The sequence below is a fragment of the Aquila chrysaetos genome, chromosome 3 (genome assembly GCF_900496995.4).
Source record: "Aquila chrysaetos chrysaetos chromosome 3, bAquChr1.4, whole genome shotgun sequence".
Taxonomy (NCBI): domain Eukaryota; kingdom Metazoa; phylum Chordata; class Aves; order Accipitriformes; family Accipitridae; genus Aquila; species Aquila chrysaetos.
The window spans coordinates 2216980-2287199 of record NC_044006.1 but is presented as its reverse complement, the minus strand read 5'-3'; the positions used below and the strand labels follow the sequence as shown (position 1 = coordinate 2287199).

Below are 70220 nucleotides of genomic sequence, written 5' to 3'. Positions count from 1 at the left end.
AAAAGGGTTTCCCCTTTATAATCCCATTCCAAAAAACCTTCCTTTTCACCTATTCAGCTTCCCACTGTTTTGCAAAGCCTTTTTCCTGAGCTGTCTGTATTTATTTGACCTTTGCGCTCTACAACAGCTGTTTCCTTATCTGCTTGGCTGGCTGGTTTCTTGGGTTTCTTTTGTGAGCTTGTCAGGGAGATAGCATAAACACAGTTAGTAAAAAAAAAAAAAAAAAAAAAAAAGAGGAAAAAAATAACCACCAAAAAAATGGAAGGAACATTAACTGAGGGAGCATAGAGCCATAAAACACAATGATGGCTTTTAAATATCCCCAAACCTTTTTCTGATGCTTTCAAGTATTTAGTTTTAGCCTCTTTTTACAGACATACGAAGGGGACTAGCAGGAATTAACCAAACTAAGGATGTACCAGAAATCAAAGAATAGATCAGTCTCATTAAACTGAAAAGGAAGAAATTATTTTACATTGTAATTACAGCTGTAGGTACATGGGCAATAGAAACCTGCTTAACTTCAGCTATTTGAGCAGCTCCTGAGGGGGTGACAGGACTGACTGCATTTTTTAAATTAAGCACATGCCTGCCAAGTCACAAAATCGGGGCCAAAAAGCAGAAAAAGGCTCAGAGTTTTGTATAGTAACAAACCTCACTGAAAGCTGTAGAGGAGTTCCTGACATACAGGTCAGTGTAATTAAAAAGAACAAAAACCCAAGAATGCATTTTTTAGCTTCAGATTTCCAGAGTGCAATTGTGAAGGAGCAGAAAAGAGAAAACATCCCAGCGCATCGTCTCTCGAGGGGAGGAAATAACACAGCGAGAAAGGGCTGATGTAGCAAATTCATCTCATCGCATCACCTCTTGGCACCACATCCCCAGGGACTCGTCACCCTTTCCCACACCATTCTTGGATGGAAAAGCGCTGCAGGGACATGAGGTCCATGCTTGAGAGCACCAAATCTGAGTGCTCAGCCTCTGTGCTGCCAGCTGCTGCCTGCACATCTTCTGAGTCATTGCCCCCCCGTTACCTTGGCAAACGTAGTCACGGGTACCGTTAGAGGAGCTCCAACGTCAAGAGAACATGTTGTTTCATGTTCCTCTACCAGCACAATTCTGATTCTAGAATTTCAACCTGCTGTAATTAATCAAATATAATCAGGAGCATGTTAGCCGTCGCGGAAGGGACTTGCTGGGTGGCACACGCTGTGTGAGCACCCATGAGCACGGGTGAGCGTGGGGAGGGTGCTTGCCTCCAGCCCCCTCCACAGCATCCCTGCGGAATGGAGCTCTTGCCCTCAGCATTGCTCGGCTGAGGTTTTCCCACCACCCCCCCGTTTTGTCCTGTTTCTGGCAGAAAGCACAAAGAACAGTTCTTTGCATTGGGAAGGGAGGGGATCCGGGCTGATTTTGGAGAAGCAGCTGTGCCAGGTGGGACCGAGGTGCCATAGGGCACCTCTCGCCCCTCTCCACGCTGTCCCTGGGTGCTGTACGCCGGATCGGAACTTCTGCAGCAGCACTCGCTCCTCTGCCAAAAAGCGTGACATCCTCTGCTTTCACCTTACACAACCACAGCCACTAATTAGTTCTCGCAGGGCTTTTGATGCTGCTGAATAATTCACCAAATTCCCTCTAACCTGTCACAGCTTTGAGCGAAAGGGGACCGAACCCTCGCAGACACTGGTGCATCACGCAAGCCACCTTGGTGCCACCGTGCAGGCAGTAAGCGTGTGGCAGGACGGTCTCATCAAGGACGCTGTCCACAGGGATGCAAAGGGAATGGAAAACACTATCAAACAGCCTTGTAGCAATACGCTGTAAAATCAGGCAGAGGAATTGTCCTTGACCAGCCATCTCTCTGGACCTTGCTTTGTGGAGCTGGCATCAGCAAATGGGCTCTTGTGTGAATAGATCTGTCAAAATCCATGGCTTTGCTTAGCAGTGTGAGTGATTCCCACCCCAGCCCTGCCTACTCAGTGACATTATTTTGGCACCTGACTCCTTAAAAGGTGCAAGCGTATTCTAATTTGCTAAATTGACAAATTTACTCCTCTCAGGAGACAACCTCCTCTTCACCCTTCACCCTCTTCAGCCTTATACACTTAGTTCATAACATGAAAAGGTTTTTCCTCAATTTCTTCTCCAGGAAAGAAGGAATTGATCTTTTATTTGCAGCAGTTTAAATTGATGTGTTGACTACAAAAATCCACTGCTCATCACATCAAAGGCTGATCCAATAGTGCCTATTACTCCAGTAATGGAGGTCTTCTCAAGGATGAGTGGATTAGTACAAAGGGAAGCATAGGTGGGAGAGGTGAAGTACCAGGACTGAAATGGATGGGTCTTCTCACTAAAGGTGTGTGTGCCTCAGCGCAAGGAGGCAAAGGAAGAAGCAGAAGTTGAAAAGACAGCAGTGCTTTAAATTAGGATATTTGCTGTACAGGGCAAGACAAAACATGACACATTTCTCATCCTGCCAATGGATGCAATTCAACCCACTCATCTCCAGCTGTGGAAATGTGGTGGAGAGTCTAGTCCTCACTCGCCTGGTAAATGACATTCTGATCTGAGCTCAGCCTGGAATCCTCTGCATTGACTTCATGGACTTGTACAAGATGTAACTCATGTGTTTGCAACAAGCACAGCATCAATCGATGGCCAGTGGCAGGAGAAGGCTTGCCTCTTCATCCTTCCCACACTCCAGGTATTTGTGTAGCAAAAATGCACTCTGCTCTGTGAAACAAAGCAGCAGAGATGTAAGGTTTTGTGTGCCCCAACAAACCAGCCATCGATTCATCCCATGGCTCTGCCACTCACAACCATCAGCTCTGCACAAAGCAGGCACCAAACCGGTCACTATTTGCGTTGCCCATGGTTTTGGAGTGGGAACTGTGAATCACCACCAAGCTTCAAGTATTTTCTAGTGTTAAATGCTTCCCATAGTCCCATCCAGATGTTGGGTTGGGGCCAGTCCAACACTAGGTTTTGGGAGCATCCGTCAGTGCTTAGGTCAACAGGGTCTCATCAGCCTGCAGCAGGGGCTCGTGGCCTCCCTCCAACCTACAGCACAAAAAAAAATAAAATCTACTAAGCTCACAATGAAAAATCCTGTGCTAAGCATTCTTCTTTAAACTCTCTTAACTCATAACTCAGATTGGGAAATGCTATTTAGGAAGATCAGATTGTTCAAAAGCAAGATATTTTTGTGGATTTTTGTAAAAATGTTTTTTGAAGGTTTAAGATGAAGAAGAGATTTTCACTGAACACATTGCCTTTCTCACAATTTTTTCAGCATCCTGTTGCTTTGAAGTTTGACTTTTATCTCCTGCCAGCTTTTACCTGCCCAGGGTAACTAATTTTGATGACAGCTGTCATCTCCATGTACCATTTGCTGAGCATCAAGCTGCATGAAGACTCAGATGCTCACTAAGGGAAAGCTCACTTCTTGCTTTTTCAGGACCAAGGAAGGTCTCGCTTGCTCAGTTGGGAAGTGAGATGGTTTGCTTCTCAAACTTACTCCATATGGCATCACTGATGTATTTTTGACTCCAAGAAATCTGCTTATTATCTGCTCTTAAATAAAGAGCAAGCAGCTCCTGTGAGCGACACCACGGCGCAGGAAATGCAAATAGGCTGTTACTCGAACGCCATTTCTGAAGGGATTGTGCTCTGCTTTTCAGATAAGATTAAGAGCTCAATTACAGTACAGAAAGGGTCTTTCATTAAAAATTCTTTCATTAAATCACACATAGAACATAATAAGGACAAATTATAAAGCTCTTCAGAAGCACAGCTGTGCCAGACTTCTAGGTAGGGAGGCCCATCATGGGGAGCATCAGCTGTTTCTCCTATCCTTCTAAAGAAATGAGTCCCACATACCTCATCTAACCACATTTTTGAGGAAAACACATAACCAGATACCTATGGGACAGCCAGTTCTTTGAATACATCTCTTCTGGTGGTGGAGAGGACCAGTATAAGCAACCATCCACTCGTGTTTGTGATGAGTGGGATGAAGCATCGAGTTAGTACTGACGTGCACAGTTTAGATGTGCAATAGCGTGTTCAGCTAACTCAAGAAAAGCCCAGAAGCTCAGTGTGTTCTCAGTCCCAGATAGGTAACAGGCGATTAGCTGTAAAGTTTAAAGAATTTTTAAGCCTACCAGCTAAGAGATGAATCAACTACCTAAAAGCCAGTCACTGCACATCACACCAAAAACCAAGCCTAGAAATCCTGCCATGCTTTCCCATCCCTTCCAAGGAACTTTCAGATGAGGGGAAACATTTGGCAAAGAAAGAACAGATGCAAGCACCTCTCGCAGAGGAGAGAGCCCAAAGGCTCTCAGCCAGAGAGCTCTGTGCCCTAGCAGCCAGGCTGGCCAAATTTTCAAAAGAAAAGATCCTGTCTGCAAAGCCCAGGCACATGAACCACAGGCAGAAATACCTGCTGGCCTCTTTGGGTTTGCAGGTGATGGTACACGTGTGAACCTGGAGCAGAGCGGCAGGATGCTTTTTTTTCCTCCAGCATTTCAAGGCGCTGCATGGCAGAGCTCGAAGGAGATGGCAGTGAGTTATGGGGCTGTGCAGGATCCTGCACCTGGGAAAGGGTGCGTCCAAATTCAGTCAAGACTCTCACAGAGTTGTCACTGCTTGATTTTGCCCTGTTGTTATTCTGTTCTCCTGAAATACATTATGGTTAATTACCAAAGGCAGTTAGCTAATTGGATTTTAAGCAGGTGCTGGTGAAAAAAAAAAAAAAACACCATTCCCCTTTGAAACCAAAAACAGAGACTCACTGAAATTCCCTTTGAAAAGACATTCCAAAAGCTCATAATCTGTTGATGAAAACAGTCACCTGAAAGGAAAGAAACAGCATTTTTCAGCAGGTTTCACAACTCAGGCAACTGCAACCCCCATCAGGGATTAGGATTGTCATTCCCACATCAGAAAACCTTTCAAAGACTCAAAAACTTTCCTGGGGAAACAGTGCCAGCATGCACAAACTTGAAAAATGATCCACGAAGGCTTAATATTTCCATCAAGGACAGGACAAGATGAGTAGGAGAGCATGACCGGGGCTCTTCAAAAGCCAGACCTCTGAGCTGAGAGGGGATTAAATACTGACATCACTCTGATTATTCCAGAAAAAGATCAAGCCACTAGAGAGAGCTCAGAAAGCAAGAGTGCTCGTAGCAAAACATTAACATGCACAGAGAGGGAGGAAGAGAAAGTATAGCTGAATACATCCTAATGCTATTCTTTAGACTGACCTGATGTCTAGCACACAGCGCAGTGAGTCACAGACACCTTGCTCAAAGCGTGGGTGGCAGAACTGAAAAGTCCACCGATAAGCAACAGAAATAATTAAAAGCATATAGGAGTGAGCATAGCGATTAGGACTTGGAGAAGAAAGAACCTAAAAAGGCTAGACATCATATAATAATATGTATAATGAGGGTAAAACAGATGCTGCTATTCATTACGTGTCAAAAGAATGACAGACTGTTCAAAGAAACAATACATTAACTGTCAGAGGAAAACTATATTGAAAGCAACCTAGAATTAGAACCAAAACAGCAACTTTTGATGTTTGATTTATCAATATACAGATAAAGGCTTAGATATTCATATAGGTAGTATGATATCCACATTGAGCTGAGGCAGAGAAGGACGCAAGCGTGTGCCTTCCAGGCTGTTGCGATCAGCGACTGAGCGAGAGAGGGACGGACAGCAGAGAGCCTGAGCTCAGCCCCGAGGTCTCGGTGCACAGCTCTGCTCCGGCTCCTTTGCAAGGAGCACAAACACAGCGGCACAAGCTGCGGTCTGCAAACCCAGTTTGCTACTGCATAGCCACGTCTCCTCAACTGCTGACCCTGCCCTGCTCAAAACAGCTGCTAAAATTACTTGGCACTGGCTGCTTCACTTGTCAGTCACCGGATCACCTTTATCCAGCACCTTCCTTGCACGTGCTCATCTCCATCGGCTCAGCTGGGAGCTAATCCACAGTAGGGTTCGGAGAGTTTGGAGGGATGGGATAATACTCGAGGGGACAACTGGCCCTTCCACATCCTAAGCCCATTTGCCAGTGCTACGTTGTGACCCGGACAAGAAAATCGACATGAGTCCCCCTGCCCGGAGCACCCTGCAGCCCCCCGCCTGCTGGGTTGTGCTGCTTAATTACCCCCACGCAGATGGCTAATGACTTTGTCCTTACCTCTCTGACGAGCTGGAGAAGGATTGTACAAGTTTGCTTGTTAGCAGGACAGGACCCTTCAGGCTGCCTCGTGCAAAAGAAGAGGCTCTGAGCACCCCAGCAGTGTGTGGGGGGAAATATATATATATATATAAAAAGGAGGTGGATGCTTTCCAAAGACATCACTTTGGGGAACAGCCAGGGCACAGTGGGCCTCTGTAGGTCATCATTTGGGCTCTGCATCCGTCTCCTGTTCATTAACACATCCCTTAGCGCTCCGCTTCCCTATTTGTAATAGGAATATGCTGTCTGGCACTGAGGGAAACACTAAAACAAAATCCCACCACTCTGGTTTTCCCATGCCATGCTATCGGACATCTCCCTGCCCACCAGCTCCTGCAGAAACATTGGACTTTGTGATGTGACCCCAACGTGGCAGCATCTGGGCACACACACGTGAAACACTACCACAAAAGAAGTGCATCACCACTTCTACAAAATAAGGTAGTTTTTACCTGAACATCAACGAGCACTAAACTTCTGTGGAAAACACTGGGTGCAGGATAACCAGGGACAGAAAAGGGATGTCTCTGTGGAGCAGTGGGCTGGTTTAAATTCCCATTAGGTCATTAACTGCTGGTTTCATTAGGCTGCCTACAGACAAAACATAATTGCTTAGTGGCTACTGCATGGTGAATAGCCATTTCAGTTTATTAATGTTCTCACAGCTGTAAACCTGTCAGTGAAATTATTTTAAATATGCCTTGCAAAGTTTGCTCCTTCTCGAAGGATGTGTCAGGTTGATAGGCTGGTGTTTGAAATTAACTCCCCCATAAAAAGGAGTTTTAATGCAGTTTAACAGCACTTGAAAGCATTCTGCTCTGAGATCCTGTCCCCAAAATCCGGGTGGACCTTTCTCTGTTGGAGCTTTTAGAAATCTGTGGAAGTCATAACTTTGGCGTTCATTTTATGGGAGCGTTTACAGCCCAAGAGTCAAGACCAAGGCCATAAAATTCTGCTGAAGCCCTGAGCTTTCTCAAACCACAGGAAAATCTGGATTTAAAGGTCTGTTTGGAGCTCAGGACTACTAAGTCCTCTTTAGTAGAGGTCTGTTTTAAAGCTTAGCTTGCAACAAAGACAGACCCTTAGCATAAATTATAATTGCTCTGCTAAAACTCATGGCTTGTCCACTCCTAATTTACTCTTCCTACTTGTACAAGAGCTAGTTACCTTAGCTCTAAACACCATCCTTACTCCTACAACAGTTTGATGGCTCCCACTTAAATTATTACTATGCAGACACATGTTGGATTAAAGTTTACCTGAATGACAGCTTTATCCTGTTCCTGCCGGAGCTAATGGAGAAGATATTTCAGTGTATCCAATGTGGCTGTTATCTCAGAAAAAGGATCTTGCTCAAATTAGAATAAACGTTCTACCAGAATTAGTATTCCTTTGTTTCACCCCACCATTCACTAAAAGCCCTCACTCACTTAAGAGCTTTTTATATCATTTGAGCGTTCACTACATAGTCAATTATTAAAAGAGCCATGGACCTGCAGTGCAGCTAATGACAGTCTCTGGCATATTTTTCACATTTTCTCTCAATGTTTTCTTCAGCAATAGCTAACCAGGTGCCCTCCCCCTTTTTATCTCCCGTTTAATCCATTTACTATCATCTTTCACGGCACAGCACACGACGTTTCCACAGCACCTCCTGTGCATGAGCCTGCATTGGCCACTATTTCATGATTCACCCATAAAAGCCAGCCGCCAGCCTTTACTCTCCCACCTCTTCATCTTCCCGTCCGCGGAGGAGAGTCAAGGGCAGCCAGATGCAAATGAGGTATTTGAAGCCGAAGCGTGACGGGGCAATGATTGCCTGATGAGCGTAAGAGGAGCAAAAGGTCTTGGCTGTGCCTCATTTATTAAATCACCAGCAGTTGTGCAAGGAAAATTAAGGACAGAGCGGTGACGCTGCTCTGACCAGCTTCCCTATGTCATCGTTACTGTCATTAAGACAAAGGCAGGCAGGTTATACATATCCTCTTACTCTGGCTCCCAAGGTAATGAAAACATTGGGAAAAGAAAAAAAAAAAAAAAAATAATCAGGGGATTTCATCACACAAGCTCTGGACTTCCAGCTTTCTTACAAAGGGGAAAGACTTGGCAGGAAAAGAATATGAGAAGGATCCTCAAATTCTCCAGAATATCAGTAAAAATATTTTTTCCTATGCAAGCCCTAGCAATCTAAGCAAAGCAGATCAGCTTTCCAGTCCCTTTTGCACACCCCGTTTCCTTATGGGCATCTCACAGGAGTGTCTGTTCCCACAGCTCCAGCATCCCAAGACAAAACCTCACAGTGCTGCATAGACACAGCCCCGAGGAGCTGCTGCTGTCCTTCCAAGCCCGGGTACCTGCAATGGGCACCTCTGTGCTGATCTAAGCCAGTTCCTCCCCAAAATGAGGAGGTCAATTTATCCCTGAAGAGGTGAATAATAGCATTCTTGTCCTCTCGAGTCATCGCTTCATACCTATAATCTCCGCACCAAGATTTTATCCGCCTAAAGTGGTCCAAGGACATAGGCAGCATCAAGGAAGGCATTTAAGTGAGATGAGTTTAACCCAAGAGAGCTACTCACCTCCTTGTGAAAGCTAAGACACACAGTAGAGAAAGAATTAATACTCACGTAACTGGCACCTAACAACCACAAGGCAAGTGAAAGGTTGAATTCAGAGAATGAAGGGAATACAAAAAAAACCAAACACAAACCACTAAGTAATAAAAGGTAAGAAAAATCCATCACTCCAACAGGTAAATGAAAGTAGAAATTAAATTTAAAGAAACACATAGGTAGCTGGAAGGGGGGGGGGGGGGGAACACACAACAATAAACAACAAATAAATAACAAATAGCAAGCATGACAGCCAGAGCCAAAACAAGCCCAGGGAGCATGTGCTCCAAACAACAGAATTAAAGTGAGCTCATGTGAAAGTGGAACAAAAGGAAAAGGCAGCCTGAAGAAAGGAAAAAAAAATGCTTCTGCACTAGTTCTAAGTATCTAATCCTTTCCCTGCCCACTAGGGTTTTTTTTAACCCATGCTTTCTTGTATCACGCGACAGAAATCCAGAAACATGAGAGTAAAGGTTGGGAGAAGCATGGCTTATTGAGAATATATATTCCTGCATAGTAGACAAGATACAACATCATGCAACCACAGGGTTGTGTCTGGGTAGTGCAACATCTCAGAGAGATCAAGAAAGAAGCAAAGAGTAATAAAAGGGTCTCAGAAAACGCAAGAGCGTTCTTCCTCTCTCCTCCATGGACAATTTCAGACCCATGCTTTCCACCGGCTCAGCCTGCAATGAGCCGGGACGGTGGTTGGGTGCAAGGATGTGCTGCGGAGCTTGAGATAGCTGCCTCGTTTGCAGACACTGAAGCTAATGATGCAAACGATTCCATGCAGCGCTTACATCTTTAATTGCTTCTTTTCCTCTTTCCGGGGAAGGCAAGTTGTCCTAGTTACTACAAGCAATATTTTCTTCCTCCTCCCTGCCAAATAACAAGTCCCCTCTTGGCAAGTGCTCCCAGGGTTACCTAATGCTCATCGCACCGGTGCTAAGGGGAAGGGAACAGGTTCATTTATCACTAATTACACTGATTAACTTCCCCGGCCGCTGAGTTCAAGAGCCCTGGAGCGCCTCAGGTTACAAATGATCACAGAAGGAAAAAGCTCCGCTGAATTAAGCTACAGACCCACCAGTCCCCTTTGCATGTCAAATACACGTGGCTGCTCTTTTGCTGCCTTGTGAAAATCCCCTGTAAAATGCAAGTTAGGAAATCCCTCAGCACCCAGGGGAGAGCGCGGCAGGGCGCTGCTTAGGGTTACATTACAAAACTACTTGGGATATTTGTGATCTCCCCTTGCAAAGGCAACATCTCAGAAAACCAGAATGTTTGTCTGGTTCCTCCCAGATGTAAAATCATACCAAACTTAACAGCATCAGAGACATATTTTTATTAAATATCTATATTTTTCAAGGAAAGGAATTATAGCGAAACCTCTTTTGTTTGCACCCAACTCTTCAAAATCGACACAACCTCTCCAGAAAGGGCTGCCACTCCCTTTTCTTATTTTTTCCCCATTTGGTAGAACATTTTCTTTCTGTTGCTGTTGCTTGTAGCAGTAGATTTATATATCTGGCTGAGGCTGCTTAAAATAGTGTGACAAGATACCAAGGTACTAGGGATGGAAAACTCTGCTCTTGCACAGCCAGTGTTTCTGTTGTTGGAAGCCTTAAATCCCACCTCTCTGGTAGGATGAGAGAGATGCTTCTAAACCAATTTCTAAAATACCAGGCATCAAGCTGACACTATTTTAAGGCTGAAAAAAGCCAATTTAATCAAACCTCTGCTATTTTCCCTTTTCTCTGTTCCACAATTTATGACAGAAGAGGGAGATTGTCTTGGGAACAATGTTTTCAAAACTCTAAAAATAATATAAAACTGCTCTGCCACATTCTGGGCTGTTACAGCCCCAGCCCCAAAATGCACTAGCCATGTTTGCTGAAGGGGTTGCAGTAGTCGTGGTGGGACTCCCACCCAAAGGTACCAACCCAGTGACAGGTCACTGCTTCCCAGGAGGCAGCGACTGCCTTCCCACCTCCCGCATGGCATTAGAGGAGGCAGAGGAAAAATTGCCTCACCTTTCAGATTTCAACCTCAGAAATCTCCCAGAAGCACACGTGGAGTCATGCTGAAGTATTTATCATCCTGTGCCGTAGACTCCCAGTCCATCACCACCGTACTTCTGTTTGCACGGAACATTGCAAAATCAGGTTTCTCCCTTCGTGTTTAGTTAGCCGTGGCACACTGTTCGTATATCTGCAGAGACAGAAGGTAACTGGAAGCTAGATACAGGGTGGGTATAAAGCAGAAAATAAATTGTGAGCAGCAAATAATTATTTAATAGCCGGTTTCATTGCTGACAAGGAGAAAACACAATGGGGCTCCTGATGCGATAACCAGGATCTTTGTTGTACCTCATGTGGACACCAATGAGGTCGGGAGCAAAACAGCCACCGGTTTGAAAGAGCTGGGATTTGTCACGATAACCATATGGAAGAGAAACCAATTAATTCTGACTAGATGTAATGTCACAGCCCCCTGGCAAAGCAGCAGCCTTCAAAACAGCCCGGGGAGGCAAGCCTAGCACCTTCTGGCAGCAGTCCATCAATATCCAGGTCAGAGCGCTCCTTTCCCTCCCGACAATTTATTTTTAAAGCACTTTTTGCTGTACTGATGTTGGGCCGTGAAAGCAACGATGGGAGAGCGGTGTCGGAGGGTGCAGAGCCACAGCACGTGTCGCGGGCTGTCGCTGTGCAGCTGTTTGCAGCGGCTGGATGCTGCGTGGTCCGGTGTGTTCGGAAACGTCAGCGGGGAAACACACGACCTCGTGCGTGGCTATGCATAAATTCCTCCTGACCTTTGCAGCTTTCGGGACTGGGATTTGTCTCTGAGATGGTAGAAGGGGTGGGTGTAGGGCCACTCGACCAGATTTTGCAAAGCAGGAAAGGTAACGCCATCATCCTCAGGTCTGGGTGCACGGCCAGGAGCCCAGCTGAGCTTTACCCTCCCAAAGACAAGCTGTAATCTCAGGACGGTGGCAAGCATCCCTGAAAACCAGGGGTGAGCACCGGGGAATTTCTACAAGGAAAGAGTGCGGCGATTCACGACGATTTACCTTGTTCTCATGCACTCATCCAAATAGCAAGCTCACAAAGAAAAGTTTGCTTTGAAATAGGCTTTTCGGAAAACAAGGAGCCAGATTTTGGGGGTTGGGTTGAGGTAGGGACTACATGCTTCCTGAGCGGGGGGGGGGGGGGGGGGGGGGGTGGATTAAAAAATAATAAAAAAAAAATCACCAGGACCCACCATCACTCTGTGGCAGCAATGCAGCTGCTGTGATTTACGATAGTTGGCACCCACAGTCAGCCAGGGTCATCTTTGTCCCCAGAATTGTCCAGCGACTGTGTGACCACACAGGGTATCTGTACAAGGGAGGTTACTACGAGAGCTCCCACGGGACAGTCGTGTATTGTTCTCCTGTGAATAACCACAGCACTTCTGTGTAGCAAAGCAAACACAAGCCTATTTTAATGGTCCTTGAAATTGGATGTGTGAAATGAGGTTCACGAAATCGGAGGCCTACTGAATTTGTGATCTGTGAATGAGTCTTCACATTCCTCCCAGGAAGATGAATTGGAATCACTGTTTTGCCAGTGAAGCCGTATCAGCTGGGAGTCTGGTTGAGAAAAATGTGCTTTCTGCTCCTTGCTGAGCCAAAATTCCTACAGATTTCTTGCCCGGTTAGATGAGGACCATGTTCAGCTCGGTGACAGTGAAGTAAAGTGACAATCCAGGAATATATTTTTCTATACACAGTATCATCCATATGTATGATTGATTACTCACAGGCACACATGAATAAGGGAAGGAACCCAAATGCATCACTGTACTTAAATAAAATGTTTGTTGAGGGGAGAAAAAAAAATCTTGCAGACAGACTGGAAACCTCCCATGAAGACCTGATTCAGGGAGAGCCTGAGCTATTTTCGTGGTTCTGGGGGTGAAGATGCTCAGAACCTTCCTCGGATGCTCAGCAGCCAGCAGGATTGTGCCCAAATCCTGCTCTGAAAATACCAGCAGCTCAACCAAGAGCTGTGGGAATGATTTACATTGCATTAAGAGGGGCTGAGGTCATGCGAGAGTCTTTCATCAGGAGCAAACAGCAGTCTGGAAGGTGGGGAGTGCTGGATCCAGCCCACCCCATGCCCATCCTTCACCTTAATGCCGAGCCGCCACAGCTGGGGCTGCCGCTCGCCCCCAAAGTCGCCATGTATCACTTTTTATATTTCTCCTGTCATGTTTATTTTTGAGCAGCTGCTATATATGGCTTTTCATTACGATCCTGCAGGAAGCAGCCATTCACAGGCTGCGATACCCACACAACTAATACCAACACCTAATTCCTCCCCCCCCCCTTTTTTTTTTTTTCTTTTAAAGAAATGACTGGTGAGGTTTACACTGCTAAACTCAAGAAAGTGTAATCCAGACTTACCAGAAATTACTTTTGAGTGGGTTTAGCTGCATCCCCAGGTACAGCCGGGCTCAGGATCACCAATATACTTGCAGGTTTTACTCTACACCATCAGCCTGCCCAGGCTCTGTGTGCTCAGCACTGCACAAAGGGAGGGGAAGGCGGACGCTGTACTGAGCTCCTTTTCAAATGGCAAAACCTGGGTCAGCACAGACAAAAGGAGGAAGAAAAATAAGACGATATTAATCAGCTCAGAGCAGACAGGTCATCTCACCATCTGCCCCTCTACTTTTATTAATTTTAGAGGTGAAGCTGGGTCTAACGCTACCATTTCTCCTTTCAGTTTCTGATACTATTTGCCACCCTCCAGCTTTGTTTCCCACTGATCTAACTCACCACTGTCCCTACGGAGCAGAAAAAAGCACCACCAGCTCCTACATGGACCAAGTTTCCCTTTAGAGACCACCTCCGTTACTAGACCCTGATGCAAGCATAACGCGACTTGATCCTCCTAGTTAAAGGTGTGAAGTTAATTGGCATGAATTTACTCCTTGGACTTTATACCGCAGCAAATGTCAGCGCTTGTAAGCCGCCTTCTGCAGTCCCTGCTCAGGCACCAAAACAGATGAACCCCCGGCACATCTTTAATTAACACCTACCTGCAGAGAGCTACAGGGGCAGAACGTACCACCAGCAACACCACGGAGAAATACAATACTTCGCATTGATCTCTGGGTCGTAGCTGAAACCAAGAAGAGAGTATTTTAACACCAAGGAGGGAGATTTTTTTAATGCTGAATTAATTCTCCAAGAAGAACAATAAACCTAATGAAAGCTTTAGGTCTCCTCAGCCGCCACAAATGCATATTGCAACAGTTTGCTCCTGGATTATGACTGACTTTTATTAGTAGTTTCAGGACTTTAATATTGTTCCTGGTTAAGATGCAGAGATAATATTTCAGAGCAAGATGAGCTCAGCACAGCTTCTGCAACATGCAGCATGAATTTTCAGATCCAGACATTTAGGCCATGCAAACTGATACTTTTTCACATCTGTGTAAGGATAATTATTAGTACCTCACCAGTGTGCCACGCACTTCTCAGAGCTGGCCCTCCTGCCTGGCCCTCCCAAGTCCCTTCTCAGGTCTCACCCCCGGGGCAATTACTGATACCATTAAGTAGCACGTGGCATTTCACCCCAGCTTTCCTTCACCTTCTCCTCCCCAGCCGTCTTCAGACACGGTGTGTTGGCACTGCCTGACAAGCCGACAGCAGCAGCATTAAAGTGTCGTCTTGTTGACACGGAGGTGCATGTCACAACTTTTTGTCAAGAGCAGCGAACAAACAATTCACGCCGGGTCCCACGCAGCCCCGTGAGGACCTTGCAAGGCTACAACTCCAGCACGAGCCCCGGTGCATGGGTGAAACCCAGCCAGGGGCACCCAAGGGACGAGGTGGGACCTGGCCCAAGCATGATGCTGCTGGGATGAGGCTTCCACAGGTAAACGCAGCCACCCTGCAGCACGGAGCTGGAGGAACTGGGGGTCTCCTGGGGGAAACGGCAGCAATGCAAAGCTCTGCTGGAGTTGGGCAGGACCTGCATCTTGCATGCTTTTATATGATTTTTACCTACTTTTTCACAAGCCGTTAAACTAGCAAACAAAAACCTTAATGGAAAATAAGTGAATAATAATCAGGTTTTGGAGAGACAAAGATGTATATCTAAAAAAAAAAAAAAAAGTTTAAAATGACCAGCTGACCCAATTGTCTTTTCTTGGTTTATGATCCAGAGGATTTTACCAAGACCCAAGGAACCAGCTCAACTTGAGAAGTAGTACAGTTAGGAGCCCCTAATCTCAGAGAGGCAGATTTGACAGATCAGCTAGAATTAACATCAGTGCTGGACTACTGTTTTACACTGAATTACACTCTAAGGGCACTTCTACCAAATAGCTTCCCTATGGCCCAGCGATCCTCCTTCAGGAGCTGGGCTCCAATGTGGGTCCCTGCTCAGCAGCAGTGGCTTTCCTTGCCCTGCTGCCATCTCTCCAGGTGTTGCTCCTGGGACAACATGTGTTTCTCCCAGGAAATATTACTTCTGAGCAGCAGAATAGAAACCAGTTGGCATACGAGTAATTTGTGAACATATAGAAAGAGACCAAATCCACAACAGTTTTTTATCATTTGCCCAAGCAGAGACATAGCTCCTTAATGAATCCCCTGCGGCACCACAGCTCCGAGCTTGTTGTACGAGCCAAAACCCAAGGCGGCACGTCCATGGGATGCTATGCCTGAACTCAGGTCCATGGCAAGGAGATGAGTCCAATTACAGCACTCTTCAGATCTGAACTAGCGCCTGAGCAGAGTTTCTCTGCATGACATGCATTAGTTCAAGCAGAGCTAGCTCAGAGCTCCCTAACACAGCAACTCACACCCACCCCAGTTCCTGAGGACTTGGAAATAAATTTAATTTCCTTTAAGCAACCCCTTGCAACTGCCCAGGGCAGCTCCTTAGGGAGCAGAGACTGGGGACAGGAGCGCTGCAGTGAATCGCCCTTGATCGCTCATCCCCAGCCCTTCTGCCGCAGGAGATGGCCTCACTGCCCAGTGAAGCCACCTACAGCTTTTAAAAATCAGCGAGTGACTGGGTTGTAATGACAGGTAATTAGCAGGAGCCTGAAGTGCCCCAGCAAGCTCTGATCACTCTCCAAAATGGTGCATCTCAGGGGGTTCACTATTTGATACCAGCAGAACAAAGAGCTGATTGCAAAGTGTGGGATTTTTTTTTTTTTTTTTTTTTTTTTTAAAGCACATGAGACAAAATACAGCCATCTAGCAGCTGGAAATTGCCCTGCTCTCCACACAGAGGAGGGCATTCAGTAGCACAAACATCGCTGCCTGTGGGGCATTTTGGCTGCAGCAGCAAGGGGCAATAGCAGGGAACCCCTCAGGACCCTGGTGCAGGGTCCCAGCGTATCGTCTGCTTCCAGAAGAGGGATGACAGGAGTCCAAAACAGGCTATATTTTCACTAAGAAGAAAAAGTTGTGCCAGAAATGTTGAGTAACTCTTCATCTGCAGAAAAAGAGCCAAACTCACTCTGGAATAATTCACAGGATGAGCTGAAAAAAGCCCAGGTATTTTTACCCATTTAATGTTTAGACATTTCAACTACTTTCCAAAAGGAAGGATGCATTAAGGGCACATGGGCAAGGCCAAGAAGGTGATAAGTCTTTAAAGACACCTGGTTGAGGAGATGCTCCTCTGTGCCGGCAGGATTCCATCCTCCTGTCAGGCTGGGAACATCTGCTCCCATCACCTTCGGACACAGGGCAGGGACGGGCTGTGCTGTTCGTCAGGCTCAATTTACCACCTGCGATAACACATTCGCATCCCATTGCCATTTACGTAGGAATTTCAGGAGGAGACGACAGAGGAATCGTCAATTCACAAAGAAAAGCATTAATTCGCTCACTCCAAATCCCCACGGTGGTGCAGGCTCCAGTGACCCAGACACTGCATTTACACTTTTGCTTCTGTGTCTTACTTTTCTCCTCTCTAAAGTCACCACCAGCTCCCCCCGTGCTCAGATTCCCAAGATAATTAAAAGCAGCATTAGGAACGGGGATGGGTGATGCGTGCAAGTCCAAGGCTTAGCAAAATTTCTCTTCTCAGGGCTGACATTTCCAGCCAAGGAGGGAGGAAAAGCCTGCATGAAAGAGGTGTGAAGTCAAAGCAATAATCAAATTTAGGTATAATGAGAGAAGCTGGAGAGGTTTTCAATGTTCAGAACAAGATTAGCAGCTCTGGGCACAGGAGGAACACAGCATTTCCCCTGCTTTAACAAGTCTGCGGTGCAAATCGCACCTCAAATCCTTCTCTCCAGTTCTGGGGCCCATTCAGCCACCGACATGGTGCTGAATTTTTAAATGAATTTTTAAAGCAAAGCGCAGGCTGGTAGGAGAAATGGTTTGCAAATAAAATCACAGAGGACAGCTTGGAAGCACCAGCCAGTGCAAAGTAGCAGAGCCTGGGTCCCGGGGTGCAGTGCAGCCACCTGACACATGCCTGAAGCTCCGAGAAATTAAGGGCTTTGCCACTTGTTCCCCCCCCGACAGGAGACAAAGAAGGTGCTTTACAGAATCCCTGACTCCTTCAGGCTTCATCAGCATGCAGGAGAGCACAAAGATGAAGGGTTACAACATCACCTGCTGCTGTTTCCGTGTCCTGCCCCAAATGTCTCCAAAATTTGACACTACTGAGTCAGTCCTTGCAGGATTTCAGCGCTGAGGAGCACGAAGGGACATGGAGGTGCTTGCAGAGACCAGAGATGCAATTGCTGCCTCAGGTGCATTTCACTGCCCTTCAAGTGAATGCCTCTAAAATCATTAAAATCAAGCCCTTTGACAGCATCAAGCCAACATCGGAGCCTGAAAAAGGTTGGAAATATCATTTCTAATATTTCTATCCCAGTGTCCCGTTTTGTGGTGGCATTGCAGGGGGTTATCCCATTACTCAGCAGCCGCAGCAGGGCTTGGCAATCAGCTTCTGATGGATTTTTAGCACTGCACAAATATAAGGCAGTTTTACTCAGTCCACAATGAAGGAGATTTCAGCTAAGTCAGATAACCTCTTTGCTCTGAAGCCAGCCAGGCCGTAACCGCTGCCAGGTTCCCACGCCAAAGTCACCTGGCTGTCAAACTGCTGTCATTTCAACATGAAGCGGAGCTGATGGTGTCACTTAACAGCCTGAGCTGGGCTCTGGGGGGAGAAGGCAGCCGTGCCCCAAGGCACAGCTCCTGCAGCGAGGGTGGACCACAGCAGGACCAGCCCCAGACCTGCCAGCATCCCCCTCCTCCCGCAAACAGGAGCTCAGCAAATTGCAAATCCTTCCTTTTCTCTCCATGAAAAGGAGCAATTCAACCTTCCAGTTTCCCTCGGATTCAGCCCTGCCTCCAAGGATGATGGGGACATGGCAGGAAGACAAGTGATTAATAAGCCTGCCCTGAGTGGGATGGGGACAACAAGGATCCAGCTGTGTTGGCTGTCCATCACACCCAGCAACAGCATGTTTACAGCCCAGCAGACAGGGAGCAGAAGGAGAGCTGATGCCAGGGAATCTCGGCAGGTTGCTGAGGTCCCGGGCAGCCAAGCAGGCGTTATGCCATTTAAACGAGGCCAGGGATTGCTTCCCCAAACCTTTTGTCTCCTTCCTCTGCCACCAAATTATTTCTTTTCTAGATGACTTTCATGCATGGAGAGCTCCCTTCCAGCAAGTGAGACACTGCATATAGACAGGTTGGTTTGATCCTCAGGACATCCTGCTATCTCCTCCATCCCTTATCTTGCCAACAAACAGGAGATAACGCACACAATAGGGGCTTGAAAGCTTAAAAAGAAACATCAAAAGAAGTGAGAAGTCATTTACTTAAAATTCCATCCACTCCAACAGCTCACACAGTGGCAGAGCCAAGGTGCAGGTGATCTTCCCAAAAATATTATTCCCACCTGGATCCCCTTCTTTAACATGCCTGCTCCTTCCTCTGCCCTCCATCCGTGTCTGGTGGGCTAGAAAAAGATATTTGGAGAAGGGGAAAAAACACAAAGAACATAGCTCAGCTGTTGGTCTTAAGGTATAAGGAACAATACATAAGTTACTTTACATCATACTTTTCTTCCACGCCATTGCTGCAAGGTAACCCCTGCAGTGATAAATGTCCACTCAGAAGAGAAAAGCATCCATTCATTGCTGAGCCCTGAAAGTTCTCTTACCAAGAACAAAATAAAGGGCAAAGGTTTATAGCCTTGGAAGGATGATGGGCAACACCTCATCCTCCATCATTTTGTACCAGGGAAGGATCTGCTGGGCATGGTAGTTTTTGTTTGTTTAAATAAATGACAATAAGGACAGGAAGCAGTAATGAAAACTTGCCCTGTTAAAACTGGGCAATCCCAAACACTGTAAGTTTTAAAAGTGACTTCAAAATACTGGAAGGTTAAATTTTTTTTTTTTATTTTATATACAAGATTCTTCTGTGTGAAAATAATTGGGAGCCATATAATTGCATTTCCAAGCACTAAATTCAGACCAGCCACAAAGACCACAAGCACAGAGACATAATGAGCAGGCAGGAGAAGAAACAAAGACAACAGGCATTTTTAAGGAGATGGAAATTGAAGGCTGGGTTTTCCAGCCATTGTAGAAAGTTTCATAAATTATCATCTGCCAACTCTTTCCCTCCACTTGCGTGGCCATCACTGAAGACACTCACAGATAAGAAAATGTCCATCCAGCTGAAAACTGGGGCTAGAAGTAGAAAAAGTTGCACATCTGAACTAAAGGACAACATAATTAAATGAGCTGCCTTACAACAGAAAGGTATGATGGATGAAAGGAATGGCTGTAGCCAATAAATAGATGAGTACATGAACTATTCATGCTACAAAGATTTCTGACAAAACCCCTACTAACCCAAAGGCAACATTTTGTCCGGCAGAGCTGGTAGTAACCATGTGCTGTAATTTGGTCACTGACAGCAAATGAAGATTAGCTTGGAGCTTGTTTGGTCCACTATATCTTTTTTTCATGCAGAAAATGTAATTACATCTGCTCTTCGGAAAAAAATCGCTGCTTTGAGTGGTTCAAGGCAAAGATTTTATTCCCATACCCACTTGTAGTCAGTCACCAAGAGAAATATTTTCTCAGAAGATCTCTTAAAAAATTTGGAGTTATTTTTAACATAATTTTGTTATTTTGTTCCAAATGATAAGGGCGTTCAGTTTGGCTCTGTTAGCTTTAAAAAAAGTGTTTCTTCCTGCTCCTTCAGAGAGGAACAAAATGCTTTATTGCAGAAAAATGAAGGGAAGAAGTTTCCTTCCCCCTGAGCTGCACAATACCAAGAGGCAGCAAAAACCATCCCATTTTCAGTTTTTGTAGTTTAAGGGAAAAACTCTGAGGACCAGAGCTGTGGGAAAGAGAGAGCAGGCTGGGGTATTTCCCCAAGCTCTGCTGAGCCACCAGGTACAAACCAAATCACCCCTTGGGACCAGAGCTGCTGCTGGCCGTGGGGCAGGGATGCTCCCCCCGGGAAGCTGCCTGTATCGGCCATGAGACTCCCAAGGTCTGCCTCTGCAGCTGCCCACATCCAGAAAGCTCCACCTTAAAAGTCTTCAGTTTGGGATTTTGCTTCTCTATCTGCCTGTTGTCACTGGGCAGCTGGTGCACGTCTGCACCCGTGTGCTGGGCACAAAGTTTCTCCGCATTTCCAGCCTAAACGGCAAGCTATTTCCATTTGTTCTTCTGCAAATACGCCTTTTTTGTACCTTATTTGCTCTTCCTCTCCCTGGCATGCATTGGTATGCCTAGAGTGACAAGGCCGAGAACATTTCATCGCTTAAATTATGCCATTCCTCCATATTTTCTTCTTCCCAGATTGTCGCATGGATTTGCTGCTGGCTCAACACTCAGAGCCTTGACACCACAAAGTCGACAGTTTTCCTACTGATCCCCCCAGGCTTTGGATAAAGCCCGTAAAGAAGAAAATACAGTAAAGAAATTCCAAACAGAGGCCCTAGAAAAGCTAATAAAATGCCTCATGCCTGTGTTTGCTGCAGGGAAGGATCAGCTTCCCTGTTTAGTGATGCTTATTAAGTCATTACAAACAATTAAAGCAGCAGAGGGGAGGAAGATGGAGCTATCATTTCCAGCTCCCCAGCCTGCCTCTCTGCCCCCGGCATGAATTTCATAAAGCACAAATCTCCCAGCAGAAATCCCTCAGCAATTGATTTCCTACTCATGAAATACAGCAGGCAGACGTCCTGGCTTTCCTGGCGAGAAAGGGAGATGAAAGGAAAAATTTGCCTCGATGTTTTTTTCCAAGCCGCACGGCTGCGATGTCCAATCTCCCCCTGCCAGGAGGTTCCTGCAGGAACATGTTTCCATGGAGCAACAACCCTCTGCAGATGGACGGAGAGCATCGTGTGAGCATAAGCAACCCCCCCTAGAGAGCAGATCCCCACTCAGGCTCTGTCTTTGCTTACGAGCAGATCCCAGAAGAAAATGCGCAGTGACTGCATTTCCCCAGAATGGGTCATTTTCAGCCCATTTTTCTCTTTAGCTAGTCTGCCTTCCACAAAAGCAGCGTGCCTGGGATTGCTTGGGAGCGGAGAAAATAGCTCCATCACGGGTAGGAAACAGCAAAACACCTAACAGCCAAGACAATACAAACCCACTTATCAGCCCATCCCAGCATCTCCTGGACTCACTTGAATGCTCAAGAGAGTTAAAAAAGCAAACCTGTTTTCTAAGAACCGGCTGTACAATCGAAATATAAATGACAGGCGCAATCAGCCGCAACACAAGCGCCTCTCGGCAGGCGAAGGAGCAGGCACGGCGGCAGAGATCCCAGCTGGCGGAGATCGAAGATGCTCCATTACTGACAACGATGCCAGCTCATTTGATGCTCGCTCGCTATTCGGGTCACTTTTGTTGCTTTTACGTTAACGACGCATCTCGCACACCGCAATTGTTTTCTCCCTCCCCGTGGCTACATGAAAAAGATCTGCCGATCACCCATCTTTCTCACCACTTTCTGCCCAATATCATTTTTCCCTTATATAATAGGCAAAACAGAGCTTGTTTTCATGCTGGAAACAAGTCCATATACTCGACCGATTTCAATACAGACAATAAAACTACAAAACCTCTGTTATTCAGGTGCCCCAGGGCAGCAAGGAAGGGAAAAACTGAGAGCAGAGGTGGGAACACCAGCCACAGGTAACAGCATCATATTCTGCCTCTCTCATGGATGTTTTTCCTTCCAACCCAGAAAATCCACTGTCCTTTGTAGGGCTGTAGAAGGATCCTGTCTCCCCCACACAACACGGAGCAAGCCAAGCAGGAGTACTGCAGATCTGCACGGGGAAAACAGGGGAGATGCTACTACAGCCCAAAAGCTCTTTTCACCTTAAATCCTGGCTAGACAACAGGGAGATTCAAAGTCTCAAAAATAAAAAGCACCTCTATTCCTACACAACCTGGCTGCTGAGCCTGGTATTATTTGGCTGAGCCCATAAACCTGCAAAAGAATGGGCACTGCCAGCACCTGACCACAGAGTAAGGAGTTCATCCCACCCTCCCTGTAAGTTAGGATGTATTGGAGACGTATAATTGATTGCCAAGTAACCTGCAGAGACACACGACTACTCTGCAGTTATCTAGGACTCACTAAGCACCACAAAAAGGTTATTGATGCAGTTGGGGAGTGTTTCTGTACAGCATGTGCTCCTGACACCCGAGGCAGGGAAACGCATCACTTAACATTTACAAGAAGAAAGCAATTCTTATTACAAAAAAAAAAAATCCACTTCCCGGCAAGAAGCCTCGGTGAGAGTTTGCAGAAGTCGGTGGAAACGGGCCATTTACAAGGAAATAATTTTCCTCTGCCTTCAAGTGGAATTGAGAAGCAGGTGGAGATGGAGAGGTCTCACAGAGCCTGAGTGTGCTCCTTATTGATAAAATGACACTGATATTACCAAGGATCACTGGTATTAGAAGTGGAAAGACTTATTTGGCCATAACTCAGCCCTCAAAACACCTTCTCCCACTCGACCAGCTCTTGTCTGAAATTACTTACCCAGGCAGGAGGCCCTGCATGGCCCAGGGACTTTTGTGCTTCAGAAATTATTCCCAGTGGAAAACACAGAGGTATATTTTTATTTCTTTTTCTGCTTCTCCTCCACAAGCATCTGAAACATCTTCTCTATGGCGTCGTTGCCTATAATTAAATTTGCATCAGTAGGATTTCTGATGGGGACCTCATTTTCCCTGGCACACTGCGAAAACCCCAGTCAGTGACCTGGCAGCTTCAGTTCCCCAGGGAATTAAGTTTTGGCACTTTGCTCTGGGGTCTAAATTAGATTTGAGAGAGAGAAGAGCCAGGTTCTACCGACTGTTGCTGCTCTTTCGGTTATTTCTGGTGCACATACTGAATCCACTCCCTCCCTCACTTGCTCAGAGCCAGATGTCCCCGCTACATCCATCACCACAGGGTGCAGAGGAGCAGACAGCACCAGCTGTAAACCTCACTTTGCAGGAATGCCTTCCCTTCCCTTTTCATTTTTTTCTTGGTGTTTGACAGCACACCATTCCCTACTAAGCTCACCTCAGTTATCCAACTTTCATTTCCTCCATCATGTTGACACATCCAACAAGGATCATGCTCTTAAATCCAAATTTTTGTTAGCAGATATTTGGTCACATGAATTACAATGACCTATTTAAGTGGGTCAGGTTGGTATTAATTGCAAAAGTGAGCTGTAATAAGTGACGGTAGTCCTTACTGTTGGAAAATGTTGTGCCAGAAGACAGATTTCATGTGTTGTGTTCCTTTTTTAAACAATGAGCATTGCACAAAACATTAAAACATTTTTCTAAAACACGATATTAAGGTGAAAATGAGTCATTTCATTGTCATAACACAGGCAGGGAGGGGAAACTGGAGTGAACAAAGCAGCAAATTCATTCAGCAGCTATTTGCATTCCATAACCCTCTGATGATTAGGCTTTCAGGCCAGAGGAGCTCTGCTACTTAAGCAGATGAGGTGACACATTTAGCTGTTGCTTAGAGATATTGGAATATATTGCACAGAGCCTGCTCCCCAGCTAGCATCCCTGAAGGGCTCCATGCTGGTTTTCCAAGGATGCATTAAAACCCGTTTGCAACACTGCTGTTTGCAAAGCCTCTTAGCTTTCAAAGCAGGTCAAGCAATGACAGAAAGGGTGAGTTTTCAGAAGTGACAGTTCAGATGTCATTAAAAAAGTCAAAGTGACAACTCCTATCACCTGGAAGTGGCACAGATACCAAGGGCTCTTAGCAGCTGTATAATAATCAGCTTAATAGCAAATAAATAATGCCTGGTTCCTGCATGGGATGCCAATGGGTTGCAGCACTAGGCAGCACTCATGTCCTACACAACCCTCGTCTGCCAGCAGCACAGCATTAGAAAGCGCAGTGTGGATGGGGACCCAGGAGAAGAGCAGATCTCTACCTGCTGACTCACACCCATTCCTTTTCCACCCAGTTAGGGCACTTAACATCCTTTTATTTTGCTTTTACTCCGATCTTTTTAAACTAGGATTCCTCCTTAGGTCTCACTTGTTATCTCTGCAATCCAACAACTGTGCTGGAGAACCCCCTTGTCAACATGCCATGCAGATCTGCTAAAGGCAACCAGCAGAAAAACAAAATCCTGTTAACTTTTCAATGGTCATTGATAGTTTCAAGAGTTAACAGCATTCCAAGACAGCTGCAAAAGCAAGCAATTAACTGTACCCTAGAGTACTGCAGCATGAAGTACTGTCACATACAATGCTTTTTCCTCACAGGCACAGGTCCCATAGTCAGATTACACAAAAGCTGTGACTCACATGGGCTGATGGAAAAAACCCAAGATAGGGAAGAGCAAAAGCTCCAAGCCCAGAAGACAAATCGATCAATCCAGCAGATTAATTTCCTCTGCTTCCAGATAGAGCTAAGGAGGATGAGGCAGCAGCATCCCTGCAGCAGTCAGAGCCATCGCAGGATACGCTGCGGGACAGCCTCTGCCTGCTGCCGCCGACAGGGCAAGGGGAACCCCAGGCTGCTGCCTGGCACCTCCAGCCACTGCCCTGAGCCCCACACACCCCACAAAGGAGATGAAGGCATTGAAAAGGGTGACAGTCCCCTTCCAGAAACCTTTCTCTCCCAAAGAGCTCTTGGTCTGGACAGACTAGACTGCCTCAGGGCAGAAAACAAACCAAAGTACAGCCCTGGGGAAAAGCAGGAAAAAATACTGGCGAATAAAAGCATCCTGGAATGGAAATCTATTTTAATTTCTAGCTGAAATAAGGCTGTTTGAAGCCAGACCAGCGGGGGGAAGAAGGTGTTTAAAGAAGCTTGCATAGTTTTCTGCCTGCATTCTTTAAACTCTCACTGATACATATAAACTGCAGCAAGACTGGCACCGTGTCCTTGCTCATACGGCCACAGGTACACTGGCAGAGCTCTATTAATTAACACACCGCTTACCAGCACTGCAGAGGCACTCTGACAGCACCAGCTCCTTGCTGGGAGCCAGGCAGCCTCTTGCAATGCCACTCGCCCTCCACGGCTGGATCGCACCTCTGGGAACACGTCCAGGCCAGGGCTGTGCCGGCACCATGGAGCTGGGGATGTCCTGCAGAAGAGCCAGGGCCTCCAAAACCTGCTGGGAATGAGGGCTGACCCATTGCAGGAGCTTCACAGCCTCCTTCCTGGCTTGCAGGACGGGAGCAAACAGCTCCAGCCACTCACCCACCACCTCCCAGGGCTACAGCTTTTATTCCCCATGCCTTTGGTCTGAGGAAATTACTCACATGGCATTTGTCTTGATTGCTCCCCTGCAGAGGCAGAGATGGGCAGTTATTGATACATCCCTTGCCAGACAAAAACAGGCCGTTTATAAGTAAGACTCATTACTCTGATTTTCTTTAAAGCACCTCCAGTGCCACTTTGCCTTCACTGCAGCTTGCGGCGGGTTGGATGTGTCACCGGCTGCTGGATCCATTGCAATTGTTATTACCATTCAAAGGCACTTTCTTCACCCACAATTGACCAGTTCACTAATGGAGACATCTGCTCTATCCTCACCCCCCAGAAAAACCAGCACCTACACCCCTTACCTGGTTCCCAGAGGTGTCCCACAAGGTAAGCACCATCATCTGCCTAAGCCAACCTGGCTCGCTTTGGCCTGGAAGGGTTAGGAAGCAGGAGGACTTGTCCCAGCTTGTATCAAAGGGGGAAGCACCCAGCACAGGGGTGATGAATAAGCTCAGGTTTCTCCTTTCCAGCTCACCCCAACACCCACCGACTGCTCCTTTGCTGAGCCAGCACCACACTGAGGAGGAGGTGGTGGTTCCTGGGGGATGCGGTGGTCAACCTCTGTGTGTCCCCAGGCTGGGACCAGAGCAGCTCAGGGGAGACTCAGTCCCAAGGCAGAGGTTACAGCATAGTGAACGTTGTCCTACAATAACTAACCTGACCAGGCACACTGGCTTTTCTCACCAGAAGCCATCACTTACAGACTGTTTGACACAATCGGTTCTGGATATTAACCTGCAGTGGTGCACCACCTTTTGAAAAGCCTGAACACCTCATATAAAATAAATCACCCTAATAACCAGTGACTGCAAGATAGTCAGCCGAGAACATTTTGTTTTGGTGAGCAAAGAGTATTGATTGTATATCTGTGTCCTTGATATGAACTTCACTCTTTGACAGCAGCCGGAACCCAAGAAAACAGGATTATCTCCCCAGCTAATCCCTCAAGAGGCAGGGGTGTGAAGCAAAGCAGCCTTATCAAACTGGACCCAGTCACAGGACTTCTCTGGTGACTGCAGGAGCTCCGAGGTCATGTCCAAGACCTGTGAAGCAGAGGGCTACTGCTCCCTGGCTTAGGTGCTAGGAGGGATGCTGAGCCCAGCACTGCCCAACCCCTTCCTCCAAAGCTGAGAAGAGAAGCAGAGGGGAAAGCAATCCCTTTAGACGTCCAGGAAAGCTGGAGCCCTAGAACAACAATCCCACTCCAGATCTGACCTGCTCACATGATTACACCCTTCTCTGAGCCCCAGCTTTTCGGTCATACCTCTGCTCCATCTCTGCAAATTGTCTGTGGATCTTCCCAGGATGACTGTCACACAGACACAGAGGTGAGGCTCAAAGCCCACCCCAGAAAAGGACAAGGAACACTATGACCACAGGGAGCTGATCATACCTTGTTCCCAAAGGGAGAATGCCAAAAGCAAGGTGCATCCTGAGGGGCACCCCGCCTGACGAAGAAGCCATCTTCATTTTGCTTTATTTAGCAGCTCTCCTTGAATTCTACTCCAAAGACAAAAATATACTTTTCAAAGGGGGCGAAGAAGCCCTGGAAAGCTACTGCCTGATCAGCAGGTGATCTGTGACTTTAGGCAGCTGTAGCACAGGTACATTAAAAATTTCCAACATAACTACCCCCGGGTAGAGCAGAGCATAATCAGTTCTCCATTTTCTTTCCTGCAGTTAATTCATTGAATTTTAAATGGCTGAACACGTCTCCTATCCCTGTGAGCCCTTGCAGGAAGAACACACTCATTCCCTTCCCCGGTGAAGTCACCCCTCCAGCAAGCCTGGTTTCATCTCCCCTGGTACTCCTGCATAGAATAAAGGGCAGCCTTAATTCAACAAAGTTTCAAAATTAAATCCAGCCGAGACTACTGCGACTTTGAAAAAGGAGAAGAAAAACGGGGTCCATCTCAGGGGCTGGTCCAGAGTAACTCATCCTCTTCAATTGCCCCTGTGGATTAACAAGGGAGGCGAGGTAGGCTTTGCTCCTAGTGACCTGGAGAGGTCCTCACTGGTCCCTCATTAGAGGAGGCACCTTTCTGCCTTAGACGACAACCCTTTAGGCACCATGCCCTCACTGGAGGGCTGAAGCATCTCAGAGGGCTCAGACAGCATCACTCACGCTGTTGGTGGGGAAATAATCCCATCATTCAAGCAGATGTTTTGCAGTGCTCTCCAAAAGCAACCTAGGCAAAGAAAGCTTCTGCCCTGCCTGTCCCCAGCCAGGTGTGAGCACTGCTGATGTCCCCCAGGCACCAGTGGCAGCACAGTTCTCCATAACTCCAAAATGATGGATGGCCTTTGTCTGGAGTCAGCAGCACATCAACTTTATGATGGCAATAAAGCACCATTGATTTAGCCTTGCAAGGGATTTCCCCCTCCCTAATTTACTGCCTTTTCTTTCTGTTTGCACAGCTGACTCGAGCTGCATAGAGTGAACGTGGGTTTCAAGAGGCAAAGTCCATCTCCATGGCATGCATTTGCCAGGGAGAGAAACTTTGTCCCTCTTGCACCGTGCTGGCGACAGAGCTGCCTGCACAAGGATCCGTCCGAGAGGCTCAGAGGGAAAAAATACAGCTTGTGCCCTTCGTAACAGCAACTTGAACTAGCACTTGATTTTCAGGGCTTTGTGCCACTGTAACATTTATAATCAAGCGGAAGGGACACCCAGGCAGAGAAAACAAGATTAATAAAACATGCTCTCAGCCTTCCCTCCAGGCACAACTTGTTTCACATCATGCCAATACACACACATGCCTCCTCTGTGCTTAACCGCCGGCTCTGGTCCAATCCAGAGCTCACACTGGTCAGACCCAGAGCCGACACAAGGGAAAGATTTTCCCTTTGTTGATGGAAACGCTCCTGCTGCAATGCAATTTCATGCATGAATTTAGTTCCGTTTGCAATTGCTTTCCCCAGAGCAGGTGAGTTTTACTGCAAATCTGTTAGAGGAACGAGGCAAGGAGCACAGCTCAGAATCAGGTGTTGTGAATTTGTCTGGGGGATATAAAAGAACCAAAAGCCCCTCTACTCACACAAGACAATGAGATTAAATTCTTAGTCTCCGTCTCATCTCTGACAAAGTTATTTTAATCAAACACATCCCAGCCAAGACTGTGCTCACCACGGATAACGAGAAGGAAGGCGGCACAGGCAGCCGGGGAGGGATGCAGCCCCGGTGTGATCCGGAGGAGCACAGCCAGACCCTGCAGCCCTCCCCAGCACCCAAACTCCCAGCCCCTTATGAGCTTGTCCCTAAATATGCAGCACCTGGGCACCCGGCCACTGGCCAAGGCAGCATGACAGCCAATTCCAAGATAATATGGTTTGGGGAGTGAAAGGACAGCTTTTAAGCTCTCCCAGACACCCGAGAGATGTGCTTTATGCTGAAAAACAGAAAGCCACGATGGAAGGATTTTCAGTGCAAAATGCTCTTACACCCTTTTGCCCTGGGGAACAGTTACAGATCAGTAAATTTAACATCACATTCTCCTGAAATTCTCTGTCTTCCAGCATTTTCTTCTCTTTGACAAAGACACCAGCGATTCCTGGAAAACTGCATCCCCCCTGCAGACCTATCAAAACCTTGCTTCCTCTCCAAGTACTTACAAACTGTGCCAGTTTTCCCAAAACAGGCAAGAGGAGAGCTCAGGGGGTCTTTCATCCGAAGAAGTATCATCCATATCATCCCTACACACCTCCTTGGGCAATATTTAATTTCTTTTTAATTTTGTTTAGGCCTAATGGCTGGTCAGATTTTGCCCGAGATACAGAAAGTATCTGTAAGAGTTGTACACTGGGCATAAAAAAAATTACCATCTGCTGAAAAGTCAGTTATATCCATGGTCTTAAGGAGTTACCTCCCTGTGTGCAATGAAGTGTTTTGTTCCCACCCAGTTACTGGTGCACAGTAATCTTGCCAGAAAAGGGTAAACATCTATGGAAGAGGAGCAAAGTCAACACAGCTCTTAGCTACATGGCTCATATGAACAAGCTGACCCACTTGGTTAAATGACACTACACACTGCCAGGCATAGCACTGATGGATGCCTGCATTTTCTCTCACCTGGTATTGAAACAAAGGTCAGGCAACCCGCAGCTGGGGGATACATTTAAAAGGCTAAAGGAGAATCAAAAGACCCTTGATTTCCTTTTTCCCCTCTTTTTATATGGACATGAAGGTAAAGCGATCTTACATTGTTGCTGGTTTTGCTGTATAACTTGGGGTGCATTTCTGTCAAGCTTCACAGGACTCCTGCATCTTGTGATGCACATCTGAAGGATTGAGCTGCATTTCCAAAGCTGGACCAGAGACCCAGCTGGGGAAAACCAGCTGAGCTTCCCCAGAGCAGCTGAAACCAGCACAGATCTGGCAAGGTACGTCTGTATATTTGTTCATTTTGAGCAGTGTAATGTTGTGTACCCTCCTCCCACTCCCCCCCCCCCCCCCCCATTTGTGCATCTTCCTTTGTTAAAACCAGCCAGCGTTCCCTATTGAAGCAGTTTAACACCCCCCCTCCCCTTCCCACCATTTCAAACATCCCTCATTCAGCCAGCCACAGCTTGCCAGCCCTGGATGCTGCCTGTGCCCCTCAACATCTCCCTCATTCCTGAAGAGAACAACCCTGGAGCATCAGCTGCTTACCAGCATCTACCTTATTTACTATTGAAATAGCCCTGCACAGAGAAAACTTCCCCCCCCCCACGGTGTGACCAAGTTCTAATTGCTCAAACATGCAACGCACACACGGAGCCACCATGTTGATATGATTGCAAAGCCGGGGAACGTCAGCATCCCAGAGACCCTCCTCCAACTGGGATTAGAGACAAGAGGCTCAACAGCACGGAGCAGCAGGTGCTGGAGGAGGCAGCCGGAGCCGCTCACCAGGTAAGGGACAATTCCACCCTCCATTCCCCAACACTGGCGGTCCTGCTCACTTTATCGCTGCGCGACAACAAAACGCAAGCGAAGCGAGGCACTTCTCTTCGCAGAGCGTGGGGACCAGTTACCGAATCTTTGATCTTCACAGAGGGGGTCGGTTGTTCGTTCACTTCCCTGCAGAGGAATTCTTGGGAGTAATGGTCAGGCGATAGGGATGGATGTAGCAACTGTAAATAGATGGGGTAATTCTTGCTTTGACTCTAAAGTAGATTTGCTTTCAGGGTACTTCCCCCACTTCCCTGAATAATCCTGAACTTTTGAGATTTACAGGTTTGGCTGTCAATCTGTCCCAAGTTTTGTGTGCTGCCACAGTTGTTTGCAACGGGGATGGTCTTCACATTGAATAAGACCATAACCTACCCGTGCTTAAAGAGTTACTTTAATTGTGAATTAAGCCCCTTTAATCCTTAGTTTCAGAAATACTCCTTGAACTCTATTTCCCCCTCCCCTCCTTCTTTTGCTAGGGGACCCTGGGAGTGGGCAGTAGCCGTGTCAGAAAGTTCTTCATTGTTTGTGAAATCTCAGTCAATGAAAAGCATCTGAACTCCGACACAAAGAAAGGCACTAATTAAACACTGCAATGCTTCTGCTCCAGCATGGAAAAGCAAGCGCTGTGCAAGTGAAACAGCAGCCATCCCTCAAGTCCTCTGAGAGCTGTGAATAGCTGACCAGGCACAAAGCTGCTTCTCTACCCTCCCTGTTCCTGCCAGCCCCAAAAAGGACTCTTGCTGCAGACAGCTGAACTGGAGACACTTGAATTCCCCAGCAGAGAAAAGCCAAAGCTCACTGGGGTGCTCTCAGAGAGAAGAGTTCCTTGACTTACACAGGGAGTTACAATTCTTTTGTTTGCTTTGTTAACAGAGCCTTAGGTGTCTTTCAATCTTTTTTTAGTTTTTTTTTTCTCCCCCTGATCACTTCAAAAATCTAACTTATGCAATGGTGGGGGACAGGAGAGGTAGGTTAAATGGTCCATGCTGCCTCACAACCCGCTCTTTGGAAATAACCCACTTCTAAATGAGATAGCTGCTTCTCACAGGAAAAAAAAAAAAAAAAAAAAGGAAAAAAAAGGCTCTCCCTTCTGGGCTAGCAAGGCTTTCAATGACATCTGAGGGTAGTCTGTGACCAGCAGGCATGGGAAACAACTCTCTTTGGGATGATCCAAACAGCACCTGCAGCAATGCAGGCAACAGCTGCTACCTGGACAACAGCATGAGGTTCAACTTAACCTTCCAAGAACAGGCAGCCGATTTCTACATTGTCCTCCCTGTGATTTACTCTGTGATCTGTGCCGTTGGGCTCACAGGCAACACTGCTGTCATCTACGTGATCCTCAAAGCCCCCAAGATGAAGACTGTGACAAACATGTTCATCCTGAACCTTGCTATAGCTGATGACTTGTTCACACTTGTCTTGCCCATTAATATTGCTGAACACCTCCTCCACTACTGGCCCTTCGGAGAAGTCCTCTGCAAGGTCATCTTGTCCATAGACCACTACAATATCTTCTCCAGCATTTATTTCCTAACAGTGATGAGCATAGACAGGTATCTGGTAGTGCTGGCTACAGTCAGGTCCAAGAGGATGCCACATCGTACATACCGAGCAGCCAGGATTGTCAGTTTGTGCATCTGGATCCTAGTCACCGTCATAGTTCTCCCTTTCATCATCTTTGCCAATGTCTACATAGATGACCTGGAGATCAAGAGTTGTGGTCTCAATTTCCCCAAGCCTGAAAGGTTTTGGTTCAAAGCCAGCAGGATCTACACCCTCATCCTTGGCTTTGCCATTCCAGTGTCCACCATCTGCATCCTCTACACCATGATGCTCTACAAGCTAAGGAACATGCACTTGAACTCTAATGCTAAAGCCCTGGACAAAGCCAAGAAGAAAGTCACTATTATGGTCTTCATAGTCCTGGCTGTGTGTCTCTTCTGTTGGACCCCCTTCCACTTGGCCACCATCGTGGCTTTGACCACTGACTTGCCCCAGACCTCCACGGTTATTGGTATATCCTACTTCATCACCAGCCTAAGCTATGCCAATTCGTGCTTGAATCCTTTCTTGTATGCTTTCCTGGATGACAGTTTTCGGAAAAGTTTCCGGAAGATGCTGGAGTGCAGAACTTCTTGAACAGTGGATCGGGGCTTGCAGATCCCTTCTGTCCCATGGCTTTGCAGGGGCAACTTTGCCAACTGAAGGGGCGGCTAATGAATGCACAATGTGCTTTCTTTCATTTACATGTAATGTATGTGTCTGTTTATCATTATCATTCACATGGTTTGTCCTGCTTACTTCCAACTTTTGCATTTTCCCCTCTCTGCACCTCCCAACTTCTCAAAGTTGCATTTCTATATTCCTAGTTTTAATTACACACTCTGAAGCATTAAGGACAGAAAACTTCGTTTCAGAGGTGTACTTCTACTACATAGTGGTCCTTTATTGCCATCTGCTGTACAGCACAGACAAGCTGGAGACTAGTTTTTAGATCAATGTAATGCTCAGTTCTTAATAGCTATGTTATTTGGAGGATTGTTTCATGGAGCAGAGCTAACAAGCACTTTCAGTGAAATATCAATAAAATGGACAGAGAATGCAAGAGGAGTACTTGGAAGAGAAAATGAACCATTTTCATGTCAATATATGTGCATGTGTGTGTTATGGCTTTGTTTTCGGTTTTGAGGGATGTCTATTCTCCACCCTCAACCCAAATTCCCTCTTTGCTGAGCTGTTAACACAAGTTAAATTTAAATTTAAACCAAAGCAAGATTTGGATCTCCAAAATAGTGATAAGACACTATACAAATACCGTGGCAACTATGGGAATTTGTGTTAGAAATTATTTTTAACTAATTGTTCCTGTTAAGTGTCAAATATATATTTATTTAAGAGTGATTAATGAAATAAACCTCATGGGGGAAAAAAAAAAAAAGAAGAGACTGGTCCTTCTTTCACCAGAGAAAACTTACACTACTTGTCCTATGTCTTTGCTATATATATTGCATTTTACCTACTGTAAAATAAAACATTGTAGAATTGTAACAAAATTAAGGCATTTTGTAAGCCCCAAGAAAAACTCTAGCAAGCACTGCAGAAAAAAAGCTCATTCTTTAACAGGCAAACAGTAAAAGTACTTCAACAGAACCAGAACTTGAAGAGTCCGGCGATCAGAAATACCATATTGAAAGCTTCAAGAACTACCAAAACCATGTTGAAACCCCATCCTCCTTCTCTCAGCAAGGGAACCTCTCCCTCACTGATAGACAGCGGGATGAGCACACCACAGCTTCCAGCTTTCGCAGCCATGGAGAAGTCTCACCTCCACCACGCACCTACAGAGGTGAGCAGGGCTTGTTGCCATGTTCAGTCCTTAATAGTCATCTACCACAGCCAAGATAGCACACATGCCACAGCTCTGTTATTTTGGCTCTATATTAGCCACCAAAGCACCTTGTTAAATGCGAGGAGACTTTTTTTTTGGCCAAAGCAATGCCAAAGACCAACACCCCTCATTACCTCTGCAAAAACCAAACTGCCCCAGCCCTTGTCCTAGAGGGCAATGCCCAGCTAAGTACAGCAGTACGCTACCTTGTAGGGCTGCAGTAAACGGGAGGGCTGTGAAAAGCTTATTCTCACGCCCTTTAGCCCCACAGGGTATATATATTACTGGTTTAAGGAGGGCTGTCTCAGCTAAAATTTTTCTCTCCAGCTTTCCTCAGATCCACAGACACCAAGCCGGGCTCTTCCATGTCTAAATTTCACCAGGAAAGTGCAGGACAAGTAAAACAAAAGGTGGGACTAGAGACCAGCTATATTGCACATACCAAAGCCCATCTAGGAGACAAGCTACCTCCCACAGTCATCCAAGGTCTATCCAGAAAACAGGGCTGGAGACAAGGCTGCAACACAAGTCCAAGGTCTGTCTGTCTGTCTGTCCATCTATCCAGGAGGCAGGGCTGGAAACAGGTATCTCTCTAACAAAGCACGGTTGGAAACTGCAGGGCTCAGCTTAAATGGGCTCCTGGAGCAATGGCTGAGGGTGGGTGGAGACCCCAGGTGGGGCCACTCAGGGCAATTCAGTCCTATCAGTGCCCTCAGAGCCCCGACACCAAAATTAACAACCTTCAATACATCATGATGGCAAATTCATTTTTCCCTTTTAGAAAAGAAAAAGAGATTTGTGAATACAAGATCACTTGTGTTGCCTTCTCCATATTAAAGGTGTTAACTTTGGAAGAACAATGAAGGAGAACACATTCTTCCCCATTAAACTTCTCCAGGAATTTTCTTTTTTATACCAACTGTAACATTAACTTGCTGTGAAGATCAAGAGCTGAATCCCCAGTCTCAGTCAGCCTCATGAGGAACAGACCACAGCCGTGGGTCCTTAATCCCCCAATCTTAAACCCCCAGATTTAGTGCCCAAGGTTCCCTGAGCCAAGTTGCAAGGTTTGTCTTTATTTCTCATTAGCTGCACCTTGCAACGATCAGCAAGCACAAGGATTTTTCAAAACCCAGTCCTGACAGCCTGTGTGTGTGTTGGGACACACAGGTGTGTGGGGTGATGCTTAGCAAGCCCCAGTCACAAGAGGAGGAAAAGGGAAGCACCTGGAGAAGAGATCAGCTCCACTTAGAAGGTGCTGATGGCTCTCAAGAGGCATCAAATGACTCAAAAGAATTTGGAGAAGAGGAGGAAGACCTGGCAGATGGAGGACCGGGGGCCATAGGGGTGGCCAATTCTGGAAGGAAAGCTGGGTGCTGTGGTCCTGACCAACCTTCACAGGGAAGGAGGCAGGTGCCAGCAGCAGATGAAGGAGTGCAGAGGTGTTGTTGTGTGACCCCTTGGAGCAGCCCAAGCAAGGCCAAGGAGCAGAGCCAGGCGGGCATCATGGGCACCCACTGCTTTAGCATGGTTGCCACCTGCTGGCAATGGGCTCCCCAGGTGGAAAAACCTCTCTGAGTGCAGAAAACCGGCTCAAATGATGCCACCTCACACACAAATTGTCTAGTTAGCTGCAATGCCACTGCTTATTGGTGTTAGGTCTGTAGGAAAGGCAATAAATTTCATTAGGTGGAAAACTTAATGTATTTCATTAGGTGGAAAGTACCGTTTGAGTCTAAGTCACCCACTTAAAGATCTGATAGTGTCTTTGCCGGAGCTTTTCCCATTTGAAGCAAATGTCACGATTGTCACAGAATCACAGAGTGGCTGAGGTTGGAGGCACCTCTGGAGATCGCCCAGTCGAGCCCCCCTGCTCAAGCAGGGTCACCTAAAGCAGGTTGCCCAGGACCACGACCACTTGGGTTTGAATGTCTCCAAGGACGGAGATGCCACTTCTCTGGGCAACCTGTTCCAGTACTTCACCACTCTCACAGTAAAAGTTTTTTCCTATATATAAATGAAATTTCCCATATTTCAGTTTGTGCCTCCTCTCCTGCCACCGGACACCGCTGAGAAGAGCCTGGCTCTCTCTTCTCTGCATCCTCCATCAGGCATTTACAGACATTGCTCAGATCCCCCCGAGCCCTCTCTCCCCGAGGGTGAGCAGCCCCATCTCTCAGCATCTCCTCTTCCGACAGCATCCTGCCTGCATCCGTGCTTTTCTCTATGTAAAATGCTTAAGACGGGAGTGTTGGCTCCTTTTTTCTCATGGAGTGCAAGGCTACAGGGGGAGAAGGGACTTGCTTTGGCCAAGGTCTCCTCCTGTGCTTAGATGGGGCTCTGGTTCCCATCGGTGCACCGAGCTGGCCGGTGTGCCGGCCGGCAGAGCGTCCAGTGGGACCCTGTGTTTCAGCTCGACGGCACTAAGCGGCACTCTCTGCTTTCAGCTCAGCATCGCTGGATCTCCCGCAGCACTGCTCAGCCTCACACGCAGGCTGGTACCGTGCTTCTGCGCAGAAGCCCGCAAACTCAAGCTGTCCATGCCCGGGCAGACCCTCTGAGCATGGCACCCGAGGCCAGGCTGCTACGGCTCTTTCTGGGAGAGCAGAAACCACCTTTGAGGAGACCCTTGCCCACTCGTTGCACAAGTTTACCCTAGGGAAAACCTGCTCGCCCACTCATTTGTTTGAATTTCATCAGGCTGCTGGGGCTGGCTTGCTGCAGATCACACCAGCCCACATTAGCTGCATCTTGAAGACTGGAAGTGAGGAAATAAATCCCCTTAAAAATTCACCAAATCAATCCCCTTCTAAACCAAGCATGCCTTCCAGGGTTTGCAGGGTCGCAGGAGGCTGAATCAGTGACCCCCACGGCTCCCTCCCATCCTAACCTCCTTCCCAACCGGCCGTGCATCGAGCAGGGAAGCCAGCTCAGCCCCAAAGCCAGGGAAATTTCCTTCCAGGACAGTCCTGGATGTCTTAATGAGTGCAAAGGTGCCAGGTAACCTCACATCTCTCTGGTCACAGCAGGAGCTGAAGGTTTTCCGCTTGCTCCTGCCCACTGGAGCAGCACGGAGGAAGGCAGCAGGCTCCTGCCTGCCTCCTCTCCGGGACGGACATCACCTTCCCTGCTCCGGCTGCACCCATGAGGACAGACAGCCCTGGAGGATTCTGCTTCATCATCCCTGGGAGAGGAAGAAGCAGCCGTTTTCCACCCCTGAAACAGGAATTAGGGCTCGTACAGAGCTCATACTCGCACCGCAGGCTTTAAACACAGGCATCCGAGATAAGAGGTGGGCATCGGAAATTACTATTGCTTTTTAAATCTTTGTGCTGCAGCAAGTAATAATGGCTGTTTCAATCAATTGTCCTCATCCGAGCTGTGCTGCAGTTTGCTCCCCCGCGAAGCTGTGATCCCCCAGTACTTACACAGTCTCGCACTATCTCCTACGGCTGGTCACGATTTTGGGTGAGAAAAGAAAAAAATACCCCACTGAGGGATGAAGGCCCAGCTCTCAGAAGCATCTTTAGATGGGAAAAAAATGAAAAGAGAGATTAAAAATGGATGAGCAAAAAATTGGAATATGGAAGATAGGAAGCAGAAGGGTCTCTAGAGGATGCTGTTAAAAGCAATCCAAGAGAGAGATTTTTGCCCCTTTTCTGTACAGCCTGACTTATGTGTAGCGCTCACCTTGTCACCTACGGGATGCTGGGAGCCCCTGGGTGTCATCCTGATTAGGGACGATCGGTGCTAATGTGTCACTGATGCTCCCACTGCAAACCCGAGGAAATGGTGATCCTCTGGCTTCACTGCTAGTTCTGGGAGAAATGAGCCCAGTTGGGTGCCTTCAGAGGGTCTCAGCACCTCAAGAGTTGATATTCCCAGCTGCTGCGGAAAAGAAGAGGACTCCCCAGGCTGGGGTCCATCTCACGGTGAGTCAGGAGGTCATCTCTGGACTCTCTGTGGGCCGTGGGGACACAGCACTGGCAGCTCCTTGTCCCATGCCCGGGGCAAACCGTGTTGGGGCTTATCCCATCTACACCACCACTGCAGTCGAGGCTGTGCCCGGAGCCAGTTTTGGGGTGATAAACCTTTGATCTAGGGTAGCTCTGAGGCCTCCAGAGGGGCTCCACACTTGCTGTCATCATGGAGTGACAGGAGACTAGGCACCCTCCAAAAAAAAAAAAAAAAAATCTTTTCAAAGAAAGCCCTCTCGAAAAGCCACATGCCACATTGCCACATTTCTCTTCCCCCGCCTCCCTTTTGCTGGAAGGGAGGAAGAGGAGTTAATTTAAAGGCAAACACCAAGAATAGTGACAGTAAATATTGCCAAGAGTTTCTCATTGGCATTTGTGTTTGGTAAGTCAAGATGCACAGGGAAAGATCAAAGCTGTCTGAATAGCTTTTAATTATGAGCCTCAATTGCTGTATTTTCTCTCAGAAAAGTATTACAATTATCTAACAAAGCTCTTTGAGTGGAATTAGACACTAGCCTGAAGCTTCAAGGGCTGTTTAGTGGCTATTTTCCCTTAAAAAAAAAAAAAAAATTGATGTCTAGATAAAAAACAGGCACTCCCATAAGTGTCTACAGCCAAATCTGGTGCTCACTGGATAAACAGAGAGAGGCTGGAAAGCTTTCCCCAGGAGGAGGTGAGCAGCCTGGGCTGCACCGAAGGCTGATGGTGGCTCTGCTAAAGTACCCCACCGCAATGTCCCCTCCCTGGGGATGCCACCAGCATCCCATGTGGGAAGGGGGAATTCCCGGCGAGGGAAAAATAAACTATAGTTTGGGAGTAAGACTTTTTACAGCAGGCAACTGTCCCCATTTTCAGTTTTCCTGAGATGTAATTTCTTTCTCTGTCTTTCACCAGGACTTCTGTACATCTCCGCTGCCGCTTCCCCTGCACAGCTCAAGCCCGAAGAATACATTTCTAAGGTCCAAACCATCCACTGTACAAAACTCAGTAAGGCAGCCGAATAAGGAAAGCACAGAAATAAGGATTCAGTTTCATAAACTTAACCCTCAAATGAGATCAGAGGCTGGTAATTAATAAAGTCAGATTTCAACGCAATGAAAACCCTCCCCTGAGACTCAGCCTGCTGCTGGCTTGTATTGATGGAAATGCTACGGATGTAATTACATTTCTCTTAGCCCTGCGATGGAGACAGCGGGCTCCTCCATGCCACGGGGCACTCTCGGCTGAGCTCCTTCCTTCCGAGCTGACCAGGAGCTGGGAGAGATAAGGCTGATATGGGGCAGGTCAGAGCTGGGCAGCTCATCATACACCATCCTGGCGGATAGCCCCAAGGCAGAAGGGCTCAGTGGCATCGCTAACACGCTCTCGGAAGACAAGAGGCAGTTTTCCAGCTGAGCACATTCAAACTAAACCCCAGCGCAGATGCCAAAGCAAACTGCGGGGAGAGCAGCCCTGGTCGGCTTTCCATACCCACCTCCCAGCCGCCACAGGAATGCGGGGAGCAAGGATAAACACCGGCACCAGAAGTTGGGCTCATTTTCTGCTCTTTTACACTTAATCCCTGGAGGCAAGTGATTATCTCCAGGAATTTTCTCTGTGGTTAAGTAAAGCAAAAGCAGTGCAAGGCTGAGATGAGGGCAAGTCCAAAATATGTGAACAAATGACCTGTGCAAGCGGAGAAGTTGCTATTAATGCCTAACATTGAACAAACATTAAATACCCAAATCACAACATGGGATTCATTTCACACAGAGGAAATCAAGCCGAAAAGCCATTAATCTTGATTTCATATTGACTACATAGCTTGTGTTTTTATTCCCCATCACTGAATGAATCAGCGTGGCATGAGCTTTTAGGAGCACGCACTGCACATGGCAGACTGGAAACACACAGAGAAATCAATGTTTATAGAACGGACAGAGCCAGTTCAAACTTTGCCTGCTCTCCTCTCTCTGGCCGGGAGAAAGGTGATCTGATGCAACCAAAAACCAGACTGTGGGAAGATGTTAATTCTGTCAGTGGTTTCCTTGGAAAAAATCAAGTTTCCTGCCTGGTTTCTTGCAGATTCATCCTTCACTTCACTACGCTGAAAATCTGCTGTTTGGCAGGGCTGGTGCTGCTCGGCTCTTGGCTCCAGCCCATCCTGCCTGGCTGCAGGCCCGGAGGGGAGGGAAGCGGCGGATGCTCTCCCGGACCACTGCAGGCGGGCAGGAGGACTCCAACCGCACAGGAGCTACATCCCCTCGCAGCAGTAACATATACTGGAGGAAAAATACCTTTTGCTGCAAGTGTGGGCTGGCTGCATAGGTTATGAGACCTCCCAGTAATAGCTGCCTGAATGGGCTGTGCAGATAGAATTTCCCACCCAGCACCTATATACGGCAAAAGGCACAAGGATTTGAGAGGAGCGAGAGGCAAGGATATGTATAACACCATGCTATATGGACTCACAAATGATCCAACCTGCTCATTACTCAGGAAGATCCCAAGTGATGCCACGTGCCAGCACACAGCGACCGGGTTTGCTCCCAGAGGTCCTTCCAGCAGCTTAACCATGGGAGGACCAAATTCCCAAGAATCTGAATGTGAGAGGTGTTCTCCAGGAGGGGGGTGAAGGTGATCCCAACTGGGCTTGGATATTATTGTGCACTTTCTACCCGAGGGAGCGTTTAGTGAGTTTTTGGGTTGCTGCAGCAGAAAGGTATGTAGTAGGAGACGCACCAAGTGGGGAAAGGGCTGTCTGTGTCCCCCAGCGCTGCAGAGAGCTGGCATCGCTCCTTGACAGCAGACAGCTGGGATTTCACTGCATTAAGGGAGAGAGAGTGAGCAAAGTCGGTGTACATGGTTGATTAGCATCATCGTTGCCAAGATACATAACCATGTTGCTCTATTTATTGATTATTTCATTCTGTCATGCAATTTATCCAGGCTTCAGGGTATTGAAAAAAGGAACAAAGGGTGTTCGTGAGCTGTGTGGCTCTTTGGCCTAAAGTGCACCCACCCCAATAGTAGACCCTTTGCTTGGAAAAATTCTAAAATTCATTCTTTCGACATGAGTTATGACCTTAACACATCTGTTATCATGTGTTTTGAGCAAAGGTGGCATGTAGCCCCAGTCTAAATGGGCAAAAGGGCAGGTGCATGCGGCCACTGTAGGCCACTCAGAATGGATTTGCATCAGCTCAGCCATGGCAAGGAGGGGCTACAGATCCTGTAACATCACATCCCCATCCAAAAAAAAACCCCTCTGCCAAACACCCATTAGCATCACACAGCATATGCTCTACTTTCTTATAGTCCATCCCTGTTCCTCATGCAGCACCATGACTCTTGGGTTATGGGCTGATGCTGAAGCCTCAGGTCCACCTTCCATTTTCTCTCCCTTCTTCCAGCCTCACCACCTCACAAGCCTTTTCCACCACGAAGCTGAGACAGTTTTCCCTCCTGCAAACCTCTATTCCTCCCATCTCAGCTTCGTGGTTCTCCTCAGCACAGGAGAAGGCCAGGGATTAAGAACTGGTCCTTCAGACAGCTTGGGAGGTGAAGAGCAGGGATGTGAATTACCAGCTGATTCTGCAAAGTCACAGCGACGAAGCTTTGCCACCACAGAGATTCACATGGAAACGCGGCGTGAAGCCATGAACACACAATCAGGGCTACAGCTCAGGATCTGTCCGAAGGAGGTTCTCCCTGAGGAAGGAAGGAGAAATTTGCTTATGCATAAATATCCACAAATATAGCTGAAGGAAAGGACAGGGAAATGAGTAGGAAAGCAAACTGGAGTTTTTCTGGCAGAGCCCGCTTTGCTGCCAGTCTAAGAGTGCCTCTTCTGAGCAGGTAGCAAAGGCTGCACCAGCACCAGCTGCTTCTGGAGATCCTTTTCATTTAAACAAAGAGGATCTAGCTATGGAGAGCGCTCACCTTCCCTATAAAGCATTGCAGGGTGAGAGACATCCCTCTCCGGGCACACATTGTCCTACCCAGCAGTGATATCCCAAAGTACCCAGAGAGAGATCAGAGCCCAGTTACTGCTCTTTAATGAGTTAACAAATCTTCCTCTGGGGAGGAAAAAAAAAAAAAAAAGAAGGCGGGGGGGTGGGGAAAGATGTATTTACAGTCTAGCTCCTCATGAAAACACCTTGGAAAAATAGACATGGCAACTGCTCAGCATCAGATAGCATCTTCATCAAGGCAAGTCCTGAGCCACAGAGCAATGGGCACCACGTGGGGCAAATGCAGCTTTTGTTTTTCTGCAGGCAGGGTTTCTTCCACCTGCTAAAATTGTCTTCAGCAGGCAGGGCCAGGCTCAGTGAGGGGCAGGGGCATTCGGAGCAGGTGAAAGGCTTTGTGGCTCCTACAGGCAGCGGGCACGAGGAGGGTGATTTTGGCTAAATACTCACTCAGACCGACTAACCTCAGTCTCAGCTGTAGCTCAGTAAAGGATAACTCAACACCTCCCCGGGTAAATTCTTCCCATGGCATAAAACCATCCAAACTTCAGCGAAGGTGTAAATTCTGCACCTTATTTCTGCTTTTAGAAACTGTGGTTCATGTTGGGGGAAAAGTTGTCGGCTGAACAGCCTGGGCAGGGGGAGAGGAAGGGAGAGGTAGCACCGGCAGAGGAAAGCATCCTTCCAAAGCCAGAGATCTGCCCAGACGTGCCAGTGCCGTGAGCCAAGGAGCTGCTCAGGGGAGAGCTCAGCCCCCGGCTCATCCATTCCTCGGCCTTTCCAGCAGTTGTCTCCAGCCAGCAGCAGGGAGAACGCTTAGTACATTAATAAATCCCATAATACTGAATTAAGTACTTTGGTTTATGGCTTTGCTATAAGAGCTTACCCCTGGGTACTTATAATTAACTGAACTAGAAAAGAAAGATTTCCATTCTTTTCTCACCAATTTTCTTTCTCTTTTAAAAAAAAAAATTTTTTTTTTTTAAAATCACCATTGTTAATAAAAAAATCCTCTCCTGATATTTACCTGCCTGAGTAGGAATATTGATCTCTGTGCAGAGAGAAGGTGCTTTCCTTATTGCACATCTCACTGGCTAATCCATCTTTCCTGGCTACAGAAAATTGCTGCGGCTTTATTTTCAGAGCAGTTCTGTAATTCATTGCTCTCCGTGATCGTGCCTAACCCCGTAAGTCTGGGGAGGTGTGGGGAGAGCGTGTGGGAAGAGCTTGTTTCAGTCCTGCATCAGACCTCACCTCTAAGAGCCGGCAGCTGCCAGCATCGCTGCCCTGCCCACGCGCGAGAGCTGCCTGTTGCGAGACCCAGAGCAGCCGCGGAGGCTGGCAGGGTGCAGGCAGCTCACGCTTATCTCCAACCACCGATTTTCTAGCCTTTTCGCATCTTCTCTTTCCAGGTTGCCTGCAGACAAAGTTGCCTGTATAACAAAAGCTCCCACTGACCTCAATAAAAAGGGATCGGATGCTTCGGTGTTATTGCACGTGCTCAGCAGTGGTTTTAGCTGGAAAAATCAGCCCGCGTACAAAGATCCCGGCAGCGCCACAGATGAGACATCCCCTGATCCACGCAGTTAAGTCTCTCAGACTCCACATCATTCAAAGTACAGGGAGTTTTATATTCCTTTATTAAAGCACACAAGTAGCCACCTAGGAAATTGTCATTTACACTGTGGTAATTGTAAAATCATACCAACACAACCATTTCAGAAGAGAATTCAAGAGCCTGCGCTTCAGCCGGCCAGCTGATCGCAAGCCTTTAACTCCATAGGCACAGTACAATAAAGCTTTTGCTTTCAGGTTTTTGTTGCTCTTATAACAAACTCCACTGAGCATTGAACAGAATGCCTAAACACATTCACTGCGAGAGCCACTGAATTGCCCAAAAGCTTAGTAAACACACATTTATTGAGTACTTGATTATGTAAGATCGTTGCAGCATAGTCTTTATAACAAAATCATCATTGAAAAAATGTGAAACACTGGTATATTTTTTCAGAGGACATAACTCTATTTAAAATCCCAACCAAGAACTACAAAGGGAGGGTGGCTGTTCCTCAACCAGCCACTAACGAACGCTCTCCTGCTCCCTAAAGGCACTGCAAAAAAAAGCCCGGCAGTCGGTTCCCAGCTTCACGCACAGCCATACCCAGCACCCTGTCAGACTGTAGGACAGCTGACGGGCTGAGAAAACTCACGGTTGCTCACTGACCAACGCTGTTATTGTAGCCACGAACACGACAGCCCACCAAACTCATTTTTTCCAAGGGCATGGATGCAGCTTGCCAGCAGCGCCGTTCTCAGGGAGTTCTTCTTTGCATGCTTGGGGGTTGTACAAGATTTCCTGGTGAGTGCTTGGGGATAAACACCCATTGCAAAATGCTTAAAGTGCCCAGATTTCCTCCTCCCCCTGTGTTATTCAGGGGAAGCGCTAATTGCAAAGTTGTCTCTGGTATCCCTCCAGATTCCCAGTCAAATGCTAATCAGCATGAAAATCCTCCCAGCTTGAGCAGTTTACAAGGGATCTGGGTCCTATACGTGGGACACTGGAATTGCATCTATATTTTAAGCCCAACCATAAGGGAAACACTCCACATAGAAATATAACATTGGATTCTTTTATACAGCATATATAAAGAACGTGACAGCATTAAAATATTGGCAAATCAATACATTAAAAATACAGAATCTCGTAGACCAGAGCACAAGAAATATATTCACATGAAATCTTTACAGTCCAGACAATGCTGCCGGTTCCCACGTTGGAATTGACCTCCCATCTCCAAAGGGAGGTTGTTGCTTTGCTACCCCATCAGCACCACTGGCCACCACCGGCCAGATTTCCCAGGGCTGTTGTGCTACAGGGAGAATACAAGTCTGCTGTCCCCGCCAGCACAGAGGGCACTCGGTGGTTAAACTCTTCGGGAATGCTTTCAGTATCAAATGAAATGACAGGGCATTTCATTTTACACAAAGCTTTGGCCTACTGGGAGAGGAAAATCAATCTATGGTTGGCAGGAGGGGTGGTACCTTGGCAGCATTTCCCAAGCTTTCTCAGCATCGTGGATCTCATTTCATTTAAAAAAAAAAAAACAAAACCACCAACCACCTTTTGTATGGTTTGTGCACCGCTTATCTCATGTGGAGCAGGTGGGACTGGTTTAGGCTGCCCATTCTACCAGAAATGTCCATGTCTTCTGGAGGAGCTGCCATTTTGAGTTCTCCAAAATGGCTTTCCCCAGTACATAAATACATGTATACATAGGCCACTTTATTCCTCCCTCCTCTCACTGAGGAAGATCCCCAAGGCATGCTTGGCAAGATGAAATCCTACAACATAGCTGTACCTCTAGCACTATAGAGATGTGTATATATAGACACATTCTGTCCATTATTACAATGGAAACACAGGGTTAAAAAAAAAAAGCAATAGCAGCATGTAAACAAGGATTTGTGTTCTTTTCATCCATCTTTTCTTCCTCCTCTTCTGAGCTACATTCATCAGTTTTGACAGACCCTTCTCACCACCCTGCTCCCCTCTCGAGGCAGAGAGTTTTACTGCAGACCCCGTCTGCAGGAGCCGATGTTGTCCTTCCCCAGGCTCCCAGCCACCGGGCAGTTTGAATTTCCCTTTCCATCAGCTCCCTCTTCTCCCTCCCCGCCTCCTTCCCTTCGGGATGACTCATCCTGGAGATGATCTCGGGTTTTGTCTGATGGCTGCTGCCCACTTTGGCTTCAGCAAAGTCTAATTTCAGAGCAATGCTGCAGGAATAAAACCCGCACACGAGCGCTCGATGAGCCACATGAGCTGTTAACGTCTTAAACAACTCAGGGAAGAAAAAAGAAATGGAATAGTTTGCATTTTGTCTGTCTCCCAGCAGCAAAAGTGTAAGTCCCAGGAGCAAGGCCTGTTTTAAACCCTTAATTCCTGAATTCTTAATAATGTTGCAAACCACCAGGGTTTCGCAGGAATCAAAGGGCTGATTTCAAACACGTTCCTTAGTGCAGGGTGCACCGGAATTAAATGCATCAGATGGGCTCACTTTTTCTTCATGCTCTTGCAGTATCCAGTTTTCCCAACCCCCAAAATTGTTTCCTTGGTTTCTCGGCTCTCAGTTTTGAGGTCCTGCTAAAGAGCTGTTATCTGAGTTAGCTCTGACGTGGGGGTGGTTGGACTCTGCTGGGCAACAGCCACCATGGGAATTTCCATGCCTAGTCATGCCGGATTGTTAGTCCCCTCCGAGTTCTTGCAGGCATAGGCCACGTCCTTGGCAATGCTGCACATCCTATTGGACATCTGGAGCTCGGTCCTGAAGGCGGTGGGGAAGCAGAACTTCTTGAAGCACGCCTTGAAGTTCTCATCTAAGAAGGCGTAGAGCACGGGGTTCAGGCTGCTGTTGGCATACCCCAGCGCGGTGCAGAAGCAGGAGATGGCCAGCTCGAGCTCGCTTTCTGCCTTGGCACCCAAGCACTGGACCAGCACGAAAATCTGGATGGGAGTCCAGCAAATGATGAAGACTGCCACCACCACCAGGACCATTCGGGTGATGCGCCTCAGGTTTCGGTCCTTCTCCTTGGAGCCCGAGAGGACACGGACATTCTTGAGTCGTCTGATCATGAGACTGTAGCAAATAGTGATGATTAACACAGGGATCATAAAGGAGAAGAGAAAGACACAGATGCCAAACACTGGATCCCAGTAATCCACGGGTGAAGGGAGTTTAATTAGACAATCAATTTCTGCAGGTGAGAAAATAAAAAGGAAAGGAAGATCAGCAAAGCCATATCAAGAAGAAAAGCATCTGCACGTTCAGTTTAGTTTGGGCATGTTTAATACTGGAAAAGCAGTAGCAGTGATGCAGAGAGGCAAGGGCAGAAAGGAAGGAGTTAAAATAGCTTCACAGCAGAGAGCTCACCACACTGATGAAACTGGTACCCCTCTCCAATGGCTCCCCAAGCCCACGGGCTCTCCTGGCCACCACCACCTCCCACCCACTGGATGCACTTTTACTGACCGTTGTTTTCATTCTCTGCAGATCCCATCACCATTGCTGGGATGCCAAAGACAGAAGCCAGCGCCCAGATGCAGACGTTCACCACTTTGGCCTTGTGAGGAGTGCGGATGTCTAGTGCTTTGATAGGGTGGCAGATAGCAATGTAGCGGTCCACGCTCATCATCGTCAGGGTGAAGGTGCTTGTGAACATGTTGTAGTAGTCTATAGAGATGGCAATCTTGCAGAGGACATTGCCAAAAGGCCAGAAGCCCAGGAATGTGTCTGTACCCTGGAAGGGTAATGTCATCAGACACAAGGTATCAGCCAGAGCAAGGTTAAAGATGTAAATGTTGGTTGCTGTCTTCATCTTGGTGAATCTGCAATGGAGGAATGAGCAATGGTTAGAGCTCCACCTGACCATGATGGGCAAGACATTGAAGCCTACTGAGGAGGGCGTTCTGCCACTTCAGGAAGGAGATGCTGTGTTATTCTAATGTAACAAGAGATTGACCACCACCCTTTCCTTTCTACCTCCCACATGCTTATCAACACACAGCTCAACCCAGCTCCTACAACAATATGAATGGTGCCTTCGCAATCAGTTTCATGGGCAGGAGAAGCTTATTTCCTTAGACTGCAAGTGAGGCCCATGAAAGCCTGAGGCTGTCAACTCAGAACATACTTTTTGAAAAACAACTTGGGTAAGGCTAATCTAAGATTTCATCACATATGGCTTCATTATTATAAATGTTGGCAAGAGCTTTACGCAGTAAGCTGATTTGAAAGGCATCATATGGCCCAGGGGTAAGCTGATCAGCCATTTTTTATGGGCTCATAACCAAAGACTATGGCTAATGTGAGCTAACAAATCAGAATGGGCAAGATGGCCAGCCCTGGCCAGTGGCAGCTAAAAACTGGTGAGGAATGAGGTTTGTATCAGAAATCAAAACATCACAATGGATCTTTCTAGACAAAGGGGTAGTTTGCAGGTAAAGTCATGAGTCAACTCTACTGCAAATGGGTTTTGTCATTTCTATATTACTTTTACCGCATGAACTGACTGCCCCAAAAGAAGATTCACCTTGCTCTAATGGTAATCATCTCCTTTTTACACATGGGAAATGATGCAAAAAAAGATGTGATCACCTTCCCAAGGATACATGCAGAGTCTGCAGAAATGGAAACTCAACAGTGACTCTGTGACTGAATCTAACATTTCAGCTCCAGGATGTTCCTCTCATGGGCAAAATAAGAGCACAGATAGGTACAATTTTAAAACTACAGCTCATCTATCATTTACTATACTAATGGCTTTTGCAGAAATGTTGCCAGAAATGGCAGACGATGTGTGTTATTAACGGAGGGCAAGTTCATTTGAGGGTAACACTTAAACTCATAAACTACTGCACTATTTGCAGTTTGTTATGTGTTGGAATATTATGGGGTCTGATCTGACCCAAAAAGCCTTTTGTCAAATTGATTTAGAACAGCAAACCCACAACTGCAAGCCTCAGCACTGTACCCCACCCCCCCGATGATGGTCTGAGCTTCAGCTCTTGATTATTTGAATGCTTGGAGGAACATTATCATTGCCACACACTGAACTCTGTGAGACACATGGTGACATAGCCAGGTTTGCAAGAATAACAGCCAGGGGATCTACAATCCAGAATATAAACTCTATTATTTTACCCCTCTTAGAGCTCTAAGCTGTACTTGTATTAGAAGTCAGATGTTTGAAAATGGCTTCAGAAAGCAAGAATGATCAAACATTTGATCTTGAAAGCCAAGGGAAGCTTTTGGAGCAGATGAACATCGATGGAAACACTTGAGGTCCCCACATAAGCCTGAGTCAGGCTCCTCCTGGTCCAGAAATCACAGCAGCCAGGCAAGACAGTGGGTTCTTAGAAAGCCAGCCCAGATCAGATAAACTTATATAAGCAAAAGCAGTAGAGGAAAAATACCAGAGTCTTTCCTATTGTGAAGGGATGAACAAGCAAAACACAACCAGGCACCTGCCAGGGCTTTAAAGCTTTGGGACTTCCTAAGCAGAATTACACAAACAGACAGGCTCCAGTGCTGTGAACTCCAGAGCAGCAGCATCTCAGGGTGGGCAAGTTTTGCTTTTTTGTTTGAATTCTTGCAGTTGGCATAAATGAGGCAATGCACACAGGGAGCATGAGATGAGTCTGTGAATGAATTCAGACACTTTCCCCTCTAGGTCAGCAGGGGGGGTAATTAAAATTAAGAAATGAAATCACTGTTCTTTATCAGCCCACACAAATGTAAGTATTGTCAGCTCAGGCTTCAGGAAATTATTGTCACCTAAGACTGTGTTAGCAAAGGTCTCCTGAGAGCTGTAGTCTTCCTCTGCATACCACAGACCTGGCTGGGCTCACCCAAGCTTCCCAAAGGTCAAGTTTGTTCCAGTCCATCCTTCCAGGAGGACTGGACTTGGAGGCAACTCATCAACATGCCTTTAACCCTGACTGCTTTTCTGATGTTATGACTTGAGGGAATAACAATTGCATTTTTGAACAATGATGAGCAGCTTTACTGTGAAACAGAAAAAAATTAAAGGTTGGTGTTTGTTTTTTTTTAATTGACCAGTGGAAGAAACAAGCAGCAATCCACCCACCTCTACCACCCATCCAGCATCCGTGGGGAACAACATTTTCTCTATACATACCCCTGTCCCCAGCACAGCGAGAAGTTTGGGGCATCTCAGCTAACCCTGAGCTTGGGGTGTGCAGATTGCAAACCTTCAGCTCCCTCCTGCACCCCTCCACCCCAGGAGAACTCACTGGCCCCTCTCCTCCAAGATGCTTCTCAGCAAGAATTCAGAGTCCAGGTGTAATTGCTCAGCCCAGCCCTGCAAAATCCGCTCTCCCCCGATGCACGGATCCCTCTCTGCTGCCTCTTTCCTTGCTCCCTCCGAGGTGACGGCAGAGCTGCCTTCCCTCGCCGCCTTCGACACGGGGACATGCTGGGGCAGCTGGCCCACTGCTTACCTTCTTCAACCCACCTTAAGTGGATTTTAAGGCTGATTTTGTGCTCTTGAAAGGTGGGGAAATTAATTTACACCTAATTAATTACTTATAGCTCCACTTTCTCTGCACACTGAGCGCCAACAGCCATTATCCCAACCAACCAATGTTCCCAAACATTTCCAGAATGTTCAGTACAAACAAAAATCAATTAATCACTTCTCTGTGGATTAACCTCTTTCTCTTTTCCTCCGGGAACTGAGAGTGTTCTCTTTCTTAATCTGTACAAAAAAAGATAAATTAAACTCTCGGGCTTTAGGAGGCACCTAAGGTCCCCCCAAGAGCACAGCTCTGATGCGGATAAGCCTGCTGCCTCCACGCAGGACATTAGCTCCCCGCTGAGCCACTTTCTTGCACTTGGCCACCTAATGGAGCATCTCCCACAGGGCGGTTCTCAGCTCTCCATCCAGCTCCACCTTTGTCACAAAAGTAATCACTTTGCTCTGTTCTCCCGGCTGCTGAAGCCTAAGAGGAAAAATGTCTGGATATCAGCTCAGCACTCGGCTTCCCCCTCCTTTTTGCTAAGTGGACCTCAAGCAGCGTTACCTTGCTTCAGCAAGGGGAACACAGTTTGGGAGAGGAGGAGATGGGTAGGAAACAGCTCTTCCACATACTTGGCTTTGAGGTCCTGTTTTTCACAAGGACGGATTCTGTCCCCGGCTGAGCCTCAGGATGAGCTGCAAACCTGTTGTTTTAGCGTCACCCCCTCCCTTCTGCCCAGCCACCCCGAGGCTGCAGGGCAGCAAGCAGCTCCAGATGCCCCAGGGCTAAGGACCAGCCGGCTGCAGCAACCCTACAACCCAAAACAAAACTGCAGACACCAGGGGCAGAGGGACCGCAGCAAAGCCTTCAACCCTGGGGAACCGTGAGCATTATCTCCAGGAGCTCCCTGCCTCTTGATTTTGATACTCGTAGCTCCAGCTAATCAGGATGCAGACAGTGGTGTTCACCTTGAGCAGCTCCCTCTGTTCCCACCCCACGCCCTGGCATCAGTGACAGCCTTCGCCGCCCTGGACACGCACAGGAAAGCAAAACAGAGCGGAAAAGGCTCAGGGAGGATTTTTGCCAAGCTGCTCCCACTCTCTGACAGTGGAAATCAGCACCAGTTCACTGACATCTCTGCTCCCAGCCAGCTCTTAGCCCACAGGTTTTATGAAGCTGATATTTGATCTGGCACGTACCGTCGTGATTTGTGTCCTCCCAGCCATACACCCACACCGTGCTCTCTGTGTCCCTGCTGCTCTGATCACCTTTTCAGAGCCCCCTCATCCTGAAATTACCCAATTCAAGCCAGTGTATCCTTAATAGTTCAATAGGCCACAAAAAAAACCCCCAAAAAACCAGAGAGGACAAACTTAAGGACAAATTTAAATCACTTTGGACTATGAAGCCAGACGCTACAGCAAAAGCAGACAGCAACACCGGCACATAAAAGCCTATTAATTACCTGGCAGGATGGTGACTGATTAACAGGGGTTAAGGAGTCTGCCACCAGCCAGGGCGAGCAGCAACACTTTGGGACAGATGATTTTCTTGCCCTTTGAGTCTCGCTGCCATGGCTGGGTGACACTGGTGCCCTCCCTCTTGAAGGTGCTCTCTGGGGACCAGCACGGATGGGGACATTGCACTGCCCCGATCACTGCCATGCCGAGGGCAGTGGCTGGGTGGCTGCGGCTGCAAAAGCCTCTGCAACCCACCCAGGCACTCGCAGGGATGCTCGTGCAACCCCGAGTGGGCACACAGCCGTCGGGAACAGTGCTTCGGTCTCAGGAGGGTGTTCACCAGCATCCATCCTGCAGCAAGATGCTCTCATCCCTGTTCACGTGCTGGATCTGCCTCTGCTGAGCTGCTCAGGTCTTAAATGCTGCTGGGAATTGCCCAGTCCCTGGAAAGCACTGGGAACCGAGTCCCACATTAAACATCACAGAATTACTGCTGCACATGGGTAACTCCCTTTCACTCATCCCACCAAAGCCAGGGGAAACCAAGAGCCCTCCAGCACACGTTGGTGTCGCAGGACCTGTGTTGGCAGGGGCCACACACGGCTGTTACGAGCCTTGTGGCTGCACCCAGCTCATCTGGGCTCATGGGGACCTGGAAATTGGGGAGCTGCAGACCTGCCCTTTGCAGCAGGTCCCCCTCCTGCTCACCTTGCCATCCTTCCCCAGCTCCAATCACTCTGCACAGCACAGAGCCCTTGGTGTGGGCTTCCCTTCTCTACAAGTTGCAACAGTTGTATTTATTTTTCACCAGGGAAAACTAAAAGAGGCTAATCTGGAGAGAGACAAGGTCTCAGATGGTCCCACTGGTGTCCACTGGGTCCATGCTGCATTAAATACTCACTTGATTTCAGCTCCAAGACACACAGCTGGTCGAGGTTTTTCCCTTAGAAAGCTTTCTATTAAAAAAATCAGCATCTCTGCAATGTCATAATTAACTTCATTTTCCCTGTCTCATCACAGCCAGCTGCCCTCACCCCTGTTCTCAGGGATTGATGCAGTTTTCAACCAAAATAACAGCTGGCACAGCCATCCCCAGGCAGCCACCAGGCACAGGCACCTCCCCATCACATCCCTCCTCTTAAAGCTTCACCTGGAAGCAGCAAATGGAAGTGTAGGGGCCTGACAGCCATAATCTGCCTAAACAGCTGCTTAAAATGCTCTGAAACAATGTTCTTTAATAGGGAGAGCTGAGCATCCCCCATACTTTGCTGGGCTCCCAACAGAAAGCTGCCATGGCAAAGAGAAGTGCCCTAGAAACGAGGCATCATTCCCTCAAGGGCCTGATCCAGGCGAGCAGAGCCAACACTGAGGAAGGGAGTCCTCCAGATCATCACTGCTGAGCATCGTAGCAGCACGATGGAGCTGGGGACAACAGAGGGCTTCCCGGACCAGAAGCTTCATGCTGTCCCTGGTGGAGGCTTGGGGGTCTCCATCACACCCCATGCACCAACACCTGGGTCAGCATCATCTCCAGCCACCCCCAGGGCCATTGCAAGAACAACATATCTTCCTTCCCCTTCACTTTTCTTCCTAAAAGCAAAGCTCTGGGGCGTCCAGCCTTGCAGCGTTCAATTACTAGATAAGAGGGACCTCAGCAGCCTGGTTTCCTCCACTCTCCCCCCAAACCCTCTCTGCCTCTCATTAAAAAGCAGTGCAGGAAATATACGCAGAAGAGCACAAACAGCAGAAGGAGGGAGGGGAGGCATTATCTCCACTGGCAAGGAACTCCACAATGAGCAAGCAGAACAAAGCCGCAGACAAGGCAGGTTTCCACAATAGGCCCTTTGCTGTCCAGGAAATCGTGTTCTTGACGAGAGCCCTTCTTGGTCTTATCCAATTAGCGCTGCTCAGCATTAGAAGGGGATTGACAGTCACACGATGACCGTCTCTATAAATTAATCATTCCAAATGTCAAATCACTCCAAATATAAGAGAGATGTAGGCTAGGTTCTACAACAGAGGGGAAAACCCAGAGGAGGCTTTGAATTTGTATTTTTGAAATACCAGGAGATTTTAAACTTTTCCATCAGTGCTGCAAAAAACTCATTTGAGAGAAACAAAAAAACCAAGCCTTCCTGATGCCTCCAGTTTCCTTGAGTGCTGATATTAGAGTCTTTTTATTTCCCAGCTCCCTCAAAAACAGGAAACAATTACTGTGTACGTCACCGTACCATTCTTTTTGTGGAAGATAATATACCTTTTTGTTATAGGTTGTGTAGCAAGCTGAAGTCTGGTTATCCCTGGTGAAATATAAGCACAGAAAGAGAAAAAACAGCTTTTGTAGGGTGCACCATACCTACAGATGGTAGGGGTGCAGCATAGAGGATTTAGCAGTCTTTTTCCCATTAATGGAAGAGATATATCACTAAGAGTCCCAAAGCTCCATGCTGACATACCAGCAACCAACTTTCAACCTACTGAAAAAAAGACGCTAAGACATGAAGCCCAGAAGCACCAATGCCCCAGTCTGGGGAGAAAACCTGTGCTTGAGAGGTCATCAACATCCTCCTTGCATGGCCACTAATTTGGCAGCTCTGCATGAATCTGCATACATGATCAGGGTCAAGAGTTTGAGATATTGAGTCCAGTTTATCACTACACCTGCTCCTGACCTTAACAGGCAGAACAAGGAGAGAAAAATCCTGGGCAGAGATAACCAAAAGTTGCAGTTACTCACCAAACCGAGAAGGGTCATTTTGCTGAGTGTTAGCCTCAGCCAGCACTGAGCTCCCAGGAGAAACTGGTGGGGAGAACCAGGGGGAAAACAGCAGCTTCTTCTACACGTGCTCTAGCTCAGTTATAACTCCCCAGCACACATTATTCAAGGGGTCCCTCCAGACTCACGTGGGAGTGGTTTTTGGAAAAACAGAGGTGAATCCCCAAAAAGGAGTACCCAAATAATTAAAACTTCTATTGGCTCTTCTATATATACAGGGATTTACTGGATAAAAGGGGAAACAGAAGTGGAAAAGGCCTGGGGGAGATGGGGCTGACACTGGTCTTCAGTTCTCAATTGCTTAAAACCAGAAGGTACAAAAAAAAAAAAGTTAAGTTCCAGGGGAAATTTCAGTGCTAGATCCCCCTTTTCTTTTCTTGGGTCCCATTTTCCCAACTGGAAGGTATCAAAGCCAAACAGGAGCGGAACAAAAGGCACCATTTTGAAAGCATGACCCCGCATAGCCACAGCACACATCCACCCTGACTGGGATGCTGGTTTGGGACATTTGTATTCTTGGTGACACGCTGGCCACAGCCCTGGGCAGGGGCCAGCAGGGTCCTGCTGTCCACATCCCTCGAGACCTTTGCAGACAGGGTCTTCTATCTGCAGACTGCCAAATCTTCTCCTTCTGACACACATTTAAGGTTCATGCAGGGTGCACGGATTCCCTTCCCCTGCCCGCACACCAGCTCAGTCATTCCCAGGGAGCTGCATCGCTGTGGGCCAGAGACTTCTCACTCGCAGAGACTCACTACTCACCACGCTTACACGCACCCACAAACACCGTGCCTACTTGAATCATTGCTACTACACTGAACAGAAACACGAGCTCTCCAAACGTGGTACTGCAGCACCGCAAACCTCCTCTCTCCATCTCCAGATTCTCCAGGGCTAACATGATCCCTTCTCCCTGCCATAAATTCCTTGGCAGGAAGAGCACGGACAGGCGGTCTAATGTACAGTCATGTCACTTTGCCCTTGTAGCAGAGATTTAGCCGCCGTTCACCGACCTGTGACACTGAAAACTTAATTTTGCAGCATCTCCCCCAGCCGAGTTGTGTGTATTCAAGGGAAAGATGCTTTGGAAGCAGCAGGGCTCCTGGCAGGAGCAATACTTAATCTCATCAGTGTCTGAATACCTGCTAAAGATTTTTCATCCTCTGTTGCAGGAGAAAAATTCACCCTGTCTTTGGCAGCATCCACCTGCACCAGGAATCTGCTCCGAGACATGTATAAAATGGAAGCTCACTCCTTAACATACAGGGTACAGAGATCAAAGGGCATTGCTAGCGTTTGACAAAGAATCACAGCCCTAAAGGTTGCATAAACTTATTTTGTACTTACAGGGAGGAACAAAGTTTCCGACTCCAGGAAATAGGGGGACTTGGACCACAGCAGAACCAGACAGGGACATTTAAAATGCCAGCAACGTGCAGGGATGCTGGACAGTGCTGCTGGAGTGGTGCATGCTCCGTGCTCTGTCCCTCTGCTCTCCTGACTTCAGCGTGAGGAACCAGAGAAGTTGCCCTCAACCCTGCAGCATCCTGTCACATCTTATTTACGTTTATAGTTTCCAAAGAGTTGAAAGAGCTATATTTGTGATTTTTTTTTTCCCCCCTGTAAAAGTAAGACTGAGCCTCCCAGCAGGCCCTTACCTTGCAACTAGGTTCAGCTTTGGAAATTACCAGCTCCCAGATGGAGCAGCACCTGCAGCCACAGTTGGGGTGCTGGACACAGCACAGGAGGGAGGGGTCCTGTTAAAGATCAGGCACACCCTGGCAGCGGGATGCTCCCAGCACTTTGCCTTCCCTGAGGACATCCAGCTCCCTGTCCTGCAGTTTGCAAAAAAAGCCCCATTTTTTTTAAAATTTTTTTTTTTTTTCTGAGCGGATTTGAATGCTCTGTTCCATTCTCTGGGTTAAACTTTAGGAGGCACCAGAGGGCAGCTGAAAGCTGGTGGGAACCTCCATCACAGCCTAGGAAGGGAGAAAAACAAATAAAACCAAAACAATAAAACGAATGCCACATCATTACCTCTAAAGCACATCACAATTACCAGGGAAGCGCCTGCCTTGCTTTACCCGCAGCAGGGATTTCAGGGGGACGGTCTGCCCCGCTCACAGCCCTCCCCAGAGCCTCCCTGGCGTGTTGCCTGCGTGTCCTACCTGACGATCACATACATGACGGAGCAGTTGCCCACCAGCCCCACAATGCACACAATGGAGTAGACAACCACAATGGTGATCTTGATGCTCAGAGGCAGAAAGCTGTCCCCCGTGCCGTTGTTGAACCAGTTACTGGGGAGAAAGCTCAGGTTCAGCATGGAGGAGTCGTTCAGCAGCTTTCTCAGGTCAGGGTCTTCCAAAATGTGGGCAGGGAAGAGCGGGTCCATCCTGAAACACCAGCCTGTGCCAAGGACCTGGGGCACCAAAGAGACAGTTTTAAGATCCGCTGATCAATCGGGTAGCGCGGGACCGTAGCAAAGCGTGCGCGTGAGAAACGCTGGGGGGAGGATGATTTATTGCTGGGGAGAGCGCAGCCCCCCTTAAACCTCCCCAAGAGCGTTTTAATGGGCTGCAACCCTGCGAGCTTGGTGCATTCTGAGCACACAGGGAGCTCACGCATATCTCCACACCGCCAGCGCAGGGGACGTGCGGGCTGCACAACGCCATCCCTCCCAAAAGCCTTGGATGCTCCTACCTGCCTGCCGGGTCGGTGAGTCCCAACATACGGTTTTGTACCCCCAAACCCCCCCCCCCCCCCCCGGTACCCTCTGAAAGCCGCCGCAGCATCCCACTGGGGCTAGGGTACAACCCCTCCTCCCGGCTCCCGCCCCGGTAAAAAGGTAGAAAAAAGCCCAAAGTTGAAAATAAACCCCAGCTGGCTCCTTACCTGTGTGCGGGTTTCCCCCACTAGCGAGGCTGTGCTCCCCCCGGCCGCATCCAGGTACCCCCGGGCTGGGGATGGATGGGGGGACCAAAAAAGGGCTGCGGGCACGGCTGGAGGCTCCGCTTCGGAGGCAGTCGGTGGTGAGGGGGGTAAGGGGGGGGTAAGGGGCTTCTTCTCGCAGGCAGGGATGCTGCCAGCGCAGGGGGCTGCACCCCGGAGCCCACGTTTTTAAGGAAAAGGGAGGGATGGGGGAGAGGGAGGGAGGGAGGATGGACGGCGGCTGGGCAGAGCCAGCCCCGGCTGCCTGGCTTCTCCCACTGCGTAAAAGAAAAGCAGGGAAGGGGGGGGGGGGGGGGGAAGGAGAAAAAGAAAGGGGGGGGAATAATAAATAACCAAAGGGAAAACGAGCCTACACCTGCGAGCCCAAGGGCAGCGTCCTCCCCCCCGCTCCCGCAGGCGCTCCGAGCTGCCGGCCGCCCCCCCCCCCGTCCCACCCCCGGAGCGGGGAGGGGGGGTCCATCACCTCCCCCCCCGCCAAAAAAAACAACCCTGCCGCAGCCCCCAGTTGCAGAGGGGACCCACAGCCTACCTGGGGTGGGTTCTCCCACCCAGAGGCACTGGGAAGGATGGAAGGATGGGGGTACGGGGGAGACAAGGCTTCGGGATGCGAATTCCTCCCTCCTCTGCAATTGTGCAACCTGAACGCTGTGCTAGCGCAGGAGAAGCAGAATGGGGGATTTGACCTAGAAACTGGCAAAAATACAAGGAGGACTGAGAAGTGAGGGGGGAGAAAACTGTTATTATTTAGTGTTCTGCTAGTAGCATTCGCTAAAGGTCATTTTTTTGTAACCCAAAGCATCCTGCACTTAGGATCAGAGTTACAGTAGCACATTTATCTCAAGCAGCTGCAGTGGTAAATTCATTACCTTAGGGTGGTGTGATCCACGTAGACCCCCCAGGTCCCTGCTGTTCCCAGTCTGGCCATGGGACATTGACCACGATAGACTCAGTGCCCAGGAGCTGCAGAGCCCCCCAGGTATGCCACCCCCCAAAACAGGATGCAAAAAGATGTCTTTGGCATCCATCCCCAGTTTGATTCCAGATCGGGGCAGATGGGCTGCTGAAAACTAGAGCCTCATGGTCCAGCGCCTCTGGCCATCTACAGTGTTTCCCTGAAGATGCCATTTCCCAGCAGTTCGTGTTGGGGGCACAAGCAGAGACACACGGGTCAGATCCAATTTGGGGCACATTGCTATTGCCCAGAAGGAGATGGAGAAAAGGAAAATGGGCTTTTGGGGAGCAAATGCTGCTTCTCTTCCAAAGCCCACAGCCCAACGCAGAGCTGCTTAGGCCCAGCAGACACAGTCTGCTCCAATTCTGCTTTAATGGATGTCTGGGGATATTTAGCACAGAAGCTACACCTTCTTTACAGGGAGTGTAATGGTATGGTATGGTAATGCACGGTAATTTTCCTGAATGCTTCCATAAGAGCAGGTCTCAGCTGTAACAGGGAACAAGGGAAAAAGCATGACCCAGAGATGCAGCCCTCTTGTGAAATACAACAGTCCTAGCGCTTGAAGGTGGGTTTTTTTGGTCAGTCCATTAACGAAAGTGTGAAATAAATACTAGACTAGACATTACTTTAATTGTTAATGGATTGATTTTCAAAGGCTGAAGGAAGGACAGCAGTAAATCAGTGCGAGACAGCCTGGCTGGACAGCTCAGGAGTCTACGGGAAAAGAGTGTTTGCAGATTCAGCTCTGCTCCTCTCCGCTGGCTCCCACCCCAATAAATGCACTTAGCCCTTCACATATTCATTTTATGTTCATTCAGTGCAGCAAATACAGCATGTTCACCTATTTGTCTTGTTGGGGTCCTTGTTTTGACTCGATACAGCCTAGTGCTTTGGAATGACTGCTGTAAAAGGGGATCAGGATTGCCACCTTGAACTACTGACAGCCAAGACATGTTTTGTGTCTGGGACTAAAACTCTTCCAAAAATTCTCCTCTTCTGTCCATCTAGCATCTTCACACTGTTCAGCCCTGTCCTCTTGCACAGGAAAAAGCCCCGGATGTTCATGCCACACACCTTCAGTCCCAATCCTGCTGTTTCACCTGATTTCACCCCAATCCTAATTCAACCATGAAGAGATCTGTCCTTCCAGAACATCTCATGGTCAAGAGCAGGAGACTTGCCAGATTTCTTCCCTATCAGAAGTCTTCCCCCTGCCCATTGGGACCTATGCACCAAGGCTGAGAAGGAAGGCCACCAAGATTTCATCTGCATGACCCAAAAGGACTTCTCCCTGCCTATTTCTTAGAAAAACAGATCAACTCTTCTCCTTGAAGATTTCTATGCAGACAGCAATGTAAACAAAGCCAAAAAAGAAAAAGCCAAAAATGCAATCCTTCTTCCAGATGGTGATTGCCCAGAAAGCACGCACGAAGGCAGCAGGTGACACGCCATGAATAGATGCTGGATTTACAAGAAAGTGTCCAGAGCATCAACGTGTAAGTCAAAAACACATTCATGGTGCAAATACCTTTTTTTTCAACCCCACTTTCCATTGAGTCTTATTTTGCAGATATTCAGACTGAAAATATACAAAAGTTTGTTAATTGGTGTGCTGGTTTTGCGGTGCAGCTGTGTGGTACTTAGCTGCCAACAGGGGTTAAACCACGACAATTGGGTAAATAATTAGAATATCCGTAAAAAATTAAGATTTGTCTGAAAGTGAGCTTTGTGCATATTTGGGGTTTGGGGTTTTGGTTTTTTTTGGGGGTTTTGTTTTTTGTTTTTTTTTTTTTTTAATTTTCAGAGGCTTTATAATATAAGAACCACAGCTGGGACCCAAGCACACTTGTTCTCTGCTTGGTTAATGGATATATGTTGGCAGAGGCAGGACCCTGGGCTTTCCCCACATACCTATAGCATATTTATCTCCAAACTCCTGGACCATCAGTACAGTCTACACAGTTACGGATGAACAAACCTTATCTATTTCAAGCTAATCTAGTTCAAGTGACAATAATTACACCTACCATCGTTTCAACCAGGTTAACTTTACAGACGCTGTTCCTAAACATGGAGAATTTTTGCTGCTTTTGCAGAAAACAGCCCACAGCCACCTGCATTTCATAATAGCAACAGCCCACAGATTTTTGCCTTTCCTTTCAGGAGGTGAAGACATCTGCATGTCAGAGCTGTTTTGCCACCTTTAGCACAGTTTGCCAATCTGTTTAATCAAGGCCATCGTGAGCAGAGAATTAATTTTGCAAGACGTGAAATCATTTCTTACGCAGGGACAAGCACCTGGGCTGGAGAGAAGAGGGAAGAAGGCTGGGGGGAATGCAGAATGTGCTGGAGAGGATGGAGAGCAAAGGTTCAAAAATGCAGCCCTTACTCCTGGGATGATGGGCACCTGCCAACCACATGCCAAATGCTAATTAGCTCAATTTGCACCCCAACCACTGATGGTGACTGAAATTTGTTCTTTGCACATTAATCATCACACAAATTCAGCAACCAGCCAAGGACAAAAGGCACACACAGGGAGACACACAGCCTCATTTCTCCCACCACTGTCCACACCATAAACACTGAAACCATCTCTGGTTAATACACACAGCCTCCACTCATCAAAACCGATGGCCTTGGCAGTGCATTACCATTGGTGAACCCATTCGTTTCAAGCATCATAAAACTGGGCTCAAGCTGTTTGGTAGAATGAGAAACAGAAGCGACCGGCAGGTAGGAGCGTTATTTGCTGTTAAACATTTATGCAAAAAAGCACAAAAGGTCTTGTTTTCCTGACCAACTGTTCACACTTTTGAATAGTCAGCTGTTGGCTGCTCAAACCCCCCCACATTCACCCCTCCAGCAAGAATTGTATTTGAGGAGCATTCCTTCTGGCTCCCCATTTCACCCTCTACAGCCTTGGCCTTACAAGTGCCTCCCTGAGCTCTCTGCTCATTCTTTCCCAGCTTTCTAGTTTTGTTAAGCAGCCGTACAAGTCAAGGTAAGCCCAGCAGCAGCTTGGGCTAGCCGTGGCCTCCCCAAGGCCAGCATCACCAGCAAGCACTGGGAGGTCCTTGAGCATCGCTGCTCCCTTCACTGGGTCAGTGCTGAGCAGGGACATTAACTGTATCTGCAGCTGAGCAGGCAGAGCAGCGCCAGCAGGCACTGCATCTTTCAGCAAAGCATTAAACACTAAGGAAGCAACCACAGCAGGTATTGGGTTTTAATAATAATAAAAAAAAAAAAAAAATAAATACCCACACACACCAAAACTGCATTACAGCTAGAGAAGTTAGAGCAAGAGCTCAAGCTCTTTCCAGAGCTGGAAAACCTGCAAAACAGACATGGAAAATGAGATCTAGGATGGTGAAGCCACAGAATAGCACAGGGAAGTCACTGCTCAGCCCTGCACCAGCTCCAGAAGAGCAAGAGATGTTGGGTTCAGTATATGAACGTTCTGACTGCTTTACATAATATCACAGATCTATGGCAAACAACTAGAGCATGAGAGAAACTGGCAGGAAGTAATGAATGAAAAGACATAACAAAATGAAAAAAATTGTCTCTTGAGCCCCAAAACCCGCCTCCCCAGGGTCCTCTCTACAAGGGGATTCAGTGGTCCTTCCCAGAGATGGTGGTGACAAATTCTGTTCCTTGTGTGATGTTATAAATCATATAACGCAAGGCAAGAGATATTCCAGAAGTAGACTATCTGCCCTCCATCACCAACAGACTTGTTCAAAGAATGAGAAATAACATCTATTACGAAGAGGGACATTGGTTTCTTCAGTATTTGCAATAATACATATTCATTGTAGCTTCTGTATTTGCTCCATCAGACTCTTTTAGAGATGGCAGAAATCTCTGCAGACCCTCTTTTGCAATGCTAAGCATCAGAACAAAGAAAGAAAAACAGAATAACTTTCCCAAGGAGCAAACAGGGGCCTGGGAACAAACACACTGTGGAAAAAAAGGTTCCTGCTGACATCAGCTTGCACTGGGACACTACTTAAAACCCAGACCCACCAAGGGGAACGGGGTCAGCAGCACATCACAGGCCATGTGCCCCATCCCTTTCAAAGTCCCTGTTTCCCTTCCATGATCATTGAATTTCTCAGGAAGAGCATATTTGAGACAAGATCTCAGGATGCGCATGGCAGGGTGATGGTGAGGGTCCAGTCCACATCACAGGGGGCTGATCCCAGTACACCCCATCTACACCTGGACCTAGCCTTAAATTTAAGCCCTGACACTTGCACACAGCCATTAGCTCAAGCCAGCAGAGAAAGGTAGCCGAGCAAATCCATCCCCACATCCCTGAAAGGCAGCTCCACCTGCCTGCTCTCAACGCTTGCTGTGCCAGAGCCGTGGGGTCAGTTCCTGCTTCCCTCTGTACCCTGAAAACCCAACATTGCTGCTGGCTGGGCACCTCCCTGCCCATTCCTGAGACTGCAAGCAAGGAACTGATCCATAGGAACGGGCCTATTGTACAATAAAACAATTTCATGCAAGAGACAGCTGATCCCCAGGGGCACCTAGCTAACAGAGCTGGAGTCAATCGATTCCTCTTTCTAAAATAGCAGGACAGTGCAACAAGTATAATTCATGCCCATTTCAAGCACAAAGGAAATCTCTCCACTTCTCTTCTACATATCTTTTTCCTTCCATTTGCTCTCCAGCTCCCAAAGCCATGGAGTTACAACGCCAAGAAATATATCAGCTCCTGCTACATTTTCCTGGGACCACACAACAGCAGAAGAAAGAGCCATTCAGCTCCCAAAACCTGAGCACAACCTCACAGGAAGAGTTGCTTGAGTCCTATTCCAGTCTCTCCCATGTTTCCAGCATGCCTTCTTCATGCCCTTCGGTCACGTCCAAAAGACAGCAGCCACCAAGATCAGAGGTCCCACAGCCCCTTAAGCTACAAAGCCCATGGTAAGGAGAATAACCGGATCCACTTAATGCCAGCAGCTGCCTGCATTTCGAAGAACACTGTGTGCAGCAGTGAGCCTGATCCTCACTACTTACAGGTAATTAGAGTGGATCGTGCTTTCACCAAAAATTCATTTAGAGCAAAATCCCTCAAGCCCTAACAGGAAAAAAGGGAGTACACAATGCTACCCACTTCACTGATATTTTATTGTTTGCCATCATTATTTGGAATTTTCCAGGGACTGATCATTTCAGGTTATTGTGGACGAGGCCATTAAAAATCCTGTCTGCAACATTCTATTCTTTTTGACAGTCTTATTCCTCTTTGCATCTCAAACCCATCAACCTTGAAGCGAGCAAATCCTTCCACTCTTGCAAGACAGAAACATTCCTTCCCCCTGCTATCCCCTCACTCAGGACACTGATTGTTTTGGGGTTTTTTCCCCCACCATTTTGGGCACCCAGCATCCAGGGGTCCCTATTTGGGGGTCCCCACAGCCCAGATGCTGAGAGAGGAAAGGTCCCTGATTTAAGGAAATGATAGTTGCATGATTTACACAGGTACTCAGTAAGAAACAGAAGCAGATGCTGAATTCAGATCCCCCAAGCTCCATCCCAGCACTTTAACCTCTTATCCCTTAGGGAGGAAAACACCTCTGTGCTCAGATGGCGATTTTCACAGAAGTCTTTCAAAGTAAGGATCTGCTTATCGCCTCCGTACTGCAGTCATTTTACATCGTGAGCAGCTTTGAGAGCAACAAATTCACTGCAAAAAAGTCTAGCACCAAGATATTCAGGGTCCATTTGCTGTTTGCTTCCCTCCACACTTGCTTTCCCCAAAGAGATGTCACTCAAGATCTTGCTGTTATTTGGATCAATAGCAGCTGATGCCTGATAACTTGCTTTTGGGCAGTTTGTTTTCACAGTTTTAACCCACCTAAATGCAGTCTCAGAAGCCTTCCCTTGTTCTATTCTCTAGCAAGAGGAAACAATAGATGTTTACTGAAAATTTCAAGCAACTGTAGAGGGAAATATATTCCCATCAGTTTTTCAAAGGCTTGAATATCTGCCTTGAAAACACTGCAGTCTAACAAATCTATAACTAGGAAGAACCATCAGTTAGGTAGAGGATATGTATGCAAATAATATGCAACAAGCAGCAGATACGTAATGTCTCCTCACATATGCTATTTATGTAGCTGTCATGCTCGCTCTGAAGATGTCATGCAAAGAGCCATACCAGAAGTACTGTACATACACTCCAGCTCCCCATAATTTATGTGGGATTAAGAGTCAATGGCCCTGCTGGGATAAGCTGGTTCCAGCAAAGCTGTGCTGCTTCACTAGGAGCCAAAAACCAGGGCCTGAAGGTTTGACAAAATAGGAAAACGCTTCTACATTTGTGTCACAGAGATGCCAATGACTGTGCCCAGCCATGCCTGCCCACAGGACCACACGCACACACACACTGAGTGGGCAGAGGTGCACTGGTGACCAAGAGGGGCTATCCAGCACCCTGGGCTGCTCAGCTCTCACTCCCAGCTAGGAAAATTGTACCAATCCCCCACAAAAACAATATTTAGCCTCCATCAAGAGCCTCTCCCACCATGCCCCAAGCCAAAGCCTTGCCTAAGAAGCTGCTTGGTCCCCCAGGGCTGATCTGTTTCCACATGTCCCTCACCCTCCACACCACCAAACCCCCTTCCCCAGCCCCACACAGCCCTTTTATCCCTCACCCACCCAACCCGCATCACCTGCGCTCGTCATGGGATGAAACCGTGTCACCTGGGGCCGCTCCTCTCCACGGGCTCTTCCAGCCTCGGCAAAGCTTGTTGCACAAATGGTGCGGCAGCAGCTTGGGAACTGGGAGAGGTTTTTAAACCTGGTTCAGCAAAAGCACCGATGCTGGGACTGAGTGTGTGTGATTGAGCCAGGCTTTTGAATGTGAAAGTTTGTGTGAAAAGACCCTGAGAAACACATATCCTACCACAATCTCCTCTTCTGAATGTGAAAAATTGTGTGAAAGACCTTTAAGAAATAGATACCCTGCCACAATTCTCACTACTGGGCTCTCAGAAACACAAAAGGAACAAATTTGGGGCTGTTATTTAAGTGTTTTCCAACCAGGAGGCATAAAGCTCCTTAGAGGTCCTCTTGCAATGGGGTATCCCTCAGCACACCATTGCCCTGCGTCCAGTTTACTCTGTGATTGACTCGAGGGCTGGGATGAGGAGTAAATGAGAGCTGGGCACAGCCATGGAGCTGGGAAATTATGGGTGGCATGGGAATACCTTGCTTCTGGCACTAACAAGAGCAGCATTGATTCTTCGCACAGACATCTAACACCGGGCTCCCGGGCATCCTTGCAAAGAGATCTGGACACTTTGGGGTGTATGTAGGGACCCAATTCCCAAGCAAAGGGAATTGGGAACCCCAGCTGAAACCCCTCCTGGGTTTCATTATCCTGGGTCAGGACTCATCAGCCTGGCTCTGGTCCCTGCTGCATCTCCCTCCACGCTTTTCACGGGCAGCCCGTGCAGAACAAGCATCCGCAGGACCAAGGGAATGCCGGCGCTGAGCACGAACAAGACCAGATGTGCTGGCAAAGTTGGTTAGCCACCGAGTTAGGGGTTTGAGAGAAGTGGCTGTGCAAAAGGGAGAAGAAGGACTGCAAGGTTCTTGCCTGCGCTCTCGGGTGATTTCTTTGAGAGAGGGATGAGGGACAGCTCTGCCCCGATCAGATCTGTGCATGAATGTGCCGAGCTGCAGGTTAGCGCTGGAGGAGGGACCAGAGGCAGCAGGAGGGATGAGAACGGTGATCTGGAAATGCTCCTCATGGTGGGAAGGGATGGACGAGCCCCTGGCCCTGCACCCAGCTCTCGGGCATCAGGCATTTCACACCCTGCTCTGCTCCCCCACGCTGTCCCTTGCTTCCCCTTCGGCTCAGCCCAAGGAGCAGCAAGCAGTTGAGGAAGATGCTGGAGGTGCCGAAAATGTGCCTAATCAGAGCAAGGAAACCACGGAGAGGAGTCCTATCAGACGCTTCTCAGAGGTGAAGAGATTGAGACCTTCCCAAAGAGTGACCGACTGCAGAAACGGTTGGATCTCTTGCTAACCATCGCATGTCTCAGAAGCCACCCTGGCACCTCGTCCTCTCCCTCAGGCACAGGGACATGCTCCTGCCAGGCCTGTCCCCAGTTCAGTCCCATTACTTCCCCTCTCATTACTTCCCCTAAATAGCCCTCAAGACCATTTTGCTTCATATCTTCTACTTTTTCCTGACTTGCACCCTCCATCACCTTCACTGAGGCAGTGTTGGGTTGATCTCCCAGAGCAGTGTAAGCTCAGAGCCAGAGGCAGCTACACTAATCACAGAAATAAGGATTGACTTTTTACACTGTGCTTCTCCTGCAGAAACCCAGACAGTGCTGCAAACTCTGTAAACTCATTTATGAGATGGATGGAGGGGGAGAGGTACCAGGAGCCTGGGGCTAAAATGCAGGAGGTGAGAGTAAAGCAGCATCTCAGAGAGGTAAAAATGTCCCAGCCTTGCAAAGTGCTGTTGCCATGCCAGAGGAGCTGCAGTCATGAGAGAGCCATCCCAATCGAGGGCACCGTCATCTGAAAGCAATGTCCCACCAGTGAGCTGGAGGGACGAAGGCACCCACCCCCGGTGGCTTTCCCACCCATCCCCTTGCCAGCACCAGCAGAGCCATGAGGCTCCCCAGTCCCCTTCCCATTTATCACATCCCCTGCTCAGTCCACATCAGAACCTCTCAAGGCATTTTTAATTGCTCTGCTCCAAACAGTCCACCTCTAATACAAACCAGAACAGATTTCCCCTGGAAAGCATCCCAGATTGCTGAGAAATTCTGATAGCATCCGCAAGCGCTAAAGCTTTCTGAGACCACAGACATGCCTAGATATCATGTTGCTCAGATCTCAGCAACATCAAAGAGTGGAACAGCTGTGACACATGAAACTGGGAAATTTCACAGGCTTTTGTGAAATCTTACTATTAATTGGGGGGGGCTGTGCACTACCTAGAAGTGTCTCAGATTCAGTCCAGTAAGGGAGGTTTTTTAATCATTCAGCATACTATGTAGGACAGGAAACCTATTCTGTCCCCAGGTCTCATCTAGTCACCTAAGCATCAAACCTCCACATTTTGGAGTGATAAAGTAGTGGCAGAGATGCCTTGGAGAATGTAGAAACAGTCTTAGACATCTAATTCCTCTGGGATCTCATTGAGTTCATTTCTGAGGAAAATTTGGGAGACCTTTGCCACCTGTCTTTTATTTTTTGTTATTACTGTATATGTTGAACACTTCCAGCTACCACCCCTGAAGTATGACTAAAGGTTTCTAGTTCTACAATAATAAAAATGCTGCACAGGTCAGGGACAATCCTGGGAGCAATTTTTCCTCCCTGCCCCGACACTCTCTATCTCATGACTTCTGGATCAGGCAACATATGCTGCCTGAGCTTTCACTGCATGTCCATATACCAGTATTTTCCCAGGACTGGCTGTTCCAGAAGGATGTTCCTACAAGTTCTTCCCAAGGTTTCCCCATGGCCGAGATTTGGTGCAGATGGATTAGGTCCCCATTCTGCACTGAGGGTCAATCAAGGTGAGAAGACAGACTCAAGAGCAAAAAAAACTCTGTTCTTGAAATAAAATTTTTTAAAAGTCCAAAAATTATAAAGCTCAGTCAAGATCTTACCTTTGTCTGAGATCACCCTACAAGCTGGAGCATCATCTCATGCTGTCAATTGGTTTCATGAAAATCTGAATAAGGGCTGAGGAAAGAGAAAGGGAAAAAGAAGGGCAATGACATTTTTAATATTGCTCCTGGAGCTCAGGGGTAATTATACTTTCGGAGGTTTGGATTTGTGCTTTCCTGCAGACTTTGATCTTTCAGACAAGATAGATTAGGTTTTACAATATACTTGGAGTTGCTTCTACTAGCTTTAAACTAGATATTAAAGCAGTTCAGTGCCACAGTCACCGAGGGTGGTTGTTAAATTGTGCCCAAGGATGCCTTTTATTGTCTCCTCATTGTGAATCTCAGAGTACGACAGTAAAATTTAAATGATTTAACAAGCCTGCCTTATTATTGTCCTCCTTGCCCTTGTTTTCTTCATTTAAGCCTTCAGGTAGTGAGCCATTACAGAGCAGCACCCACGCATCCCATTAAAAATCCCAAAACCTGCAAAATGGGCTGCTTTGCACCTCCTGCCCAACACCTCCTGAGCTCTTTCATGGGTTTGCAAATCCCATTGGAACCAGCAGGTGATGCTGAAGCAGAAAACATGGAGCTCATTCTGCCTTCTATTAGGCTTTTATTTTCCTTCCATAAAATTCCTAAGTGAGAAGAATACTGTGATCTTGGTGGGGGATTTAGAAAGTGTAGGATATAAATGATGACATGTAGCATATGGCTTTGTTCTCACTGTCTAGTCAGCTCTTCAGTCCCCGTGAATACACACGGGCTTTTTCACACCTAGGATGGAGCGAGGACACCTGAAAGAAAATAGGAACATTTCTCTAGCGGAAGGTTAGTGGGGTCTAAGCTTTCCTTGAGCTGACCATCTCACAGCACTCGCAAAGCCCCAAAGCTGCACTTTCCCGACCTCGCCTTGACATTCCCGGTGTGTGACAGACACCACGCGTCCCCTCGCAAGTCTGCAGGTGTTGGAGTGAACATTGCGGGAAGCAGCTGTGTTGGGAGAGGAGACTCATGCTCAGCATCTTACTCGCTTCTAGCGCGCTCCTCTGCAAACATGAGGCAGCGCAGTAAATGACCCTGTCTAAAGCAAGAAGAGACGGCTTTTTCTTTTCCAAGGCATGCATCAGCAGCAGTTTATGGGAGTCATACTGTTTTGCAAGTCTCCCTGGCAAATTATCTTGATGGTCTTCCCTTGAAGCTTGAACATTGCAAGGGTTAGCAGTGCTACAGATGCACCTCTCTGGGTTGTTTTTTGCTTTTAGTGTTTGAGTTAATTCTGCATCTAAACGTTTCAGCTGAGATCTCTGCCTGTGAGAGAGATCATATTTATTAGATAAAAAGAAGAAGGAGAAATGGATGTGTCGTCACTAAATATCAGCAAAATCCGTTGCTGTTGCCAGTGTTCCCTGAGAGACATAAATGCTCTACCATCCTTCTCCAGCACCCCACCACTGCGGGAGAGCTGGGACGCCTGCACAAGCTCCTGCTCACCTCCCATCTCCAGCCAGCCACGGCACACAGCTGGTCAGTCCCAGCCCCAGCCAGATGTCCAGCTACCACCTCATCCTCCCCATTTCCATGCTGGTCGATACCCACCAAGGGCGGGCACAGCATGGCTGATGGAGTGGCACCCTGGCCCTGCAAACATTCACTCCGACAACTGGGGCAGAACCCGTCCCAACGCCCTACTTGTCATCCACCTCTGTCCCTGCCATCCCTGTGATGTGCAAAGCAGGATCGCGTGGGCTAAATGCTTTTGCCTTCTAGGCTTGGTCTGCTGATGTAGCCCCAGGAGGGATAACTTGTTTTATTCCCCTGACCATTCCTTGGCTTTTCCCTTAACTGGCAGCTCAAGCATGTGATATGTGCTAATTCTGTTCAGACAAAATCTAAAAATCAAATCAGTAGTTTTACCAGAAACATTAAAGTGTGGCGAAGAGACACTTGATAGGCAGCCTCCACTCCAGGGGATGGGAAATGCAAAAGATCTTCCTGACAGGCAATGACATTTGCAAGTGTTGCCAAACTTCAGTAGCTGAAGGGGAAACAATGATCTTCAGTATTTCAAGGGAAGAGTTTGACACCTTCACTCCTGCCCCACTCACCAAGGGAACCAAGACCCAAACATCCAGGAGAGCATCGAAGTGGACACCAGCAAACCGGCCAGTGGCTCCACAACACCCCAGTTTCTGTGTATTATATTTGCAACGCTGTGTGTAAATTGGGAACTGGGAGCTGCAACACATTGATCCAAGAGTGCAAAGACTGTGCACACCAGTGGGTGTGCAGAGAGTATATGTACACATTTTCATCCAGTCCTGCTGGATCTGGTGGATTTGCACAGGGAATGGTTTCCTCCCTGCATCCCTCATGGCTTTGCCTGCACAAATCCCATACATTCTCTGCTAGGGAAGATCATCACTGTACCCGGGT

At 47.6% G+C, this 70220-nt stretch overlaps 3 protein-coding genes and 2 long non-coding RNA genes across 14 annotated transcripts in view; 2 read left to right on the top strand and 3 right to left on the bottom strand.

Moving 5' to 3' along the window:
* Nucleotides 1-1079, bottom strand: part of LOC115339984 — an 11475-nt gene extending 10396 nt beyond the window's left edge. For 2 of the 3 annotated variants that reach the window (XM_030010734.1, XM_030010733.1), the window contains exons 1-2: nucleotides 1035-1077; nucleotides 514-589 (exon numbers count right to left, since the gene is read on the bottom strand). The gene's annotated coding sequence lies outside the window, so the exon portion shown is untranslated. Of the gene's footprint in view, nucleotides 1-513; nucleotides 590-1034 lie in introns of all 3 variants that reach the window. The other variant, XM_030010738.2, reaches the window with a different exon arrangement.
* A 9831-nt stretch (nucleotides 1080-10910) lies between these two features.
* Nucleotides 10911-14039, bottom strand: LOC115339710. Its single transcript, XR_003922809.1, has 3 exons — nucleotides 13957-14039; nucleotides 13319-13496; nucleotides 10911-11082 (listed from the first exon to the last, which is right to left on the bottom strand). It is a non-coding gene; the product is annotated as an uncharacterized LOC115339710 (long non-coding RNA).
* Nucleotides 14040-29727: 15688 nt separating this feature from the next.
* NPBWR2 (neuropeptides B and W receptor 2) lies at nucleotides 29728-33516 on the top strand. Of its 2 annotated transcripts, none has more exons than XM_030010741.1 (3): nucleotides 29728-30073; nucleotides 30372-30584; nucleotides 31103-33516. In XM_030010741.1, the coding sequence occupies exon 3, from the start codon at nucleotides 31770-31772 to the stop codon at nucleotides 32766-32768; it is 999 nt and encodes a 332-aa protein (XP_029866601.1). In that variant the 5' UTR covers nucleotides 29728-30073; nucleotides 30372-30584; nucleotides 31103-31769; the 3' UTR covers nucleotides 32769-33516. The 2 variants fall into 2 exon arrangements, with proteins under 2 accessions (XP_029866601.1, XP_029866600.1); XM_030010740.1 differs by having other exon boundaries at nucleotides 30249-30584.
* Nucleotides 33517-43564: 10048 nt separating this feature from the next.
* Nucleotides 43565-58058, bottom strand: OPRL1 (opioid related nociceptin receptor 1). Of its 6 annotated transcripts, XM_030010325.2 has the most exons (5): nucleotides 57697-58058; nucleotides 57111-57424; nucleotides 56384-56637; nucleotides 46972-47327; nucleotides 43565-46696 (listed from the first exon to the last, which is right to left on the bottom strand). In XM_030010325.2, exons 3-5 carry the CDS (start codon nucleotides 56608-56610, stop codon nucleotides 46173-46175), a joined length of 1107 nt encoding a protein of 368 aa, XP_029866185.1. In that variant the 5' UTR covers nucleotides 56611-56637; nucleotides 57111-57424; nucleotides 57697-58058; the 3' UTR covers nucleotides 43565-46172. The 6 variants fall into 6 exon arrangements, with proteins under 6 accessions (XP_029866185.1, XP_040978568.1, XP_040978565.1 ...); XM_041122634.1 differs by lacking the exon at nucleotides 57111-57424 and having other exon boundaries at nucleotides 57697-57875; XM_041122631.1 differs by lacking the exons at nucleotides 56384-56637; nucleotides 57111-57424; nucleotides 57697-58058 and adding exons at nucleotides 49276-52395; nucleotides 52590-53794.
* LOC115339820 lies at nucleotides 56830-63350 on the top strand. 2 transcript variants are annotated; one of them, XR_005932112.1, is made up of 3 exons: nucleotides 56830-56933; nucleotides 59004-59618; nucleotides 62805-63350. It is a non-coding gene; the product is annotated as an uncharacterized LOC115339820 (long non-coding RNA). The 2 variants fall into 2 exon arrangements; XR_003922841.2 differs by lacking the exon at nucleotides 56830-56933 and having other exon boundaries at nucleotides 58077-59618.
* The last annotated feature ends 6870 nt before the right edge of the window (nucleotides 63351-70220 follow it).

Bases quoted from the DNA above. Each gene is read 5' to 3' on its own strand.
- NPBWR2 (XM_030010741.1), top strand. From the start codon at position 31,770: ATGGGAAACAACTCTCTTTGGGATGATCCAAACAGCACCTGCAGCAAT.
- OPRL1 (XM_030010325.2), bottom strand. From the start codon at position 56,610: ATGGACCCGCTCTTCCCTGCCCACATTTTGGAAGACCCTGACCTGAGA. The intron at 47,328-56,383 runs GTAGGACACGCA...CCTCCATTGCAG, and splicing joins GTCATGTATGTGATCGTCAG to ATTCACCAAGATGAAGACAG. The intron at 46,697-46,971 runs GTCAGTAAAAGT...TCTCACCTGCAG, and splicing joins TGCAGAGAATGAAAACAACG to AAATTGATTGTCTAATTAAA.